General features: G+C 38.0%; 1 protein-coding gene across 2 annotated transcripts; it reads right to left on the bottom strand.

Annotated features, from left to right (window-relative positions):
* Positions 1–29,493: 29,493 nt before the first annotated feature.
* Positions 29,494–32,342, bottom strand: LOC104211728 (putative clathrin assembly protein At2g25430). 2 transcript variants are annotated; one of them, XM_009760833.2, is made up of 2 exons: positions 32,199–32,342; positions 29,494–31,762 (listed from the first exon to the last, which is right to left on the bottom strand). In XM_009760833.2, exon 2 carries the CDS (start codon positions 31,712–31,714, stop codon positions 29,798–29,800), a length of 1,917 nt encoding a protein of 638 aa, XP_009759135.1. In that variant the 5' UTR covers positions 31,715–31,762; positions 32,199–32,342; the 3' UTR covers positions 29,494–29,797. The 2 variants fall into 2 exon arrangements, with proteins under 2 accessions (XP_009759135.1, XP_009759128.1); XM_009760826.2 differs by having other exon boundaries at positions 32,195–32,334.
* Positions 32,343–72,089: the final 39,747 nt, after the last annotated feature.

Genomic DNA, 72,089 nt, shown 5'->3' with positions numbered 1-72,089 from the left:
TACTTTCTTACAAAATAATTATATCATCACACAATATCAATTATACCTTGCAAGACCTAGTCAATAAAATCATACACCTATATTATTGAATTTAATACAACAACACGTCTATTTGCTAATAGCCAATGTGTAAACCTATTATATGACTAGTATTTAATCATGGGGACCATGGGGAGTCACCCCACCACCATTGAATTAAAAAAGAATTAAAATTATTAAGAAATAATTTTCAAAAAATAGAAAAACGTCCAAAACACAGTCCAAACGACCTCAAAACGCCGAAAAATACCATGATTCATTGCTAAAGCAGAGTGTTTTTCTCACCACGTCGTTTCCGATGGACCCACCAAATTTCAGCTTAATCGGAGTCCGTCAAGTTTGCTGACCTCCAAAAATACCGGCTATTCGGTCAAAAACAGGTTTTGCTTTTTTCTAGGGTTTGTCACACCTACTTTTTCCGCCCCGCGGGGGTGCAAGGGAGTTTTTCCAATTAAAGGACAATCGAAACGGGATTTATTTGTTTGTTTCAGAGTCGCCACTTGGGAGGTTTTAGGGTGTCCCAAGTCACCAATTTTAATCCCGAATCGAGGAAAAGAATGACTCTATATTACAATCTGCGTACCAGAAATCCGGATAAGGAATTCTGTTAACCCGGGAGAAGGTGTTAGGCATTCCCGAGTTCCGTGGTTCTAGCACGGTCGCTCAACTGTTATATTCGGCTTGATTAATCTGATTTTATACAAATATGAACTGATGTGCAAATTTTAACTTTTTACTGCTTTCATAATTATTATTATTTTTATAGGGCTTGCAACGTTGTGAAAACATATCTCGAACCACGTTACATCAATGCACCCGTGGTTATTGACATATCTCGACTCGGTTGAGATTTGGATTTAGGTCACATAAATGTGCACCCGAGTTAAGGAAAATACATTATTAAAGGCGTGCCTAAAGCAACTAGCGTATTGTTATTTTGGGGAAGGCCGTAAAATTCGCTAAACGGCCTATCCCGAATTCTAAGTATTTTAACATATACATTTTAGAGGGCCCCGCAGCTTGTGCATTTTTGTTTGTCGAGGCTCATCTCATCCTTATTTTTAAATGGACTTTGCAACGTCATGGACACGCATCTCGAACTACGTCACAATCAATGTACCCGTGATTAGAGACACATGTCGACTCCATTGAGATTTGGATTTGGGTCACATAAATGTGCACCCGAGTTTAAGAAGGTAAGATTTATTAAGGCGCGTCCTAAAGAGACTAACGTATTGTTATTTTAGGAAGAGGCCGTGAAGGTTCATTAAACGGCCAAATCCAGAGTCAGTCAATGGTTATGTATTTATTGAGGGCCCCAGCGATGTGTGATTTATTTGGCGAGGCTCATCTCATTTTATTTGAAAGGATAAACCTATAGTGACTACATTTTTCTATTAAGTTCGTCTCTAAAATAAAAGAAAATCCCTCAATTAATTACATGCTGAAAAGTATGTAACTTATTAGTTATTAATTTACGGCTAATGCAAATGAAAAATTGCAATCGAGTTTGTACAAAGAGAGATTGCTTCCGTTCTATATTCTATTTTTTAATAACACTGGAACATGAGATTGACGCACAATAATATCAAAACAGATTAACTATTCTTCGATTAATTTAAACTAACATTATTAGATGAAGAAGTTATACATATGCAACTTCATCACTCATTAATCAATCAACTACATTTTTATACAAAGACAGGAAAATTATATTCAAACACAAATCCAAACAGGAGGAATTCAACAGGAACAAAGCCTGATTAATATTTCATTTCGCTTCAAGCCGAGAGTGTACAAATGTGTACCTGGAAATGGCGGTACAAGAACAAAAGAAGGAGAAGTCAGCAGCAATAATAACACAGCAACAGCAGGTTCAGCAACACCGCAAACCAGTAACAACCAGTAGAATAACCCAGCAACGGATTGAAAAATCAGCAATACCAAAGTGCAATCGCAGTCAAAGCAGAAGAGAGACGGATACAAGATGCAGTAGTTTACTGATTTTGAATGACACTCGAGAAAAGACAAACGAAATTTATTCAAGTAGAAGTTCAAGTTGCATTTCTCTTTTACTCTCAAAATGTTTCAAGTCTGTCAGCTCTCAAGTGTAAAAAATCTTCTCAAGTGTTCAAGTCTTAAGTCTTGTTCCACTCCTCTAATTCCAGTCCTCTCTTCTTGGTCCTTTAAAGTGTCAAATGACCCTATATATATAGCAAGACAAGTCTTGAATCCCCAACCCGAAATTATTCCCCCAAGGCATGCTTTGTCCCCACTAATTAATGTTTTTTTTATTTTAAACCTTGTCCCCCATGCCTACATTAAATAATTACTTCATCCCCAACCCATTATAATTTGTCCCCCATGCCTAACATAAACAAATGCAATATTCCCCTCCACTACATTATGTTTTTGTCCCCCATTATGTTAAACAATTATATCAAACACCACCCCATTATATTTTGTCCACATGCTTAACATAAAGAATTAAAATAATGTTCAATTACCAAACTACCCTTCCGACCTTATTGCAATTTACCATTCTACCCCTGAATGTACTGCAATTTACCAAACTACCCCTATCAGCTCTAAACAATCAATTAATCATAACTTAACCAAAATATAGCCAAGATGACCAATTTCTCAACAATCTTCAACAACAAATTACACGAACACGATGAACAACACAACTCAAAATTAATGGAAATAAATTAACCATATCGGGAACCAATCCTGGTTAACTTAGACCAAAAATGGATGAGCAAGGATACAACAATACAAACAACAAAATACATGATTCAAACTAAATTAACAAATCAAGGACAAACATACTCAAATTAAATTACTGGACGAACTTCAAACATTGAATAAACATGCCTTAAAATCTATTTTAAACAACAAACATGACGGATTCAAACGATTCAAATAACATTAATAATTTCTGGAAAATTCATAACAACATGAAACAAATTGAAGAAATAGTCAATTAAATTTCAATTTGAATCTAACAAACATCAAACTAACAATTCCTTTTTACAAAAATAAATAAAATTAACATGACATAAACATAAAAAACAACTAATTAAATTTCATTTGAAATCTGAAAATTAATTCCACAAAACATATGAACATGAACAAAACAAAAAATCAAATATCTAACGATAGACATGAACAAAACAAACATTTGCTGTTTTTAGATTCGAGAATATCAAAACAAGATACGGACAAAATAAATTTCAAAATCTACCAACCGGATTGAAACGACCAACTAACGACGAACTCGAACAGTGATCGACGACATCGACCAAAACTCATCCATGTGCACGAGGCAGAAGTGAAGAAGACGAAGGTGAGGCAGCAGCGCGGCAGCAGCAGCTCGGAGGAAGGAGGAGAAACAGCGGCGACGACGTACTGGGGAACGGACTGTTTTGACGGAGAAGATGAAGCAAAAGGCCGAAGCAGCTGGGTCTGCTTGGACGATGAAGCAGCAGCTGCAGCAACGTCGGGGGCAGCTGCTCGTCATGCGGCAGCAGTAGTAGCAAACATGGCGTTATGGCCATGGCGACGAGGGAGCTTCGAAGACGATGAAGTGAAACTTGTTGGGTCTGTTTGGAGAAGGTCAAGGTCAACGAGTTGTTCGTCGTCGACGACTGGACGTAGCAGCAGCCATGGATATCGAGCAAGCTTTGAGCTTAACGAAGGAAATGAAGCAACGAAGCAATGGCAGCAAGCTTCAAGTTTTGGGCGTGTGTGTGTTTGTGTTGTGGTCGGATTTGTTGTTGTTTAACGATGGTGAAGAAGGGGTAGCCATGGTCGTTGGGACGAAGCTGCAAGGGGAAGCCATGGGAGGGTTTTTTGGAGAGGATGAAGAGAAAGTAAGGAAGGGGGCGGGTGGTTTTAGTTTTAGGGTTTTAGGGTTTTTTGATTTTTTATTTTTTATTTTTTTGTTTTGTTTTGTGTTGGACAAAAAAATGAAGAAGGGGTGTTGGGTACTTGGGTTAATGGGGCGGACTGGGTCGATCCGGTTTGAAGTGGACCGGGTCATGGAGAAGGTTGGGCAATTATTTGGGCCTGGGGTTGAAATTTGAAGAAGTGGCCCAATCCGATTTTTCTTTGTATTTTTGTTCTCTTTTCTTCTTTTATTTTCTAAAACTAAATTATAAAAATACTTAAATTATTATTAAGAACTAAATTAAGTTATAAAAGCGCAAATTAACTCCCAATAACAATTAACGCACAATTAAGTGATAATTAAGCATAAAATTGTATATTTGGACATTAAATGCTAAAAATGCAAAAGATGCCTGTTTTTGTAATTTTTAATTTTTGTAAAACAAATTTAATTACTAACAATTGTAGAATTAAATCCTACATGCAAAATGTGACATATTTTGTATTTTTTATTAATTTAACAAATAAACAAGCACATACAAATACAAATAAATATCCAAAAATGTCACAAAATCTCACAAAATTGCACACCAAGGAAAATCATTTTATTTTGAATTTTTTGGGAGTAATTCTCATATAGGGTAAAAATCACGTGCTTACAGGGTTTACCCCCAAAAATTCAGATAATCTTAATCAAATATCAATAAAAACAGATATCTCATGATTACAAGAATAATCCAAAAATTTTGTACAGTTAAATCACAAAACAGCAGTGCAGTTTTTCAGAAAACCACATATATATGTAATTCAAAAAAACGCACATAAATACCATATTCTTGTTTCACGAAAAACTTAGTTATCTAATTAGATGTGAGTGTGCTCTGATACCAATTGATGGATTATAATAAGCAGCGGAAGCAATCCCAGTATCAAAATCACATGTAATCTAGACAACTAGTATATACGGGGTTTCACGGGTTACCTCTTGAAGCGTGAACATATCTCTTCTATCACGTGAGCCTTCAGTTCCATAACTTCTCAATGGAATCTCCATCACCCGCACAATCGTGATCCTCGAACGTTCCACGGTCTTCTACTGTGTTACCCAAATAATACCGAAAATAGAAATTTCGTGTGGGCGAAATTTCTAGGAAAACTTGGCTGAAAATTTCAGCCACCATGTACTCCTCCTTCTAGGTGGAAAAGCTTATGTAGTTATAGCACAAGTTTTAAGGGTTAAGACCCTTTTTCAAAACCTGTTGGGTTTTCTTTTCCACCAGAAAAATGATTCCTTTATTTCCTATTATTTAGGTACAGTATGGACCACAAAATTTAATTAACAAGGCTTCAATTATGGAATTAATTTTTAATTATCGAAATTAATATCTTCCATAATTAATTACGAATTATTCCACTAAAAATCCGTAATCGCGCTCCTTATCCAATTTCGAAATTCATCCATTAAATCTTATTTAACTCCCCATATTAAGATTCAGATACTAATCAAGTAAATTAAATTACTGACGATTTAATTTATTGATTATTTCCTTTAGACTTTCGCTTAACTTATTTCATGTGTCGGATACAAAATCCACCGGCCGGGTTTACACATGAAAACTTATAAGCTTTCATAAAGGTGTATCATCAATCTCTAAACCGAGACATGGATTCCATCAACTAACTATTACTTCGCCAATGTATATTATTATTATCCAATTTACCAGGCATATTGACCCACGAAAGAATCTCGCCTTTTAATAAATCAAAACAATAATAATATACACAGCTAATAATAATTATATCAAGATTAAGAGTATAAGTACATTTAATGGCTAGAGAGTTTATTTTATTAAATCAGTATAAAATACTTATCTCTACCTGGTCCGTTCAATACATACAAAATGTATTAGCACAAGAAGTTGGAATTAAACCATTCCCATAATCAAGATAAATTATATTTAATCTTGTGCTACAATCATTCCTGATGGTTTGTCCAATTCCATCATTAGATTGTGAACTCAAACTTTATACTTATAAGAACCGATGATTTAATCTTCCGTATATAAGCTAAACTCTATACACTAAATCATCTACTATATAAGCAAAGGACACAGACTAATATATGATCTATTTAAAACTTTATTAAAACTGAATAAACAATTGTTTTGTAATAAATACTATATCTAAATCAAACTCATGGTTAATAGTATATATCCCAACAAGTATTAATATAAAACACTTAATATCTAAACTCGTGTAATTTTCTTTCCAAACATGAAACTTACAATGATATCCCTCCTTACACAAGTTAGACAATAGTAATTTTTAAGAGTGGAGCAACAGTAACTTTCTATTGACTGATTTCTACATTTTGTGAGCAAAAATTAAAGTTAACTCCTAAAACAGAAGTGCTATCATTTTGTTTGTTGCAAAATACTTGAAGTGAGTGAAGGATGGTAGACTAAATCTATATTCACGAGTCAAGTTAAACAGAATTTTGCCTTCGTCAAGCCAAATATTTAATAATTCCTTCGTCATTCGTTTAAAGGAAACGACATCTTACAGGCAATATTATCCAAGCAAGCAACTCTAAATCATGATCTCTAATGAACTTTTAAATTCCAGGTTCAACCAAATTCTAAACACAAAGATGATTTCATAACTTTACTAATATACTTTCTCTGGCACCCAAATCCAAAAAGTAATGGCTTCTTAGGCTTTAGAAAAATTAAGACTTCTACAGCATACAATATTTCTCATAGCCCAATAACATAATCCAGCATAATATTGTGAAGAAATCTTAATCCGTGTCTACTAGTTCACAAATAACATAAAACAATGCGCTTAAAAATACGTTAAAGGAAAGCATGATAAATACTTATTTCATAGTTTCTAGCCAAAGATCAGAAAAGAAAACTAGCACTTTGTAAGAATTTGAAAGACCAAAGTTTAGGAGATTTTTTTTTTCTGTGTATCAACCATTCTGAAACTTTGGTATTAATACCAACATAGCAACATGTCCACTACCTATTGTCTATTGAATACAAACAAATTAATGTACTATGTATAACTTTATACAATATTTATATACACAACTATGCCTTATTATATTTACATAATAGCATGCCTACTATCTAATGGTTTCCAGATGGGAACAACTATATTTTGTTTTCAATTTGACAGCTATTATGTTTCCAATCAGATGTTGGGCTTGGGTCCTCAATTGTTGGGCCATTTCCATGCTTCTGGACCATTTCCATGTTGGGCTGCACAGATGAGGTTCCAACACCCCCTCTCAAGTTGGAGTGGAGTGTAGCGAGGCCCAACTTGCCAAGAACCGAATTATGGGATGGCCCGGAGAGGGGTTTGGTGAATATATCGGCTAATTGAGAGGATGATGGGACAAATGACAGAGAAATCAAACCAGAGAGAAATTGTTGCCTCACAAAATGGCAATCAAGGTCAACGTGCTTTGTTCGCTCATGGAATACAGGGTTCCGAGCGATGTGAATTGCAGCTTGTGAATCAGAATGAACAGAAACCGGAAGAGACGGTGGTGTATCGAGATCTGTCAAGAGTCGAGTTAGCCAAGTGACTTCAGCAACTACTCGCCTCATAGATCGATACTCTGCTTCGGCGGATGAGAGCGATACTGAAGCTTGCTTCTTGGATTTCCATGAAATTGGAGATCCGCCGAGAGTGACAAAATACCCACTTATAGATCGTCGTGTATCAACACAAGATCCCTAATCTGCATCACAAAATGCAAGTAGTGTGAGGGAGGGAGCAGAGGACATGAAAATACCCTGTCCAGGGTTGGATGTGAGATATCTAACCACCCGTAGGGCAGCATTAAAGTGAGGCACACGGGGCTGTTGCATGAATTGACTGAGGTATTGTACTGGATAGGAAAGGTCTGGTCTTGTGTGAGTGAGATAATTTAATTTGCCTAGGAGTCGGCGATAGACAGTTGGATTAGAAAGAAGGTCACCAGATTCACCACTAAGCTTGCATGAAGGGTCCAATGGAGATGTGGCAGAGGGCAAACTACTACAATCAAATTCTTCAAGAACTTCCAAGGTGAATTTTCGTTGACTGATGATTAAACCTTGTGGCTCACGAAGAGTCTCCAGACCCAAAAAGTAGTGTAAGTCACCTAGGTCCTTGATCTGAAATTCCTGGTGAAGAAATTGTTTCAATTGATGAAGTTCTTCCTTGTTATTTCCTGTAAGTAGGATGTCATCTACGTAAACTGCGACAATTGAAATTGAATCTAGTGATTTATTGTAAAAGAGTGAGTAGTCATTAAGAGATGAATGAAACCCTTTGAAACTTAATGCGGCTGTTAGCCTGTCATATCATTGGCGCGAGGCTTGCCTCAAACCATAAAGTGATTTGCGAAGTAAACACACATGGTTGGGATTAGTTGGAATTTTGCCTGCTGAAAACTTCATATATACCTCTTCCTGTAATTCACCATGTAAGAATGTGTTGTTTACATCTAGCTGTGATATTCCCCATCCTTTCTTGATTGCAACAGCTAGAAGACATCGTATGGTAGTCATTTTTACCACTGGGGAAAATGTCTCGTTAAAGTCAATCCCTTCTCTTTGAATGTCACCTCGAATAACCAGCCTAGCCTTCAACCTCTCTACACTTCCATCTGCATTATGTTTTACTTTATAAACCCATTTGCAAGGGAGAGCCTTTTTTCCATGTGGTAATTCCACAATTTCCCAAGTTTGGTTGGCTTCTAGTGTTTTAAACTCGGTGTCCATTGCTTGTTGCCAACCAGGATGCATATTAGCTTGGGAAAAACTGGTAGGTTCAACTATATTAGAAATAGAGTTAATAAGATGTTGATTGATAGTGGAAAGTCCAGCAAAGGAAAAAATGGTAGGATTAACAGGTTGATTGAAACATGAATCAGTTAAAGTAGTCAAGTAAACATTATTGCAAACATAATCATGTAAATAGGCTGGTCTAGTATGAGGTCTTTCTGATCTTCTCAAAATTAGTGGAGATGTATCCTGTTGTGAATGATCTAACTCAGATGTAGGATAAATTGGAGATTCTGATCTTTGGTTTGAAGTAGGACTAGGAGGAGAAATGAGAGTAGAAGAATGAACTGGATTAGGAGCATTACAAATAGGATGAATGGAATTAAAAGGACCATTGATGGCATCAGAACTGTTGTCAACCAAATCAGTAAGTGGAAAAAATCCAGGGAACATAGGATGAGAACTAGATGGTAGAGAAAATGGATAAATAGATTCATGGAATTGCACGTCTCTAGAAACAAAGATCTTCTTAGTATTAAAATCTAGCAGTTTGTAACCTTTCTTACCATAAGGGTACCCTATAAACACACAAACCTTAGCCCTTACTCCTAACTTGTCCCTGTTGTGAGAAAGAGTTGAGGCATAACACAAACAACCAAAGGATCTAAGGAAATCATAATTAGGAGCTTTACCAAACAAAATCTCATAAGGTGTTTTGTTCTTGATAACTCTTGAAGGAAATCTATTGATCAAAAAAGTGGCAGTGAGTAAGCATTCTCCCCAATATGAAATAGGAAGTTTAGATTAGTGCAATAGAGCCCTGGATGTTTCTAAAAGGTGTCTATGCTTCCTCTCAACAACTCCATTTTGTTTAGGTGTAGCAGTGCATGAAGTTTGGTGTATGATCCCTTGAGAAACTAAATATTCAGAGGTTGTTAAACTTGTACCCAATTCTAGTGCATTGTCTGATCTGATAATTTTAACTTTGGTGGAAAATTGTCTTTCTACCATGGCCAGGAAGTCCTTTAATACTGAAAAAGCGTTACTTTTTGTGCTTAAAAGAAAAGTCCAAGTTCCTCTACTATAATCATCAACGATGCTAAGAAAATATCTATATCCATTATAGGTAGTTGTCTTATATGGACCCCATGTATCAATATGAATTAGTTCAAAAATATGTTTGCTGGTGATATTGCTTGAATGAAAAGGAATTCTTGTTTGTCTAGCTAAAGGACAGATATCGCATTGATAGTGAACATTGGATATAGAAGGGAAAACAGATGGCATATTAATGTTTTTCATTGCAGAAAATGGCATATGACCTAATCTAAGATGTCATAGCCTTACATTGGAATTAACCTTTTCAGGAAAAGAAACTGAAGAAAGGGAAATAGCATGACTAGATTGTCTTGCTTTAGGTAATGAAACTACATTGTTGTCAGATGACTTCTTAAGCCTATGGCTTGAAGAATCTAGCAGATAGATGCCCCATTTTGCTTCACCAAGACCCTGAGGGATCCTCATTGAAAGGCCCTGTATCATGCATGTAGTAGCGGAGAAGATTAGAAGAGTTGTATTGTTTGCAAATTTTTTGAACTGAAAGTAGATTGTATTTGAAAGAAGACACATATAAGACATCTTTTAGAGTCAAATTGCCTGGAATAGATACATCTCCAATGTGAGTCACTTTTATTCTATATGAATTAGGAAGATTTACCATTAAAGGTTTTGGAAGAGGTTTGAATGTGGAAAATATTGTAGGGTCTGAAGACATATGTTCAGAAGCTCCTGAATCCAATATCCAAGAGGTGATTTTGAAATTAGAAGATGTAGAAAGTGAACCATTAAATGCTTTACCTGCACAGTTGGCAACATTTGCAACAACATTTGAGTTAGAAGACACTGTCTGACCACCCTTCACCTGTTGAAGAAGTTGAACCAGCTGAGAAACTTGGCTTTGTGTGAGTTGTTGATTTCCATTGCTTCCATTAACAATGCTCTGCTCTCCTACTTCACTGTCAAAATATGCTGCATTGCTCTTAACAGGTGCTTGGAACTTCTTTGACCTTGTGAACTTGAAGTCTGCTGGAAATCCAATGATCCTGTAGCATTTATCCACTGAATGCCCAGGTTTTTTACAGTAAGAGCAGCTCAAATTGTTCTTCTTTCCCTGGAAATCAGAATTTCCAAATTTCTGACTTGGATGACTTTGATTTGCAGCCATGAAGGATGAAGAATCTCCAGGGAATTGAGAGTTTACATAAACTTCCCTTTGCTTCTCATCTTGCATCAACAGGGAATATGCATGTCCTACAGTTGGAAGGGGTGACAACATCAAGATACTACTCTTCACTGAGGCATAGGTGTCATTCAACCCCATGAGAAACTTAATTAACCTCTCATCCTGGAGTGATTTGGACATTTTCATCTTACCTCCACAACTACATTCACATGAGTAGTTGACATGTGTATTCAAGGTATCTAGCTCATCCCATAGCCTCTTAATCTTAGTGAAATACCCTGCTATGTTGCTTGACCCTTGAACCAAATCACTCAACTCTTTCTATAAATGATACATTTTTGCACCATTTGATTGACCAAATCTATCTTCCAAATCATCCCACAGATGTTTGGCTGTTTTGGAATAGATGACACTTTCACCAATCTCTCTGGAAAGGGAGTTCAACAGCCAAGATATGACCATGTCATTACACCTATTCCATAACTTGAAGTCAGGTGTTTCTGAGCTTGGTGCAAGGCAGGTTCCATCTATGAACCCCACCTTGTTTTTGGCAGAAAGAGCAATGAGAATGGACCCGCGCCACCCTCCATAGCTTCTACCATCAAAGTTTGTGTTTACTAAGTTCATTCCGGGTGAATCTGAGGGGTGAAGGAAGTAAGGATGACTTGAGTCCTTCATTCCACCTCCATTATTTGCAGAGGTGGTGACATTTGCTGAACTGACCTCAGCTGTTTCAAGAATAGAACCCATTGAAGAACAAGATATTGAAGATAAGAATGAGCAGAAAAAAAAAACTAAAGGATCGATACTTTAGAGCTACTGCTCTGATACCATGTAAGAATTTGAAAGACCAAAGTTTAGGAGATTTTTTTTTTCTGTGTATCAACCATTCTGAAACTTTGGTATTAATACCAACATAGCAACATGTCCACTACCTATTGTCTATTGAATACAAACAAATTAATGTACTATGTATAACTTTATACAATATTTATATACACAACTATGCCTTATTATATTTACATAATAGCATGCCTACTATCTAATGGTTTCCAGATGGGAACAACTATATTTGTTTCCAATTTGACAGCTATTATGTTTCCAATCAGATGTTGGGCTTGGGTCCTCAATTGTTGGGCCATTTCCATGCTTCTGGACCATTTCCATGTTGGGCTGCACAGATGAGGTTCCAACACACTTATTTTAATAAAGAATTCAAATATTATTTAGAGCAGATAAATGGAAAAGGGAGATCACTGACCTTTTTGCGGGCAGGGAACTGAGGCGGGTCTTAGATGCGCTATGGAACTTCGACCTCGACTTTACTCTTTCCCCTCGGACAAAAGCAGGCTTGACTAAAATAAATAAAGGATAACAAAAGCAGACTTGACTAGTAATAGTTGTACTGGAAAAAAACTGAGTTTATATTAAAAGATGATGTGGCATGACACGTGGATTAGTTAAATGGTCAAATCGCAGCAATTGACTAAGAGGCACGGATGGAAACAGCCACGGGAAGAAGAATTTAAATAGGCACGAGACGACGTATAGATACGAGTCTCGTACCAATTTAAATTATCTACAGCCAACGGGTAGAAGGCATTGAAAGCAAAGATCTGGTGACAGAAAGGAGTCCAAATTCATTATTAAATACTTGATACGTTATGAAATCGGTATTTAATAGGAATGATTGTATAACGGCTTATTTAATATCATTTATTATTCATGATTATATCATTAAAGCTGAGGCTTCATTCCTTTACCTAGAATTATCTATAAAAGGAAGAAGTATCATCATTTGTAAGGACACGGAATACTATTGAGAATTTATTGAAATATACATCTATTTGCTTCTTTACCATCGTTCTCAAAAGTATTTTATTTTTGTCTCCTGATTATCAGTAACCTGAATTTTTTTTTAGCTTTGACCAAAGACTCAGATTTTTGGTTAAACAAATTGGTTCCGTTACCGGGAATCTGATAATCTTTCCTTTTAAGCTACATCTTATCTATTGGCGTCACCATGTCAAACAACAACGCTGACAACAATAGTAACAACACATTGGGAAACCATGAGAATCAAATACATCAAAATCAAGATAACGTGGTTCCCTCTCCTCTAAATTCACCACGTCAATCTCGTGAAGGCACTCCTGTTACTGAATCCCGTGCTGATCAACAAGAGCAATCTGAACATTTTGAAGGAGTTACAACTGAAGCTTTGCAAAAGCTAATTGATGCACAGGTCGGCAAAGCTCTTCAGGCACTTGTTAGTCGATTGCCTGCTGCGCCACCTACACCAACTCCTAATAATAATACATTGGAGAACCCCCGTTGTGGTCTTGATAATTCTGGAAATGGAGCAACCCCCAGTGAACCACAAGAAGGGGGACCAGGTAATTTAAATAATTCGTATTTGCAAAATTTAGTACTAACCTTGCAGAAACAGCTTAAGGAACAAAATGACCGTATTGAACAAATCCCTGGAGTTCCACCTATAATAAAAGGAGTAGACATGGACAAATACTCACAACAACCATGGAAGCCTAGTGCTGCTCCCCTTCCAATTTCGAAAAAGTTCAAAATGCCTGACATCCCGAAATATGATGGTACTACAGACCCACGTGACCACGTGACTGCATTTACAACCGGCGTAAAAGGCAACGACTTGACCAAACAAGAAATTGAATCAGTATTGGTCAAGAAATTTGGAGAAACACTCACCAAGGGTGCATTAACCTGGTATTCTCTTTTATCTGAAAATTCTATTAATTCTTTTGCTGAGCTTGCAGATTCTTTTATTAAAGCACATTCGGGAGCACAAAAGGTTGAGAAAAGGATGGAAGATATTTTCAAAATCAAACAAGGGGATTCAGAGTTGCTTAGAAACTTCGTTGATAGATTCCAGCGTGAAAGAATGACTCTACCTCGTGTGCCTGACAATTGGGCTGCTATAGCTTTTGCAAGTAATTTAAATGACAAAAGTTCTGAAGCCACGAGACGACTCAAAGAAAGTCTTAGAGAATTTCCTGCAACCACATGGAATGATGTTTACAACAGGTATAGCACGAAGCTGCGAATCGAAGAAGATACCGTACCTAAGCTCCATCATGAAGAAAGGGGCGGTACCCGAAGGTCAGAAACCGAAAAAAGATCAGGTAAAAACAGGTACGATCCATATATGGGACCCGCAGGAAAGGACCCACGGTCGAAACAAGATAGCCATCAATATGATCAAAAATCAAGGAACCGAGATTCTGGCTCTTCTTTAAAGTTCAGGAATGATCGGAACAGACAAGAATCACGAGATGATGACAGGAGTTTAAAGGCACGATTCGGTGGATATAATTTTAATGTCTCTACCTCCGAGCTCGTAGCTGTTTTAAGAAGCATGGGAGATAAGGTACGGTGGCCAAAAGAGATGCGGTCAAATCCAAGTAGACGCAATCCGGATCATTGGTGCGAATTTCACAACGATCACGGACACAAAACTTCAGAATGCAGATTCCTGCAGAGTGAAGTGGATCGTCTATTAAAGCAAGGGTACCTCATTGAGTTATTTAGTGAGAAAGGAAAACAAGCTTACATGAAAAACAGACAAGAGCCACCACAACCTCCTTCACCCAAAAGGACAGTGAATGTCATAAGCGGGGGAGAGGACATTCACAGCGTAACCTATACAGCCTCCAACAAGGTTTTTAGGTAACAATTACACACGGGAAACGGGTGCGGCAGGTCCTTGAAAATGAAAGTATTTCATTCGATGACGCAGATACCGAAGGAGTAACAACTCCACATAATGACGCACTGGTAATATCTTTACTTGTACATGATACTAATGTAAAACGAGTTTTGATTGATCCAGGGAGTTCTGTAAACATTACATTACTAAGGGTACTACGAGAAATGCAAGCTGAAGACAAAATGATACCCAAGGCGCACACCTTGTTAGGCTTTGACAATTCAAGTGTAGTAACAAAAGGTGAGGTATTTCTAACAACTTTTGCTATGGGTGTTGTGAAGGAAACTAAATTTCAGGTAGTTGATATGGAAATGGCCTACAATATGATCATGGGGAGACCATGGATACACGATATGGACGCTATCCCATCAACTCTACATCAGGTTATTAAATTCCCATCACCATGGGGAATTTGCCAAATTCGTGGGGATCAGCAGATGGCTAAAAGTGTCAACGCTGTAACAAGTACGAGCACCGAGAATAAAGAAAAGTAGCAATTACAGGAAACAGTTGAAGGTAAAAAAGATCAAACTTCAACTGAACAGGAAAAGACGGATTTGGACTCAAGACCTGACACAATTCAAGAACCTGAAGAAAATGAAAGCATCAAAACGACAATTGAAGAGCTTGAGGCAGTGATGTTATTTGATCAATGGCCTGAACGGAAGGTTTATGTCGGGGCCAATTTAAGCACGAACATGCGAGGTATGATAATCGAATTTTTAAAAGCTAACTTAGACTGCTTTGCTTGGTCCCACGCTGACATGACAGGTATTCCACCAAATGTGGTAACTCACAAACTCAATGAGGACCCCTCTTTCGCACCAATAAAGCAAAAGAAACGGAAACAAGGTGCTTTCAAGAACCAGGTAATTCAGGAGGAAGTCCAAAAGTTATTAAAAATCGGATCAATCCGTGAGGTAAAATATCCTACTTGGTTAGCTAACACGGTGGTTGTACCCAAGAAAAATGGTAAGTGGCGTGTTTGTGTAGATTATACCGATTTAAATAAAGCCTGTCCAAAAGATTCCTTTCCCTTACCGCATATAGACCAACTAATTGATGCAACCGCAGGTCATGAACTTTTAAGTTTTTTAGATGCATACTCAGGATATAATCAAATTAAAATGGATCCTGGTGATGAAGAAAAAACTTCTTTCATCACAGACAGGGGGACTTACTGTTATAAAGTAATGCCCTTTGGCCTCAAAAATGCTGGGGCAACCTATCAAAGGTTGGTCACCAAAATGTTCCAAGAACATTTAGGGAAAACAATGGAGGTATATATAGACGATATGCTCGTCAAAACCCAGCAATCTCATGATCATATTTCTCATCTATCTGTTACTTTTGAAATTTTGCGAAAATTTAATATGAAACTCAACCCAGAAAAATGTGCATTTGGGGTTGCATCAGGTAAGTTTTTGGGTTTTCTTGTTTCTAATCGTGGTATTGAAGTGAATCCTTCTCAGATCAAAGCAATAGAAGAAATCCCGGATATACTTACTAATAAAAAGGAAGTACAAAGATTAACGGGAAGAATTGCAGCTTTGGGGAGATTTATTTCCAAATCCTCGGAAAGGTGTTTTAAGTTTTTCTCTGCACTTAAAAAGCAAGATCATTTTGAATGGAATGAAGATTGTCAACAAGCTCTTAGAAATTTGAAAGCTTATTTGTCAAAACCACCGTTGTTGGCAAAACCGAAGGTGGGGGAAAAACTTCTCATTTATCTGGCCGTATCTGAAGTCGCAGTAAGTGCTGTTTTAGTCCGCGAGGACCAAGGTAAACAATCTCCTATTTATTATGTAAGTAAGTCCTTATTGGAAGCTGAGACACGATACCCACAGCTAGAAAAATTAGCATTAGCTTTGATCATGGCATCTAGAAAGTTAAGACCTTATTTTCAATGTCATCCCATTGTAGTAGTTACTGCTTTTCCACTTCGAAATATTTTGCATAAACACGAACTTTCAGGAAGATTAGCAAAATGGGCTATAGAACTAAGTGAGTATGAAGTTATTTATCAACCCAGGACCGCTATAAAGTCTCAAGTACTAGCTGATTTCGTGGCTGATTTTAGCCAGGGGATGCATTTAGAAGCAGAAAAAGAATTATTAGTTTTTAATGGTGCGAACCCGGGGACTTGGGTTTTATACACTGACGGTTCATCTAATGTAAAAGGGGCAGGCTTAGGAATAGTCCTCGTACCACCTGCGGGTGAGACCATTAGACAGGCTATAAAATGTCATTCTATAACTAACAATGAAGCAGAGTATGAGGCTGTAATTGCAGGTTTAGAATTGGCACGAGAACTCGGCATAACACAGATTATAATCAAGAGTGATTCTCAACTCGTGGTTAATCAGATGCTGGGGACTTATACAGCCAGAGAGTCACGAATGCAAGAATACCTCGCAAAGGTACGGGAGTTAATAAAGCAATTCCAAACTTGGAAAGTAGTGCAGATCCCAAGAGATGAGAATGTAGAGGCAGATGCTTTAGCAAACCTTGCATCCGCAGCAGACGTGGCAAACAATACAGATGCTTCAGTCATACATCTATTTCATTCCGTTCTTGAACCTGATAAAAACGAGGTAAATTTTAATCATCTAACATGGGATTGGAGAAATGAAATTGTTGCCTTTTTACAGCACGGAACCGTGCCTAATGACAAAGGAAAGGCTTACGCGCTTCGCAAAAAAGCTGCACGATATTGTTTATATCAAGGTAATCTTTATCGAAAGATGTTCGGCGGACCACTAGCAAGGTGTCTCGGTCCCTCTCAAACCGAATATGTCATGAGAGAAGTACATGAAGGACATTGTGGGAATCACGCAGGAGGACGGTCACTGGTAAGAACGTTAATTCGCACAGGATATTATTGGCCTAAGATGGAAGAAGAGGCAACCAGTTTCGTGTCCAAATGTGATAAATGTCAAAGGTACGGCAATAATATGCACAGACCAGCTGAGTTACTACATCCTGTTTTAGCCCCTTGGCCCTTTATGAAATGGGGAATGGATATCGTAGGTCCACTTCCACAAGCAAAAGGTCAGGTAAAATTTCTACTTGTACTTACAGATTATTTCACTAAATGGGTGGAAGCAGGGGCATTTAAACAGGTACGAGAAAAAGAAGTTAAAGACTTCATATGGCGAAATATAATATGCCGCTTTGGAGTACCAAAGGAGATCGTGTGTGACAATGGACCACAATTTATTGGAGCACAAGTTACAGAATTTCTTCGAAGTTGGCAGATCAAAAGAATAACGTCTACGCCATATCATCCAGTGGGGAATGGACAAGCAGAATCAACTAACAAAGTTATTATTAATAACTTGAAAAAGAGGTTACAAGATTCAAAAGGTAATTGGCCTGAGGTGTTACCTGGAGTACTATGGGCTTATCGTACAACGACCAAAACAGGCACTGGAGAAACACCATTTTCGATGGTTTATGGTACGGAAGCCTTAATTCCAGTTGAAATAGGTGAGCCAAGCACACGATACGATCAGGCAACGGAGGAATCTAATAATGAAGAGATGCGGGTTAGCCTAGATTTACTTGAAGGAAGAAGAGAAGCTGCTTTGATAAGAATGGCAGCACAAAAGCAAGTAATAGAACGATATTACAATAGGAAAGCACGCCTCAGATTTTTCAAAATTGGGGACTTCGTGCTTAAAAAGGTGTTCCAATCTGCAAAAGCTGCTAACTCAGGAAAGCTAAGTCCAACATGGGAAGGACCATACAAAGTCCGTGGCATTGCGGGAAAAGGAGCATACCAGTTGGAAACAATGGATGGTAAAGTTTTACCCTCACATTGGAATGCTGTCCACTTAAAAAGATATTACTTTTAAGAAAGTACCTACGGTCAGGTATCATCATGTTAAAATTTCTCTCTTGGTTTATTAATATTTTACTAACGATTTTAGATGCTAGGCAAAATATCCTAACTCGTGCCAAATGATGAGTCACAACCTGCAAGGCAAAATGGAGTATTCTTAAATTCCTAGCCCAGGGTTACAATTAATCTGATGGAAATACACACGAGTTAGGCAGTCTTCATCTATAATCGCACCGTCGAGTCCCGTATATCTTTCTGTTTCAGGAAAAGGGCCAAAGTAAAAGAAATAAACAAGTGCTCGAGGCTTCATACTTCACCGCTCAAACACTTGGGGGACTACATATTATACACAGATATGTGTAGAGAAAGAAACAGATACGAGTATCGAACAAAAATCGGCTACAAAGAAGCAAGTGTTGAGAAAAAGTTACGAAGTCTTCAGCATTCATGAGAACAACAGAGTCATCTCTCAAACTCATAAACAAAGTCACCTCTCAAACCCTTCTTAACATGTAAAGATAGGGTCATGACTATGTACTGAAACAGGTTATGAAGAAAAACCTTGTTTATTTTATGTTATTTACAAATCTGTTACAAGAAAAACAGTTACGAGAAAGTTGTAGATGTATTGTAATACATGTAACAGTCAAACACTTGTTAAAAGTTTATGAATAAAAACTTGCCAAAGTTGTTTCATATAAAACGTGTGTTTTCCTATTACTTTCATCGTATTATAACACCATTATGAAGTTGAGACGTCTTCTTCATTAAGTGTCGATAAAATAAAAGGGCCCTCTTTTATAAGCCTCATGTTAATAAGTCATGAGAAGAATCATAAAGCATTTTCAAAGGATAAAAATGCTAAACTATTCTATAAGTCCTAAATAAGTAAGGTAAAGGCAAGAATAGAACACATTGCAGTATTAACAAAACTTCTTAATATAATTAAAAAGACTAAGTAGAAACTTAGTCAATAAGAGTTTATACAAGTGCCCCATTATGATAACTGAGGACTTTCACCAAAAAATCCCTTAAAAACTAAGGGATAAAACCATCATTCAATTGAAGGGGTTAGCACATCAGAAGTTGCAATATTTATTTCACTTTCAGCCACAGGCACGGTGGCAACTTCTGAAGAAGCAGCAACAGGAACGATTTCAGCAGAGCTTGAGATGTTAGGATCAATGAGGGAAACAAGAGTCATGGAAGCTTCAACTTCCACAGACTGGGTCATAGAAGTTTCACCCTCTGAAGTTGGAATTGCAACATTTTCAGCTGAAGCAGGAATTGTAATCCCAATTGCTGCAGTATGCACTTCTTCATTTAAAAGTTCTTCTGTTCTAGGAACTTCAAGTGCAGGAGAAGGAGTATCAGCAGACTGTTGGCTTTTCTCGATGGTATCTATGACTTTGGCCAGTTCAGACTGCAAGTCAAAACCTTCTTGAGCAGCTTCCGTCAAAGCATCACGACGAGATTTCAGGAAAGCCCAACTCACTTCTATGTTAAAATTTTCCTCTAGAAGTCCATATTCCTTTTCCCACATAGCAAGATCGTTTTTTAAGATTTGATATTCAGCTAAATGGGAATCAAGGGAAGCTTCAAGAGAAGCATGAGAACTCTTCAAGGCATGAATCTCGTCAGAAGAAGTCTGTAAGTCAGCCTGAGCTTGAGTCAAGCTTTGCACTAACTCTCCTGCATATTCTTCCTTCCTAGCCAAAAGTGCCTTCAGCTCTCTAACTTCTTCACTAGCCCTGGATAATTGTTCTGACAAAGAGCATTCCAAAAGCTCTTTGTCTCTTTTCAATTGGCTTGAAGAGGCTTTGACAGTTGCCAGTTCAGAAGTTAAACCACGGTTTTGCTGCTCCAGGAGATTTTTATCTTCTTGCAACTCCTCTATGGTCCCTTGAGCATTCTCGAACTGCTCCTTCCAATTGGTTGCTTCAAGCTGGGCTCCCCTAGCTATTTCCTCGGCCTCGTGGATAGTCTTTTTAGACTCATGAGCTCTTCTTTCCAGTAGGGAAATTCTTCCCATTAATTCCGTGCCAATAAGGTTAGCCTACAGAGGTAAGTCATGGAAATGAGAGATTGAAGATAATTTAAAAAAAAAAATTGTTGGTAAAAATACCTTCAAAGTAGAATGAACTACATCATTCATCAGAGTTAAGAAGCTATGGCTCTCCATCTTCTTCTTCTCGATATCTCCAATTAGAGGTTCGAGCCAAACATCGGCTCTGCCGGTCTTCCTCAAGAGGCTATGATTGGCAGGAACCTCCAAAGTAACACTTCTTATAGTCATACTTCCACTGCTAGAACCTGTCTCTGTATGATGAACAGATGGAAGAGGAGCAGTGGAAGGAATGGAAGGAAAAGATGTAGAAACCAACACAGGAGCAGAAGCAGGTGCAGTAGAAACAACCAAGGGAACGGATATAGGAGCGGTAGAGACTGGCAAAAGAACGGAAGTCGTCAAAACTGGTAACGAAATACTTACGGCTGGCAGAGGAATGGAAGAAATAGGAACAAATGAGGAAAGAGGAGCTTCATCAAAAACAGGGCCGAGCTCGCCACTCCCGAAACCACTGTCAAAAAGATGCTAAATTGATTCATCATTATCTCTTGGTTCGGTGTCCTCATCAGATTGAATCAAAACAGGCTCAGTGGCGGAGGTACGAGCAGGAGTGTTTTCAATTTCATCATCAATGATTATTCGTCTCCTGACCCTCGGCCTGGTAATTAGGGAGGTACTCTCCTCTTCTTCTTCAGAACTTTCCTTTGTAGCTTTCCTTTTAGGCAGCAAGGCTCGAGCCTTATCCAAATCAAGAGCAGCATTCGCAGACATGCGAATGGCCATAGCTACTTCAGTCGTCATTCCTCTAATGCCAAATCCTGATTAAAGGATGGATATACATGATTAAAGTTGAGGAAAAAACGCTTAACATGTAAAAAAAAAAAACTCATATAAAAGGGGGGATACCATGTGTTTTGACTTTCCAGCCATGTAAGGAAGAAATTGATTTTCAAGTTCTCTGCTCCCTAGAAGCAATCTTCAAAAGTGAGTCTACCCAACCACGAAAGTTGGGAATAGGTTCCACATCTCCCATGGTTTCTACAAAAAACCAAGAAGGGACGAGATTAAAAAACAACTTTCTTTTGAAATTCTCAAAAGTAGGTACGGTAAATAAAAGGAAACCTACGTTCAAAATTCCACTTCTCAGGGAAGGGAATATTTGTTTCGCCAATCAAGTCCACTGTACGGACAGCAACGTAACGGATATACCATCCACGATCTTTGTCATCCTCAGGATTTACCAAAACTTTTTTGCTCCTTGCAGTTAAGGTAAAAACCCCATGGCGTATTAAGTTAGGATGGTATAGATGAATGAGGTGAGAAAAGGTGAAATTGACATTGGCCTTGGAGGATAAATATCTCAAACAAGCCACTGTTCTCCACACCAATGGACCGATTCAAACAAATTGTAAAGAAACGACAAAAATCGAGAATAACTGGGTCAATCGGAGGATTGAAACCTAAAGTGAAGGGGTAAGTGTAAACAGAAGAATACCCACTTCTAAAAGAGGAAATTCTTTGATTTGGGGAAGGAATTGACATTCGGAGACTATCCTTCCAGTTACAATCTCTTCTTATGGTGGGGATTGTAAGCTCGGTTACTATTGTTGGGTAAGTATCGGCTCTTTCTAAATTTTTAATTTGTTTTTGAAGAGACGTTTTGTCACTTTCAAAAGACAAATCGCCGGGAACTATATCATCAACTGAGGGTTCTTGAGAAGTATCAAGAATTTCCCTACTTTTAGAAGAAGGGGCTTTTGGGATAGAACTCCTTGAAGAAGAACCAGAGGAGCCGCCTTCCGTAGATTCTAACCCTGTTCGAAGCCTACCTCCTCCGCCTCTTCTGTGTCTAACAGGGGCGTTGGGGAATTGATCTAGAATTGGAACTTTTTTACGGTTAGGGTTTGAAGAAGACATTGTTAAGAAGGAAGTATGTGCTGAAGATTTGTGAAGAAGACAAAGGAGGACAAAGTTATGTGTAAAATGGGAACCGTCAACTTTTTAAGTGTAATGATGAAAAGCCTATAATAAAGGCAGCTATCACTTCGTAAATAGTGAGAGTGAAGAAGTCTCGAAAAAGAGTATGAATAGTGGAATCAATTAGAAAATGACACATGGGCAGAACATTAAATGGAAAAGACTGATGAGACGTTAGTACTGTCATGAGCATTAATTGTGGTAAAAATTCCTTTTACATGAAGATCCACTTCCCAATTATTTAATTGATAAAAAAAATGGAAAGTGGGGGGACTATCTGTATTGGGAAAAAACTGAGTTTATATTAAAAGATGATGTGGCATGACACGTGGATTAGTTAAATGGTCAAAGCGCAGCAATTGACTAAGAGGCACGGATGGAAACAGCCACGGGAAGAAGAATTTAAATAGGCACGAGACGACGTATAGATACGAGTCTCGTACCAATTTAAATTATCTACAGCCAACGGATAGAAGGCATTGAAAGCAAAGATCTGGTGACAGAAAGGAGTCCAAATTCATTATTAAATACTTGATACGTTATGAAATCGGTATTTAATAGGAATGATTGTATAACGGCTTATTTAATATCATTTATTACTCATGATTATATCATTAAAGCTGAGGCTTCATTCCTTTACCTAGAATTATCTATAAAAGGAAGAAGTATCATCATTTGTAAGGACACGGAATACTATTGAGAATTTATTGAAATATACATCTATTTGCTTCTTTACCATTGTTCTCAAAAGTATTTTATTTTTGTCTCCTGATTATCAGTAACCTGAATTTCTTTTTAGCTTTGACCAAAGACTCAGATTTTTGGTTAAACAATAGTGATATTAAGTAAATAATAATAATAATTAGGTGTAGTTTGTGCTAAAAATGGTAAAATAACTATTCTTACATTATTAGTGATATTAGAAGCTTAAAGAAATACTTTGGAAGAAAAGAGGGACAAAATTGGATGTCAACACTATATTTATATATTGATCCGCTCATAGATTTTCTTCTATATTAGCTAGAAATATGGAGGTAAAAAATTAATTAAAAAACTGTAATAGAAAAAAATAAATATAGAAAGACGTAAATTGAGATAACCTATTACTATTTATACTTTGGAGTAAGTTAAAATATAAAATAAAACTATAATTTACTTAAGATATTAAAGATATATTGAGTTTAAAAATTAAATAAATTCAAATAGCAAAATAAGATCTTACATAAAATATACAAATTATTTATAAGGTAAGAAAAAAATTAAATAATCAATAAAAAGTATTTTAATAACAAGAATAATAAAGTCATATTAACATTGATAAATTGGGCAAACAAATATTTCATACGTAAATATTGCTATAACATTTAAATATAATGTGTTCAAACAATTCAAAAAAAAAATTCTATGATAAATATTTGAACTGAGTGCAGTTAGTTTAAGTTTGAAAGTATACCTTAATTTTTGAAATTACGGTCTGATTTAGAAAATAGAATGATAAATATTATTTGAATTTGAGAAGAGAATTTTTTAAACTTTTATCTATATTATATTAGAATGAGTGTGGTAGAAATAGATATTAAATTTAAACAATGTAATAATATTAGGTATTGAATAATATAATATCAAAGATCAAGAATAAATTGAGGAAAAATAAAAATTCGAATTTTTATAATAGAGAAAAAGGGTAAAACTTATTTAAATTTGAGATGAGAAAGTTTTTTATATTATGATAAGAAAAGTCATAATATGGATAAGTCCACGTAACTCGAGTCTAATAGATAAAATCAAAAATTAAAATATTTAATAACAAAAATAAATTAGAAATAATGTGAGGATATTTATAAATCAAATTTTAGAAAATAAAATAAAGAATAATTAAAAATATTATTAAAATATAATAATTTAAATGTTCGATCAATATTTTTAAAATGAAATAAATATTATTTTATTTTTAAGAAAATTATATATTTATCTATATTATATTAAAGAATAGTAGTTGATAATGATATTAAATAAAGTTACAAGTTAATGAAAAGCCAAGAATATATATTAGATTAAAAATTAGCAAAATTATGTTAAATTATTAAAAATTTACTATTAGAAATGAAAGGGAAAATCTATTTGAATTTGAGATTAGAAAGTTCTTAATACTATGATGAGAATGCTCAGACTATGGAAAATATCACGAAATTGAAGTCTTATTTATGAAAAATAATAACAAAAAAATTTTAAACATACAAAATAAATTTCTAATATAGGTAATTTTACTAATGAAAATCAAAAATTAAATGTATCTTAAAGATAAAAAAGAAATAAAATTTACGTATATAAACAAAATGACAGTGAAAATATTTCTACAACATTTAAATATAATGTATTCAAACAATTAAGTAAATATTTTTCTATGATTAATTTCTGAATTGAGTGTAATTAGTTTAAGTTTGAAAGTATAGCATAATTTTTTTGAAAATGCGGTCCAATTTAGAAAATAGAATTATAAGAATTATTTGAATTTGAGATGAGATCTTTTTTATTTCATAATTTTTTTATTTTTGAAAATGTTAAGTAAAGAAATAAAATGACAGTAAAAATATTACTACAATATTAGTTATAATGTATTCAAACAATTAAGAAAAATATTTTTCGATGATTAAAATAAATATTTTAAAAATATATAATAAATTTCTAATATAGGTAATTTACTAAGGAAAATTAAAAATTAAACATGTATCTTAAAGCTAAAAAGGAAAGAAAAGTTAACTGCATCTAATACGAAAATAATTATAAGAGAACTCAATATATTTGGACCATAATAATCAAGTAACTTATGTATTAGTATTTTAGACCAATTCAAAGTTCAATTTAAAATAAAATATAATATTATATTGATTATAGATAAAACATTAATATAAAAACTAATGAAAAATTATAGTAGAGAAGAAGATGTATAAAAAAAAACAGAGGCAATATGAGGATACTTATACTTTAAATTAGTTTAACTAGTAAATAAATTAAATAACTTATATTTAAAAAATATTACTGATAAATTTAAATGATTAAAAAATTCCGAATAAGATGATACAAGCATAAAAGTATACCAAATTTCAAGAATAAAATATTTATATTTATTAAAGACTATTAAAAGGATAATAAGCAAGACATTAATTTAATTATTAAGCTAATAAAAAAATATATGATAGTATAATAATATTAAATAATAAATAATGCAATAACTATAAAGAACAAAAAGAAAAAAGAATTTGCGTAAAATAATGTGATGAATAAGACATTTTATGATGTGATGAATAAGACATTTTTGACTTTCAGATTAAAACAAAGTGATACTAAGAATTTTGTTAAAATAATATGATTTAATGTGCTCAAACAAACAAGACAGATTACAACATCACATGTTTAATATTCTTTAATATTGACAGTGGAACGAAATACAAGTACTAAATCAAGGAGCTAGGTTGTTGCATATATGAAAAAAATAGGTTGTCCACTACGAGATTTGAATAATAATTTCATATCCTGCTTCATAATTAATATCTAATATTATATAATTTTTATCTGATAAGTTGACATTTTAAGGTTATTTGCACATAATTCAAACAATCTACGTCATAATTTGACATGATGCGCGGATACTAATACTAGTACTAGCAATGTAGCATAGTAAGGTGCTAGTAAACATCCACATCAACGACGTTCTTTCCAAATATTGTCACTATCATTTACAACCTAATTTTCCATATGTTAATTCATACATAACATAAAATATAACTAAATCATAGATAACCTATACAAAGCTGTGGCTTTATTTCAATAATTGAGACATTATATAATATGGAAGTGCATAAAGTTCATAGCCAATAATGAAACTTCTCAAAAGTAAAAGGTCCCCCTTTGTGCCATATATCAGCCAAAGCAAACTACCCACAAGAAATTAAAATGAAAAAGAAGAAAGCAAGAGCACTATGAAAAGAACCCTCTAGATGTTTGTTAGTTGAAATAAGTAGTAGCATTCACTGCCGAAGGTTGTGCTACTCCTCCATCCTTACCGAGTATGGAGCGTCTTTGGTAAAGAGAGTTTTACCTTCTAAAATGAGATTTTTTAAAATTTAAATTAGTCAGCGAACATCGAATCTCAAGTGAAAAAAAAAAGTAGTAGTAACATTTTGAAAAAGGAAATAAAGAAAAGTTAGTGAGATCTCCAATTGTTTGTGGAATATGTGGACTCCATTAGCTAGTATGTATGTGCCAGCCATACACGTACCCATCAAAAAGATGATTTCTTTTTTTTTTTTTTTAATGCATCCATTAATTAATTTAATTCTCTGAGGAAAAGTCACGAATTTTATTCATTACACTCTTCACTTATAAAGTGTGATTCTAGAGTCTAGACCCCTTTATTCTTTCACTATCTTCATAAAGTTGATAAAGAGCTCCAATGCTTAAGATTTATACAATATTCCCATGATTCATGAACTAAAAAGCAAAGTCACATGTTAGAAGTATATTTCTTTTGTAGTATTTTTTTTTTTTTGTCTTTAAAATTCTTTTGAAGTGAGGCTAGGCTTATAATTGTGGAAAATGAGAAGACAAAAAAGGAATACTTTAGTGAAATTATAACTCTATGCTTAACTCGAATACTCCACCTTTAAAAGTTAGGTAGACTAATAATAATCGCCAGAATGCAAGTATGCAACTCAAATCCTCCACCTCTGAAAGTTATATGGTATCTATCAAAAATTATTTTCTTTTTGGAAAAGCTTAACTACAAAAAGACCGATTAAATTGCCATTGAAATGACATAAATCATGAAAATAAACAAATTTGATTTTCGTTTAACACCCTCCTTAATAGAGTATTAATCAATAAAATAAAGTAAAACTCCCAAGGGACACCCTTGGCTATTATCTTATCTTCTGTACTAAAAAAAAGGTTAGAATTGTTGGTGAAATTAAAACGTTAAACCTAAGTAACGTTGATGAAGAAATAGCCACCAAGCTGCAAGCCTGCAACGTACTCAATTCTCTAAAATATGATAATTATCAGAATATTTATTTAATATGGAAAAAGAACCACATAAGGAGACCAAATTAAATTGCCTGTAAAATGATATAAATTTGAAATCAACAAATTTTATTTTATTTGACGAATGCTTATCAGAGTACCTCATTGAAAAAGAAAAAGAAACTTCCAAGGATAACGTATATCTTGTCGTTATTTTCTGTCAGTTATTACGTTGCTTTATTTGCAAGTTTAACCTACAAGAGATCGCTAAATATCATTTCTGGTGCTGAAATGTTAACCTACAAGAGATCTTTCAGTTTTACAAAATAGGCACCTACAGAATCAAAAATTCTGAAAAATAAAGTTTTCAAGCAGTCAGTTTTGATTTATGGATAGCCAATAGGAAAGCCCCGCACGTCCACTTCAGTTTGATAACCTCTTCTCTCTTTTTTGTTCTTTTTTACTTTGGGATAATAGTAGACAATTCCAAGAAGTACTTATTATCTCCCGTCAACACAGATACTGAATAACACTGTCCATCAAAATTTAGACAAATTAAAAAAATACCGAACAGTTTTGCCTTTGTGTAATTTTAGTCTCCCACGATTTTCGTTTCAGTTCATTATGACCACTAAGTAACACCCTTGCATGCCACTTCAATTTGATAATTTCCCTTTTTTAAGTCACAAATGGACCAGGAGTTGATCAGCCAAAAGATAGGTCAACTGCATTTTATACTGTGGACAGCTATAAACCAACTTAGACACCAAAAATGACAATGAAAGGATAGCTAAAAGATAGGCACGACGTAATAAAAGATTGGCATAGAAACCAACATTAGTTTAATATTAGAGCCCTGCCTTATCAGGTAATCCTATGTCATTTTCAGCTTCAGTATTTCTAAAGTCTTCTTTCTTCAGCCAGCTTTTTCTTTCTGGCTATTGTTATTATTATCTAATAATTTCCTTGATCATTCATGAATAACTATTACAATTTTTCCTCTTATTGATGAATATTTTGTTGCAAAGATAGTCATACAAAGAAAGATTTCTGAGAATCTGTTTGTTTGGTTTTTCATTTTTCTGGAAAAACAGCTGCTTTGTTTTCTATAAAAAGAAATGCCAAAAAAAAAAAAAAAATCCAAGAACAAATAATTCAATGCACAAAATCCAATTCTTCCAAAACCAAAACTAAAGTACCAAGCCCTTTGTAATCTATATTTTACCAAATCAATCCATTTTTTTTTATTTGCACCGGGTGTCCGAGTCTCTAAGAGCCCCGACTAATCCCGGGGTGCACAGGCCCTCGGCAAGGAATTTCCCGCAAGTGCACCACGGTTAATTCAGGTTTTACCCAGTTCGATGGCCCTCAGAAATTGTTTGCACCCAGTGGGTTTCGAACTTGAGACCTTGAAAGGGAGCAAACCCCAATACTCAAGTCAATTGCCACCAGGCCAACCCTGAGGGTTACCAAATCAATCCATTTATCAGCTTAAATACAGAAAGGAGAGCAAAATAGTGAGACAAGAGCATGACAAACTGAACTCAATCAAATTGAAGTCAAAGCCTCAGAACTAGCACACATCTAGTTCATAATCGTATGCAGATGGTTTCACTTCACCAAAAATATACTTGTAGCTTGCTACTAAGCACAACTCAAATTCATGAAGTGAATTTTGAGCGTTTTTCATCTAAAGCAACCAATCAAACCTACCGTATGATAGCTACAAATTCTTCAGCAGCTTAAAATGAGTTTTATTATCTATAGTACATAACTCAAAAGTTCTTGGTAGAGCAAGAGAATTACAAAGCATCAGACGGCGTAGTCTCAAGAAAGAAGGAACCAAGATAATTAAATGAGGCATTGGTCAATGATCAGAATGGAGTTAGGTTACACTATAGAAACGAGCATCACTTAAACGACGACCTGAAGAAAATACATGATATTACAAAAACAGATGAGTCATGCTATTAGGATTACAGAGCACCCAGCATAAGAATCCCCCCCACAACCATTAGTCTCTATTCTCTTCAGCCCATTCTCTCTTCCTCTCAACCACTACCCTCACTAAACATGCACAAATTGAACATATATCCATCAATAGAATACAGTGGAAAAAGATCAAAGCACTAGATAAAGAACATAACAATGAAATGGAAAATGAAAAGGTAAAAATAATGTATACGTGGCAAAATCAGTAAGGAGTGTAGTAGTACCCTGCCGCAGGTGGTAATCCGACACCATTTACTGGTGGCATGCCATAAGGCATCGCAGCTGTTTGTGGACCATAATATCCGCCAGTGTTGATCTTGGACAAACTCGTTTGGCCTTGCATACCATCTCTAGCATATTGCTGCCATACGACTTGCTCCTGTACAAGCAATTGCTGTTTCTTCTCCAAATCCGCCATTTGTACATATGAAGGAGGTGGAACAGTCAAAGATGCAGCAAATGGATCCTGTCCAACTGTCTGGACCGTTCCATCGGGTGCAGGGAGTGCCAAAACTGGCGTTGCACTCTTCCCTGGCCCGGGTAATGCCACACTGCTGGCACTACCACCGCTCAACTGCGCAGTGGAAACATGCTGCCTAACCATCCCTTGATCATACATGCCATTCAACAGTAGTGGATCAAGTCCACCGCCCAATGCGGCCTTCTGATTAGACAGGTGACTAGCTGTCTCCACCAAAGCCAACTCCCAATCAGCCTTACCTATCTCAGCCGCAGGATTCTGCCAAGCAGAGGTCACCTGAGTTTCCCCATTGCCGGGGAACGCCTCCCACGACCCATTGTTTGTTCCAGGCCCAGCAAACAATGCCAAGGCAAATTTATTTCCCTGATCATCGGCAGTAACACCCTCCTCCCTCAAATCCACCAAATCCCCGGTCTCCTGAACCACTGGTTTAGGAGGCTCCGGTTCAGGAGGTGGTGGAGGAGTATACTCCTCCGGTGCAGGCAACGCTTTAATCTCATTCATATCAGGTGCTGGTTCTTCTGGTGGAGCTGGTAGAGCCTCAACTTTTCGCTCGGGACTCTTTGTCGCCTTAGCCCTGTCCCTCACAAACTCCTCTAGTGTATCCAATAGCTTGCTTGTTATCCTCTGAACTTCTGGATACTCAGACGACCTAGCCACACCAATATCCTTACACCAGTTGAAGAATCCCACTAGCTCATCGATCTGCTTTGCTGCACTAGAATAGGCATCAAATGCCTTAACGCAATCCTGGTACTCCATGTCAAAGAATTTATCCAACAAAACAGCCAAAACCTCACATATATCAGCATAAAGCTGGAAACTTTCTTTCACCATAGGATACAAAGCAACCAATACCATCCTTTCATTTTTCGCCAATCCAGTTGGTCGACAAGACAAAAACCGATCCAACAACCGCTGCAAATGAGTCATCTTCCCAAAGATCTTCTCAGGGTTCATCTCTCTTAATGGGGTCACATCTTTCCGCTCCTGTGTTGACTCTCTCACATCCCCAGATGATCGCGACTTCCTCATTCCGTAAGCAGGCTCATCCCTGAACTCACCATAATCATAACCATTGCCTCGGTTAGAGCTAGGAGGAGATCTCCACCTTTCTTCTCTAGAACCATATCTCTCAATCTCTCCACCAGTACTCCCATTTTGCTTCCTCTCAAAAACCATCAACTCCAATCTTTGATCCAAATACAAAGCATAAGTCCTTACAAAAGCCGAATGATCCCACGAATTCGAATGAGCCTCATCGCGAAAATCAGACAAATTGAGAAGCCTGGTGCCTCTCCTCGTGGCATACATGATCTCTTGCTGAAACACAATATCACCATCATTGAGAAGACGGTGAATGAGCATCAAACACTTGATGGCAACAATCCAATCGCGGGTTTTGCCTAACCTTCTGGAAATCAACGAAACACAAGCACTCACATAGCCACGAGAGACAGAAGTCAAGTGAAGAATCTCACGGATGTACTTCTCGCTCGCAGGTTCATCATCATGGCTTGTAGCCTTAACAATAGCAACTTCCAGCTCCGGCGCCATGTTGCTGGCTACTTTCGCGAGCCCTATGCTCGTCTGATCCTTCACTGCCCCGATCGCCTTTCGAATCGTGGTCGGCGCCATGATATATAGCACAACAGAGATTTCAGATTTCTTCCCTTCTTATTGCTTCTATAAAATCAAAAAGATAAATCAAAGGTCACAACTTTACACCATTATGAAGAATTAGTATGCTCATAATAATGACAAATCCAAAGAAGAAACTATATGAAAAGTCCATCTTAGTTGGAGTCCACTATATAAGTCCTCTATATCCATTTTCCATTCTATTCAGAAAAAAATCAAATCTGTTGACTTGAAAATAGAAGTTTCTATTTTTGTTCCAATAAATTCAAATACGATAAACTACAACCAGAACAAAAAAAGATCAAGAACTAGCAAAATCACAACTTTTTGACTTGAAAGTATTAATTTTCTATATTTGGGTTATTAAATTCAAGAATCTTAAAGTATACCCAGAAAACAAAAATCCAAGAACTAGAAAAATCACCAGCAAAAAATAGAAAAGACTAATGAAAATTGAAATGGGTTCGAAGTACATACACACCAGAAAAGAGGCTGTAATGCACAGATCTATGAAATGGGTATGTTTTAAAGCATTGCCGACAAATTGTGGCCGGAGTTCTCTCTCTCTCTCTCTAGATTTGATGCGAGCTAAGAGGAGAGGGCGAAATGGGAATATAGTTAAAGGAAGGGGAGTGGAAAAAGGAAAGTAGATCTATAAAAGTGGAAGGATAATATGGACCGTTGGATCAGAATCGTAGATTAGCGGAAGTGTCGGAGGAACATAATACGTTGTCGGAGCGAAGACACCGTGGCACTCACACAATATGTGAGGGATACAAACTGGATAAGTATTGTTTATTTATCTAAACAGAGTATTAGTACTACAATTTAATAAGTTATTCTATTATTTTGTTTTCTAGGTTATTACAATAAATGTATATGCTATATTATGTCAACTTAGTTTTGATAGTATAAAAATATATTACTTTTCTATCGATAAACATAACTTAAACTCAATTTTTGTTTCTCAAGTCTCTAGCTTCATTTCATTTTTAGTTACAAGCGTTTAATTGGATAGGAAAATTTTCATCAATATGTCACTTACTAGTTTGTTGCTACGAAAAATGAAAATGGTACGAGGAAAGAATTTTTGGACCCGTTGTTTGCAATAAATTTATTTGTGATACAAAAATAAATTGCAACCACAATATAAATATAAAGAAACATAGTTTTATTGATAAAATGACGTGAGCACAATTCTGTTTGTTCCCTTGATTCTTCTCTTCTAATTATCTCCGTAATTCGAGGGCTAGAACAGTGTATTTCTCGAACGTAGGATGATGCAGATTTTCATGGATTTATTTGATATCCATGAAGTATGTTGTTGTCACGACCCAAAATCCCACCATAAGTGTCGTGATGGCACTTAGTCTCTAAGACTAAGTAAGCCGTTTATAATAACAATTCAAGCCATTTTTTTAAAAGGATAATCGAAACCAACAACGGAAATAAAGATACAACCTCCCAAGACTGGTAGTACTGAGTTACGAACTCTAACTTAATACATGAAATGATTTGAAAGAAATTAAATATACATTACTGCTCGAATAATAATTAACAGTACGATAAGAGGGAAAGACTCCAAGGGACTGTGACGACCAAACAACCCTACCTTGAATCCTTGCGATCACACTCTAACTCTGTCCGAGTCCTATATCTCCAATACCTGGCTCTGTACAAAAAAAATGTACAGAAGTGTAGTATGAGTACACCACAGCGGTACCCAGTAAGTATCAAGACTAACCTCGGTGGAGTAGTGACGAGGTACAGTCAAGACACTTACTAATCAATAAACTTGTGCAGTGTAGCAGTATATAATAATAATAATAATAATAATAATAATAATAATAATAATAATAATAATAATAATAATAATAATAATAATAACAACAACAACAATAGAAATAAATAACAATGATGGCAACGAGAATCAATCAATGATATAAACAACAAGGCAACAAGAACACCAATAATATTGCCCAAACGAATAAGGAACACAAATAAAACAAATCAATCAAGTCTCTCAGATATATGTCTTTCAAATGCAAGTACTTCAATAAAATTCTTAGGATATAATCCTGCCAAATAAATATATATTTCGAATATACTCTCTTAAATAAATAGCTTTCAACAAAAATTCTTTCAAATAATATTTTTGGAATATAATTCCTTCAAATAAATGTCACCATGTGACACCTCACTTCGTAATCATACAATATGGGTCTCGACTCACTTTCATATTTCCATGGCACCTCGTGCCCATATTTCTTTCATAACTGCACGGACAACTCATGTGCCAAAAATATCAATATATATATATAAATACAAATCTGCACGATCAATTTATTTTAGAAATAGTTTTAGTGAAGAAAATGATATTGTACTTAAATTAAAGCATTAGACAAAATACTGATTTGGATGTAAAAATTATTAAATTAAAATATAATGGTAATTTCTTTTATTAAAACAACTCAATCATCAAAAATCAGTAAAACCAAAAATATAAATCTTCAAAGTCTCATACTAAAAAAGTCAAGCCAACACAATGCAATAAGGAGCACAAAACACATAATCATAAAGTCAACTAGTACATCACGGAAGAAGACAAGAATTTACATATTAATGAAATAAAATCACTAAGGACAAGAACATAAATAAAGAAATATCAACGGAGCACTCCCGAGGTATCGTCTCGTAGTCCCAAATTATAAATAAACTCACAATATCTCATTTCCTTATATCATCGGGGGATCCTTCACATATAATTTTAAAGAAAATATTTTCCCTTTAATAGCATCTCGCGTTTTAGCCACCCTTATCACACCGCATGACTTCTAGTAGTTCCCCTACTAGCCACATGTTTCAAGCCACCCTTATCTCACCGCATGTGTTTCAACACCCTGGCCTTATATTACCGCATGCGTATCAATATCACAAATTTCACAAATCGCACCTCAAGTGCCCAAATATCACAACATAATACAACTTGCACCTCAAGTGCCCAGTTATCGCAGCATAATACAACTTGCACCTTAAGTGATCACATATCAAAAAATATAACAAATTGCACATCAAATGCTAAAATATTACAACATATTACAAATTTCACATCCAGTGCTCAAATCTTACAACATATCACAAATTTTACGTCAAGTGCTCAAATATTACAACATATCACAAATTGCACATCAGGTGCCCAAATATTACAACTTGTCACATAAATCAATAATACATTATTTTTCCACAATAAGAAGCCCACGGCTCGGTCATAATGCGCACACAAATTCTAACAAAATATCTGGGAGTGAAAACTCAACAAAATAATATTTCACAATTTAACACTTCGCCTCAATATGATTTACAACCTTTATAACTCAATATCAATTTCAACAACATAAACTGAAAAGAAATTCATCAAGGGACAACACTTTTTTTAATTCACAACTTCATGAAATAAATAGATTTATTCATCTTATTAACTAAATTTTCTCATTTAAATTGTATGTAGATAAAATCAATAATAAAAATTATTTCAACAAAAATAGCAACTCAAACAAACATAGAGTTCACATAAAAGTCAAGTAGCAATTGCACCAAATTATCATATAAAAATAATCTAGACAAATAAGGAATGAAACATGACAAATAAGAGATTTAATAAGTCCCAACAATTTTTCAATTTAATACATAAGGTTGTCTACGAATTTTAACCGATATAATTTGAACATATAAACCAAGTACGTACTCGTCACCTCGCGTACATGGTTTTCAATCACACAATTTCCACATAAGACTCAATGCCTAAGGGGAAATTCCCCCACACAAGGTTAGGCAAGATACTTACCTCAAATCACGCTATCTCAATCCAATAATTGACATTTTTTCTCGATTATCCAACTCTGAATGGTTCGAATCTAGCCAAAAATAATTCAATACAATCAACACAAATTATTGGAATCAATCTCATATGAAAATACCAAATTTTCCAATAAAATCCGAAATTAGATCAAAAATCGCCCGTAAGGGCCATGTCTCAGAATCCGACGAAGTTACAAAATATGAACGCTCATTCAACCACGAGTCCAACCATACCAAAATTACTAAATTCCAACAACAAATCGACCTCCAAATCTTAAATCTAAGGTATAGAGAATTACTACCATTTCCAACTCAATTCACTAATTTCATGATAAAAACAACAATAGATTCATGTATTTTAACCAAAATCGAGTTAGAATCACTTACCCCAATCTATATGATGAAAATCGCTTCAATCCGAGCTCCATAGCTTCAAATATGTTAAAAATGGCTGAAACTCGCGTTTTGTAATCTGTCCAGGTAAGTCGCAGGTGTCGAATACGACTTATAAATCGTATTTGATAACAGCGATTTGCCTCTGACCCAGAACACGACATTACCCGCCTTAAGTAAATCAATCATAACTTTTGTACAAATGTCCAAATGATAAACGGTTTGAAGTGTTAGAAACTAGACTCAAAGACTTTTAATTTGATAGGTTGTGCATCACACACACACACACACACACACACACACACACACACACACACACACACACACATATATATATATATATATATGTAGATATGCTCGTCCAAAGTGTGATCTTGTGCGTGCTCATTTAGAATTTTAGTCTATCTTGAAATTTTCCAACTTGGCTTAGACTTAGGCTTCTCCTTAGATCCCAAATCACATATAATATACTTCATACACTTATTATCATATCCAATTGATATCCATCATATTAATAATCTGTCTTTGCATACAAAATAATATAATTAGCGCACATCAACTTTCTTAATAGCTTAAGTACTTCAAAAAATTTCTGGGGTGTTACAGTTGCGGATCTTCTTGAAGCATTTGATTATCAAGAATTATCCTGCCACTTCTTGATCTCTTTGTGAATATCCTGTGAGTTTATGGAATTTTCGAGATGATCTCCATTTTTGAGATGCCTTTGTTAAGGGAATGTGTAACCCTTTTATATGAGTGACTTAGGGTTAGGGTAGAGTAGCCACCAAGATAGGGTTTCGGTAGAGTAGCCTCCAAGCAACCCTAATAATCTCCTAAAATTTTAAGAGTCGGCTTGTAGTATCTTAACTTTAGGATTTAGCTTGATTCGTTAAAATTTCGATGTCTACACCCGTATGCCCATAGAAAAAAAAATTCAAAAATGTGTTTGTCCATAAAATTTGACAAGTTTTGCAAAAAAATTCGACAATGAGTTTTTCAACAATCACTTTTTCAAAATTTTCAGAAATTTTTATTTCCCCACTCACAAAACTGTAACGTTTTTCAAGTGAAATGCATGTCCAAACATAATCTCAAATATCATTTTTCAACTTAACTTCAAATACTACTTTATTTCAAAAATTACAAAAATTAAGTCCAAACGCCTACTTTTTTTTGGTTTCCCACCCGGTGTCCGGTACCCGCATTGGAGCCTGACTATATCCGGAGTCGCGCCGCGTAGGGCCCCATTCGGGGGGGAGGGGGAAGCACTCCCTACCAAAGATTTTTCCATACCCAGGACTCGAACCCGAGACCTCTAGTTAAGGGACGAGCAATCCCACCCACTGCACTACATTCTTTGGTGGTCCAAACGCCTACTTTGAAAATGCCAAAAGTTGTAATTTTTAAAAATTTGAAAAGTAAGTCCATGAAAGAAAATAGAATAAGTACTAACAAATAAATGAAGTGAACTCATACTACAGAAATTTAATTGTATAATAATTCAAAATTAGTAAAAATATAAGTAATATAGGTTTGGTGACATTACTTTTGAATTAATTGTAATCTCTTGAAGAATTTTTGTATTCAGCTTGTTTTACTAATATTTTAATTGAGAGTTCAAATTATGCACACTAATAATCTAAAACATATTACATTATTAGCGTAATTGAACCTATAATGCATGTTTGCTATCCTTTTCATTATGTCACTAATTAATATTTATTATAAAATTTACTTTTAATTTTTTTAGGTTATTTGATATGTGTTTTTTGCCCTATTAGTACATAGATTTTATACTCCGATTAATATTGTTCCTTAAGACGAGCACAGTAGTGAATAGTGATGATAATTGATGAGTTAGAACTAGGCTGGAATTAGGAATTAGGAATTTTTCCATGTGCGCTTTCTTTTAAATCCCTTCCGTTTCCTCATATAGAAAACAATAAACTTTAGAGCTCCATTAGATCATATCTTTAATTTCAAAAAAATAAAAGGATAATTCCCACGTTAATTCTCCATATTTTGAGCTATCAAAATGGTAAAATTTTAATTAGTACTTATAGGTTAGGTGTTTGGATTTAATTTTTGGTTTAATTTTATCATATAAGTTTACAACAACAACAACAACGACCCAGTATAATCCAACAAGTGGGGTCTGGGGAGGGTAATATGTACGCAAACCTTACCCCTACCCCGAAGGGTAGAGAGACTATTTCCAGGAGACCCTCGGCTCAACAAAACAACAGGAGTCGATATATTAGTACCATAAAAATGCATAATAAAATAACAGCATAATAAGAGATATGAAATACAAAATACGAAATGTCACACCTCCTTTTTCACTACACCCCGTAAGGAAGGGCGTAAAGGAGTTTTTCCAATTAAAGGACAGTCGGAACGAGATTTAATTATTGATTGTTCAGAGTCGCCACTTGAGAGATTAATGGTGTCCCAAGTCACCGATTGAATCCCAAACCGAGGAAAAATATGACTCTGTTACAGTCCGCGAACCAAAAATCCGGGTAAGAAATTCTGTTAACCCGGGAGAAGGTGTTAGGCATTCCCGGGTTCCGTGGTTCTAGCACGGTCGCTTGTATTTGATTTTATCTGATTTTAATACATGTTAACTTATGTGCTTTTTATTTGTAAACCGCTTTTATTGTTATTTATTTAGGCAGAATTGCGACGTTGTGAAAACGTGTTTCGAGCTACGTCGCGATCAATGCACCCGTATTTATCAACACGTTTCGACTTCGTCGAGATTTGGATTTGAGTCCCATCAATGCGCACCCGATTTTTAAGAAAGTTATTTAATTAAATCGTGCCTCAAGATACTAACGTAGTGTCACTTTGGGGAAAAGCCATGAAGTTCGCTAAATGGCCATCCCAAATTCTAATTATTTCGATAATTATTTACTAAGGGCCCCATATTTATTCATTTTTGTGCGGTAAGGCCCGTATCAATTTGTAAAGCTCTTTTCTATCATTATTTATTTTATAAGAATTACGATGTCGCGAAAACATGTTTTGAACCACGTTGCCATCAATGCACCCGCGGTTATTGGCACATTTCGGCTTCATCGAGATTTGGATTTGGGTCGCATCAATGCGCACCCGGATCTTAAAATTGTGTATCACAACTACGTCACAGGAACCGTACCCGTAGCCACGACCATTTATTTGGGCTCCGAAAAGTTTGCCTACCCACATAAGGTCAGCTAATGTCGTGCTACTAACTAATAATATAACCAAACAAAGTGAAAGTATAAAGTTTCTAAGCTCAATAGAATAAAATCCTTCCCAGCACTCCAAGTATGCTTTAAATCCAAATATCATAACCCAGTAGGACCCAATTGCTGACCACATATATTGTAATTTAAACAAATATTCTTATCTCTCAACCATTAGATATTCAGTAGTAGAATAAGCAATTAATGTTAATCTAATTAAATCATTAAACTAAAGCAAATAAAATAAATTAATCAAAATAAGACAACGAGATAAAAAGGAAATACGTAGAACATTTAGAAGAAAAACCTACCAAGAAAGAAAATGTAATACGTGTTTAAACAGGAGGCAAAAATGGACCTTTTATTATTGGATATGAGCTTTTGTGCTGCGAACAGAGAAACGAACACCAAAGTAAAACAGCAACATGGAAACGAGCCACTGATTGAGTCTTTGAACTGGTGACGGAATTCAAACCGGAAACCAACCAAACGACACCTCAACGCAGGACTGAAACGGAGTCTCCTTAGACGACGACCATCGACGAACTAAAAGCTCGACGGAAAGCTCAAACTCATTCAGTCATCAATTCAAACGTCGCTAATCGATATTAATGGAAACGAAGCATAGACAAACCAAAAACTAACAATCGACCAGCCGAGCATAAAAATCGACAATTCAGAGAATATGAAATTTAAGCTTCATTCAACTAAAATTTTCAGCAATTACACAGTCCTAATTGAGTGCCAAATGACGAAATTTTAACTTGAACCGGAATCGCAACCTCGAATCAGAACCACGATTCAGACTTCGAAACTCGCCGGAAACGCGACAAAGTTCAACGACGGACTTCGCATCGCAACCTCAGATTCACAAACGGACAGCTTGAACAAACCTAAATCGAGGCTACTGTTCCATTGATTTTTAGAATGTCACTCTCCACCTCCCTCTTACTCCCGATCTCCCACTGTTGTTGTATGTGTGTATGGTTATGTGCGTCGACGGGGGAAGGGGCTGCTATAGTGGTGGTTTTAGTTCGTTGGGGAGAGGGGTGAGGATGAAGATGGAAATGAGGTGATGGCTGGTTCTCGACGTCCGTCGAAGAAGATGACGACGTGAAGGGGTGTTGTTTAGGGTGATCTTGGTCGGCGTTTGGAGGTGGGGTGCGACGGGGAAGATGATGTGCGGGGGGTGGGGTTGTTTGTTTTCACGCAGATCTTCTGCGTATAGCTTCTTCCTCCTTTCTTTTTGTTCATGCGCAGTCTTACTGCGTGCCTTTCCCCCAGCTCCCTCTTTCCCCATCTCGTTCCTCTCTTCTCATTCTTTTAATCCTTAGTCTTGTTTTATAGTGTAGAGTCTAGGGTTTTTTGGGTAGGGTTTTTAGGTTAAGGGGTGTGGGCCTAGGAGTTATGGGCTTGACAACTGTGAGCTAGGTCCAAAATTAGGCCTAAAGCTAGGTTGCTCCAGCCCAAGCTCTATTCTTTTGCCGCGAATGAGATTAAAAATACGCGCCCATTTATTAATTAGTCCTACTATTAAAATAGTTTATTAAAACAAAACTAACCCTTTAAAACAAATCTATTTTTTTTTGTATTTTCAAACATTATATTAAAAATAAAAATACGATACTATTTTTATATATTTTTTTGAGATTAAAAATGACTACAAATATTAACGAACTTATTATTATTATTATTATTATTATTATTATAATATATTTTTTGTTGTAATTTTTGTTTTTCTTGTACTAAAATAAAGTAAAAGAGTCAAAATTACTTAAAATATCTATATTATGCCTAAATTAAATACTTTACTCTAATATATGAAAGATCTTGGGGAGGGTCAAAAATCACATGTCTACACGAAATACGAAATAGATGACTGGTATAGTAAAACTAGCAGGTAAAGCCCTGCATCAATAGACGACCAATGGCATTCTCAGTCTAACTCCTAACTGGCTAGTCTCACTCTATTGTGCTGTAGAAATATTCATAACTCTCCCCTAACCTACAACCTTAATGCTCGACCTCCATAATTCCCTGTCAAGGGCCATGTCCTCAGTAATCATAAGTCGCGCCATGTCATGTCTGATCACCTCTCCCCAATACTTCTTAGGTCGTCCTCTACCTCTCCGCATGCCCACTACAGTCAGTCGCTCACACCTCCTCACCGGTGCATCAGTGCTCCTCCTCTGAATGTGCCCGAACCATCTGAGTCTTCCTTCCCGCATTTTGTCCTCCATGGGGGCCACGCCCACCTTCTCTCGAATATCTTCATTCCTAATCTTATCCATCCTTGTATGCCCGCACATCCACCTCAACATCCTCATCTCTGCTACTTTCATCTTCTGGATGTGTGAGTTCTTTACCGGCCAACATTCAGTTCCATATAACATGGCAGGCCTAACCACTGCTCTATAAAACTTACCTTTTAGTAACGGTGGCACTTTCTTGTCACACAAGACTCCCGACGCTAACCTCCACTTCATCCACCCCACCCCTATACGGTGTGTGACATCCTCGTCAATCTCCCCGATCCCCTGAATAACCGATCCAAGGTACTTGAAACTACACCTCTTGGGAATGACTTGAGAGTCAAGCCTCACTTCAACTCCCGCTTCCGTCGGCTCAACTCCAAATTTGCACTCGAGGTATTCCGTCTTCGTCCTGCTCAACTTGAAACCTTTAGACTCAAGAGCATGTCTCCAAATCTCTAGCCTCTCGTTGACGCCGCCTCGTGTCTCGTCAATTAGAATAATGTCATCAGCAAATAGCATGCACCATGGCACCTCCCCTTGAATATGATGAGTCAGTGCATCCATCACCAGGGCAAATAGGAATGGGCTGAGCGCAGACCCTTGGTGCAACCCCGTAATAACTGGAAAGTGTTCAGAGTCGCCTCCTACTGTCCTAACCCGAGTCTTAGCTCCAGCATACATGTCTTTAATCACCCTAATATAGTCAACCGGGACCCCTTTATCCTCTAAGCAGCTCCATAAGACCTCCCTAGGAACCCTATCGTACGCTTTCTCCAGATCAATAAACACCATGTGGAGATCCTTCTTCCTATCCCTGTACTGTTCCACCATCCTCCTAATAAGGTGGATAGCTTCTGTGGTAGATCGCCCCGGCATGAACCCGAACTGGTTGTCTGAAATAGACACCGTCCTTCGCACTCTCATTTCTACCACTCTCTCCCAAACTTTCATGGTATGACTTAATAATTTGATGCCCCTATAGTTGTTACAGCTCTGGACATCACCTTTGTTCTTATACAACGGGACCATTGTACTCCACCTCCACTCTTCAGGCATCCTATTAGTCTTGAATATAACACTAAACAATGCAGTAAGCCATTCCAAGCCTGCTCTACCCACACACCTCCACAGTTCAACCAGAATTTCGTCTGGCCCGGTAGCTCTGCCCCTTCTCATCTTACGCATTGCCTCCATGACTTCATCGATCTCAATGTCCCTACAATTACTTAATTCATGGTGAATGTCGGCATTCCTCGATTCCCCAAGTATAATATCTTGATCCCCTTCTTCACTTAGAAGTTTATGAAAGTAGGTCTGCCACCTCCTCTTAATCTGGTCATCTCCCATTAAAACTTTGCCGTCATCATCTTTTATGCACCTCACTTGGTCCAGATCCCGAGTTGTCCTCTCTCTCTCCTTAGCGAGTCGGAATAACTTCTTCTCCCCACATTTGTTCCTTAGTTCCTCATACAGACGAGCAAAAACTGTCGTCTTAGCCTCCGTCATTGCCATCTTCGCCTCCTTCCTAGCTACCTTATACCTTTGACCGTTCTCTCTCTTCTCCTTCTCGTTAGTGCTCCCTACTAACCGTAGGTAAGCCGCCTTCTTTGCTTCCACTTTACCTTGGACAACTGCATTCCACCACCAATCTCCTTTGTGGCCACCATTGTGGCCCGTAGATATCCCTAACACCTCTCTCGCCACCTTTCTTATACAGTCCGCCGTCGTCGACCACATTGTGTTTGCGTCCCCACTACTTCTCCAAGCTCCCATTGCCGATAACCTTCCTTCCAACTCCTTAGCTTTATCCTTAGTTAAGGTGCCCCACCTAATTCTGGGGCGTCCTTGTACTAACCTCTTCTTCCTCCTTATCCTAATACAAATGTCCATCACCAAAAGCCTATGCTGCGTTGAGAGGGTCTTACCTGGGATAACCTTGCAGTCCTCGCACAACCCTCTGTCGCATCTCCTGAGGAGGAGAAACTTATCATATAAGTTTCTGGATTGAAAAAAGAGCCTATTTTCTTTGTATTCATGAATATATTTTGTTTTTTTTTTGCAAAAATGAAATTAATTTATTTAATTTAAATACCATTACACTCACACTTTGCTCTACCCAACAGAAGAAAGGATAGAAGTGGAGAAGAGGAAAGAAGAAGAAAAGAATTTCAAGAGAGGAAATTGGATGGATTCTCATTCATACCAATTATTAATATTGTAGTACAAAAAAAATATAAATAACGACTAGCTCTGCCAAATCCGTTACCTAGGGATCCGAGAAAATAGAATTTGGCAGCTTGTGACATCACCTCTGCTCTAACAAACTTAAGGACTCAAAAAGACTGAAATTTAAATTACATTAGACAATTTGTTACTAATAATACTATGGGACTAAAGCGTAAACTCTTATCAACTGAATTAACTACTACTATTCATTCTTGTGACAAACCCTGCCCCTTATAGAACCTTGTCCTTAAGGTTCAAAATGTGGAAACTGAGATTTGATGAAACTATAATCTTCCCAAGTAGACTCTTCCATAAGCAAGTTGGACCATTGAATCAAAACTTGTGTCACTGCCTGATTACCTCTCTTGATCATTCTTCTTCCTAAAACAGCAACTAGCTCAATCATAGGAGCACCATCAGGAGTACGTGTAGGAGGATCAACACAGGCAACTATATCAGTGCCTATTTTCCTTTTGAGCAGTGAGACATGAAAAACTGGATGGATTTTTGCTATGGGAGGAAGTTGTAACTCATAAGCAGCATTGCCAATCTTCTTAATCACCTGATATGAACCATAAAACTTGGATGAGCATTTGAGGCTTTCCGGATTGCCATAGAAGACTGCCTATAGGGCTGAAACTTAAGATAAACCCAATCTCCCACTGAAAATTCTATGTCAGTTCTATGTTTATCTGCTTGTTGCTTCATTCTGTTTTGAGCTTTTCTGAGATTTTCCTGCAGCACTTTAGCTATCACTGGCCTCTCCTTTAGCCGTTGATCTACATAATCCACCTTGCTTTGTGCTACTAATTCAAATGTCAATTATGGAGGTTCATAACCATAAACAACCTGAAATAGGGTCATTTGCAATGCAGAGTGGAATGATGTGTTGTACCAAAACTCAGCTAAAGAGAGCCACTGATTCCATGCCTTTGGTTTGTGACTTGTCATGCATCTAATATATGTTTCAAGACATCTATTTAGCCTTTTTGATTGACCATCTATTTGGGGGTGGTAAGTTGAGCTCTTGCTTAATTTAGTCTTCAGCAATTTAAAGAGTTCCCTCCAGAAGATGCTTATGAACATTTTATCTCTATCAGACACTAAGCTTTGGGGAAGACCATGTAGCTTATACACTTGATCTAGGAAAGCCTTAGCAACTTGGGCTACATTGAATGGATGAAGGAGTGGAATAAAGTGTGCATATTTGTTGAACATGTCAATCACCACCAGAATAGTGTCCTTGCCTTCTGATTTTGGAAGCCCTTCAATAAAATCCATAGAAATATGTTTCCAAGGGTGGTCTGGGACTGTCAAGGATTGTAGTAATCCTGGAGGTGCGATATTCTCAGTCTTGCTGCTTTGACAAGTATCACACTCTTGCACTACCCTTTTGGATATCTGATTGCATAGATGGCCAATAGAATAGTGACCTCAGTCTTTTATAAGTTGCTAGTACTTTAGAATGACCACCTAGGGCTGATGAGTGTATTGCCCTGATTAGCTTCTGCCTCATGTTACCTTGCTTCCTATTCATAGCTTGCCCAGATGCCTTAACAGTCCATTCACCACTTGATTGGTTGCACTTCCACTGGGATTTTGTGTAAGTTCAGAAATGAGCTGGTTTACTTCCTCATCTCCTTGATAACTTTCTAACGCTTCTTGATCCCAAGTTGGCTTAGTGCTAGTGATAGCATTACAATGTCCTAAGATTTTTCTAGACAAGGCATCAGCAGCTGAATTCTCACTTCCTTTCCTATATTGGATGTCAAATTTTAGCCCAAGTAATTTAGTTAATCCCATGTGTTGTAGCATAATAGAGATCCTCTGGTCTTTTAGGAATTTGAGATCGAAATGGCCAGTCTTGGCTGTGAAGAAGTTCTGCTACAAGTAGTGTCTCCACTTGTCTACTGCTAGTAGTAAAGCCAACAATTCCTTCTCATAAGTTGATAGTCCCCGGTGTTTAGAACTGATGGCTTGACTTAAATAGGTTATTAGGTGATGCTCTTGCATGATAATGGCTCCAATACTTGAACCACTAGCATCAACTTCTATTGTAAAAGGCTTAGAAAAATCAGGTAAAGCCAATACTGGATCCTTAACCATTGCATCTCTGAGTTTTTCAAATGTAATTGTAGCTTCTTTAGTCCATACAAAATTTCCCCTTTTGAGTAGTGAAGTCAATGGCTTGATAATGATTCCATATCCCAATAGTTGTAATAGCTAGTGAGCCCTAGGAACCCCTTTAATCTTTGATGCGTGTTGGTCTAGGCCATTGAAGCATTGTTTGGATCATAGCAGTATATGTTTGCACTCTATTTCCTAAAATGATGTGGCCAAGGTAGTCCACTTTTGGTTGAGCAAAAGAGCATTTGGATCTCTTGGCATATAGTTGGTGTTGTCTCAACAGTTGAAACACCTTTTCCAAATGCCTTAAGTGGCTGCTCAGATCTGAATTGTAGACTAAGATATCATCGAAAAATACCAAAATGAACTTCCTAAGGTACTCCCCAAACACCTGGTGCATCAGTGCCTGGAATGTAGCAGGTGCATTAGTCAGCCCAAAGGGAATGACCTTGAATTGCCATAGCCCATGATATGTTCTGAATGCAGTCTTGAACTCATCAGATTTCTTTATCCTCACTTAATGATAACCAGCCCTAAGATCAATCTTAGAAAATAGAACCGACCCTTTAAGTTCATCCGGTAAGTTTTCTACTACTGGAATGGAATATTTGTTCTTGACAGTCATTGCATTCAACTTTCTGTAGTCAATGATCTCCATGTGGAGTCCTTCTTTTTGACTAAGAGATATGGTGAGGCAAAACAAGATTGGCGAGGCACCACAGTCCTAACTTTGAGCATTTCTATAATCATTTGTTCAATTGCATCCTTTTGGTCATGGGAGTATCTATAAGGCCTTAGACTGAAAGGGTGACTTCTGGCATTAAGGTGATGGTGTGGTCACAACTTATTTTGGGAGGCAGGGCCTTTGGTTCCTCAAAGACATCAACATACTTCTACAACAGCTCTAAAACTGGTGTAGGCACCTCTACTTCTGGAGTTTGCTTGGATAGGTCATACAATTGCATCAAACAATAACTGTTCCCTTGCTGCAACAATTTGCTGAGTCTTCCTCAACATCAGACCATACTTCAGCACTATCAGCATTGCCCTTGAGTGTGATGAGTTTGCCCCTCCCCCCTTTTGGAAAGTCACACTAAAAGGCCTTGTGTTGATGATAACAGGAGTGAACTGATCCAGCCAATTCATCCTTAGTACCATGTCATAGCCACCAAGGTGTAATACCCTTATGGGAAATTGAAATTCTTCTCCTTGAAAATAGTCCATTTGAACTTGGGACACCATTCTTCATTGAACATTTGTTGTCCATTTGCCACAACTACTCTCATGGGTTGTGTTGTAGGGTATATCATTCCTACCATGCTTTTAGCTAATCTTGGGCTAATGAAATTGTGAGTGGATCCACTGTCCACTAAGATCTATAAAGATAACTTCTTCACCCTTCCTTGTATCTTGATAGTAGAAGGTGAAGTAGCCATACACAAAGCTACATTTATAGATAGTTCAGCATGCTCTTCTTCTACCACACCCATAGTCTCTCCCGAAGACTCAGTTGCTTCACTTCCATCATGATACACTTTCGACTATTCCACTCCACTAGTTCCAGTCATTAGATTCAAGGTAGTACCTCTCATGACACCTGAAACATATATTCCTTTCTCTCATCTGATCATAAGTTAAGTTTTTTGGTTGGTTGGTGCCTGCAGCACTAGAAGGGCCTACCTGATTATTTGGGTTGTTAAGTGTTGATGGAATATTTCTATGGGGTAGTTGAGTCTGAGTGGTTCATTATAAGTGAGGGGAAGAGGATTACGAGGGTATGTGATTCTTGGAGTGGTTAGTGAATAGTTTCTGGTGGTAGTTTAAGAGGGTCGATATAAGTGTTTTTGCAAGGATTTTAAGGCATCCTCCTGCAGTTTGGCTACTTCATAAGTATCCAAAAGAGTTGTAGGGTTATAAATCCTAACCAAATTCTTGAGATCAGGTCTCAATCTATTCACAAAACTAGCTACAAAATGCAGCTCATTCAAGTGAGGGTTGATCATCATCATGTGGATTCGTAACTCCTCAAATTTCTCTTGATATGCCTCTATGCTTTCTTCCTGCCTCAACTTGATAAACTCATCAATGATATCAAGAGGTCTGATATGACCAAACCTCCTACAGATATCCATATAGAATAAAGGCCAAGCGACTACCCCCTCCCCCTCTCCCCCTTCCCCCCTTAATCAATAACACAAGCATCAAGCCAATTCTCAACCTTATCTTTTAAGTGCATGGTAATGTAAGTCATTTTCTGATGGTTAGATACCTTATAGATTTTGAAATACCTGTTACGTCTCCTTATCTAAGCTCTGGGACTGGTTCCATCAAATTCTGGGAATACGAGCTTGCCTTTTGGGGTCTCAACTGTTGATAGTTGCAGGGATTGATTCCCAGCTTCCATGACTCCAACTAGAGTAGGTAAAATTGGGGGTTAGAAATGTCTATGCGCAGGAGCAGATGGAAAGGCTATACCTCGAGCATCAGTAGTAGAAGGAGGTGTGAGCGGAGCTGTAGAGTGTATTGGTTGTCGAACACTCCCTCTACTGGTTGTTCCTCCTATGGACAAGGAAACTCTTTAAGCATATGAAGATCCAGTCATAGGTGAAGGTGTTTCTGGCCCACGCTCTTCAGTAGCTGTTGAAGAATCAGCTCGAGCGTCCTATAAGTTTCTGCATTCTGAGCTTGAGTATCATCCATTTTGTCAACTCTAATCGATACAGCCTAGATACTTGTGGTTAATTGTTGTACCTGAGTATCCAATTTTATGATGTTATCCTTAATACCTTTCAATTTATGTTCAGCCATGGTGATCAGAGGACCCCTGCTCTGATACCAAATGTTACACTCACACTTTGCTCTACCCAACAGAAGAAAGGATATCGGAGAAGGGGGAGAAGAGGAAAAAAGAAGAGAAGAATTTCAAGAGAGGAAATTGGATAGATTCTCATTCATACCAATCATTGTAGTACAAAAGAATATAAATAACGACTAACTCTGCCAAATCTGTTACCTAGGGATCCGGGAAAATAGCATTTGGCAGCTTGTGACATCACCTTTGCTCTAACAAACGTAACGACTTAAAAGACTGAAATTTAAATTACGTTGGACTAATTTGTTACTAATAAAACTATAGGCTCTAAAGCGTAAACTCTTATCAACTGAATTAACTACTACTACTACTCATTCTTGTGACAAATACAAACACCATTTTTATAGTTTTGGATTTTTTTTAAACATAAAACGATGAGCAATTAATGTGGCATTTATTGTTGTTTTGTACATCAAAAGTTTCCATCAATTAGTTTAGTTATTATATATATACTATAATACTACTAGTAGTAGTTTAAACATCAAATTTTTCAAATTTGCGGCAACATAAAGACAACTATTTTCAACCTTCTATTTTCATTCATTATTACTCTCCTTTTACGAATATGAATTACTTATCTCTTGCTTCTTCTTTTCATTGTTTTAAAGAAACATGGATAATAGGATTTATATAGTCGGTCAACTTATTTGAAAAAAAATAATACTTGGATTAAGACGTAATTCTGCTCTTCATTTCAGCATATTGATAAGTATTCTCTATTATAATTACTAGTAGTACTTTAGTTTCCTTTCTAATTCATTTGGATGTTTCATTAATTAATAACTTTCTTTTTATTAACCTTCTTTTATCTTGTTGTTCTTCAAAGGAAAGAGAATGGTCGGTTCTAGAGTAGTCGTAATAGTAGTATATTTTATTGCTTTAGTGTGGGGAAATGCTTTGGACACGTGTCAGTTGAGCAGCGCTAATAAGCTGGCATGTCACGCTGCACACCGACTTTTTCCTTTCTTTTCTTTCTGGAATTAAAATGTATTTATTCTTTCATTTTTAGTCCAAAGTTAGACTTGTGAGAAGGAAACCCTCCCAATTTATCTGGTTGCAGTTCAACGTCAATGGACCATCAACCATATCAAAACATTCTCATATTTCCAACCAGAAAATATTCGATTTCACTTTATGAATATAGAAAGTTTCTATGCATTTTTCCCAATCGGAGCTTAATAAAATTTTGAGTTGATTAGATTTCTTCCTTTATCTCCTGTTATTTTCTTCTTCCCCCAAATTGAATGGAGTTCTATAGCATGTTAATTAAGCAAATTTAATTTTATGAACATATACTAAAATTAGAATTTTTATATTTATTTTGTATAATGTTGGCCTATTTGAATGAAGAATATGATTGGTGAAAATTTATATAACCGACTCCAAATTGTTTAACATGAGATGTTGTAGGTAATGTTATAGATTAAAACTATAAAGTTTTCTGTTCCTTTTGCTATATTATAAAACGAAATCGGAAAAGCTCGAGTTGAGCTCAACATATTCCGATTCGGTGATCGTTTTGCTTATTTATAAATCAAAAATTAAAAAAAAGAGAGCAAATCAAGTTATCTAAGATTGGATTGAACCAACCGAATTAACACGCTAATTGTTTCATGCATCTTAAAGAGTTAGTGACACACTTAATTTTGAAAGATCACTAGCAAAGTCACAATGTTGTGTTACTACGCATTACTAGAAAACATGCCTTTTCCGTTCAAGTCATATCGATCGAAATCGGTCGGAAAAAAAATCGACCGAAATCGATCGGAAATAACAGTATTTGATCGCAAAAGTCAAAAAAAAAAAAAATCTGACACCGGAAATAATGGTCCCACGGCCAAAAAATAAAATTTTCGACAATTTCGGTCGAAAATCGGTCAATATTTGACCAACACCTAATCATACTTGTATATAATATACAAAAATAATTTTTTATTAAAATATTTCCAAGTTTCTAATCGATTTCGGTCGGAAAGTGTAAATTTTTTGTTTCCCGCTCAAGACAAAGATTATATATATTTAATTAACCAACCGAAATACTTATAATTCAATATTTCCGATCGAATTCGGTCGGAAAAACGCTTTTATACAAATTAAATATAAATTTAATAATATTTGTGTGTGCAAATAATAAAGAGCTTTTAAATAAAATAATATGTGCATACTTATTATATATATATATATATATATATATATATATATATATATATATATATATTGCCACACCTCCTTTTACCACGCGAGGTGGGTATAAGGGAGTTTTTCCACTTTAAGTGACATTATTCGATATGAGATTATTTAATTAATTTCAGAGTCGCCACTTGGGATAATTTATGGTGTCCCAAGTCACCAGTTTATTTTTAAATCCCAAATCGAGGAAATTTTCGACTTTATTTAAAAGTCTGCGAACCAGAAATTCTAGATAAGGAATTCTGTTAACCCGAGCGAAGGTGTTAGGCATTCCCGGGTTCCGTGGTTCTAGCACGGTCGCTTAGTAATTTATACTTGGCTTAAATTGTTTAACTCCTCATTTTAGGACCTATGTGCATTTATTCCTTTAACCGCTTTTATTTGCTTAATTAATCCTAAATAGGGAGTTATCTAGAAAAACGAGTCACGCGTACTCATTTCGTTTGGCGTGTAAAAAATCATGTCACGCGTACGTGTCCACAATTAATCACGCTTTATTATTATTAAGAAAGTTCGGTCAAAGTTGCGCAAACGCATACTTCGATTTTGTTATTAGGATCATAATCATGTCACGCGAACGTATACACAATCACGATTTCAATTGTAACTGCTTGTTCCCTGAGGACCGATTTCATTTCAGGCCCTGGAGAACCTCTGGTTTTTCTAGACTTTGCCATGACGGTTGTTCGGTGGAACTCAACCTTATCGACTTTATTTTGCCTTTGGAGGCCTTTCCCTTTTGATTTTTTTCCCCTTTTTTTTCCTTTTTTTTAACTTCGGAGCATTGGAGAGCTTTTTGCTCCTCAAACTTTTGTCGCAACGGCTAGTCGTGTGGGACTTAACCTTTTCCAACTTTATTTCGCCCTTATAGGCTTTTCATTTTTGGCTTCTTTCTTCCAACTTCAATTTAAGAGCATTTAAGGTACCTTGGCTTTTCACACTTTTGCCAAGACGATCAGCCACGTGGGACTTATTTTCAACTTTATTTTGCCTTTGTGGGCATTTGGCTTTGATTTTCTTTCTTTTCAGAAATTTTTTTATTTCAAAGCATCGGCCGCAATGGCCGGTCGAGGTTGACTTGATGCCCTCGGCGAGGCTGGGTGCCTTTTTGCATATTAGCTTGTATCAAATGAGAACCCTATAAATAAGTTTTACCATCCTTTCTTTGTCTTAGTTTCAGAACAGAGTTAGACCGAAAGGGACTCAGAAAAAATAAATAATGGAATGGAGAATGAAAATTCTTTCTGAACAATTGTTTGAAGAGAAAAAGGAAAAGGACACATCTGAATGGTATAATTGATCTCAATGATCATGTCGTGCATTTTTGGATTAATCAACCCAGTCTATTTACATCAATCAATATTTCTGATGGCCTTACTTTGCATTTCAAAAGGTCCCGCAACCCAACTCTTTTGCCGAATCAACATCTGTGTTCTGCTTGATGCTTCGACGGATCATTTCTGTCAACCTTACCTCGTTTGTCCACTTTCAATTCCTTGTCGCCTTATAGTGCCCTTCGAGGGGTTTTCACTAATAAGATTCTCTCATTTCTCTCAACTCCCGTCGCCCTATGGTGCCTGTGAAGGTTTTCACCGATAAGACTCTCTCATTTTATTTCTCTCAACTTTCGTCGCCTTATGGTGCCCGTGAAGGTTTTCACCAATAAGACTCTCTCATTTTATTTCTTTTCAGCTGGGGATTGGGGTGTTACTGATAAGATTCTCTCATTTCATTTCCTTTTTGCTGGGGATTCTCTCATTTCGTTTCTTTTCTGCTGGGGACCAGAGTGTTACTCCAGACTTCCATTTGCCAGACTTGGCACTTCTCGGATACTGATCGGGAGGTCTTTTGGACATCAATATGGGTTTCTGGTGTATGGCTAAAAATTTAAAATAATTTTGATGGGTAAAACATTACAACTCTTGGAATCAACTTTCCTTCCCCAAAATTATAAACACAACTTCTGCCCCAGTTTTTCTTACTTGGGGGATTTTTTATTCTTATTACACTATGACCGAGCCGTGAGGCACCTACGTATCCTTTTTGAGGAATCAGGTCAAATGTAGTTCCCAATTCCTTTGTTTTTCTTGTGACTTTTCTTTTGTCTTTATTATCATTATTTTTCTTTTCTCCCTTTTTTCATTTTCATTACTGATTCCAAAAGAGGGGTATGCAAGAATAAATAAGGCTCAAAAGAGGAAGCAAAGGTTGAAGTGTTTGGATGGAAGAACAAATTGCCTCTATCATTTCATTCTCTGATACCATGCCAAATGCAAACAAACAACAATTACAATTAAAAGAAATCATACATAATATCTCTTAACTGCGTCAGAATTGATAGCCATGTCTATGCATTTTCCTTCGATATCTGTTAAACATAAGGCACTATTGGACAACACTCTGGTTACAATGAATGGCCCTTGCCAATTCGGGGCTAACTTGCCTTTTGCCTCAGCCTGATGTGGAAGGATGCGTTTCAGCACTTGCTGGCCCACTTCAAACCTCCGGGGACGCACCTTTTTGTTGTATGCTCTTGCCATTCTCTTTTGATATAACTGACCATGACACACAGCTCCCAATCTTTTTTCATCAATCAAGTTCAACTGCTCCAGACGAGTTTTGACCCACTCATCATCATCAATCTCAGCTTCAGCGACAATCCGAAGGGACGAGATTTCAACTTCCGCAGGTATTACGGCTTCAGTTCCATATACCAACAAATAAGGAGTTGCACCTACTGAAGTACGGACAGTGGTGCGATAACCCAACAATGCAAATGGTAATTTTTCATGCCATTGCCTCGAACCTTCTACCATTTTCCGAAGTATCTTCTTTATGTTTTTGTTGGCTGCCTCAACTGCTCCATTCGCCTTGGGACGATATGGGGTAGAATTGCGGTGTGTAATCTTAAACTGTTGGCATACCTCTTCTATCAATTTACTGTTAAGATTAGCACCATTATCTGTGATGATCACCTTCGGGATTCCAAATCGACAGATGATATTTGAGTGAACAAAATCGACCACTACTTTCTTGGTCACAGATTTGAAAGTTTTGGCCTCAACCCATTTGGTGAAATAATCAATGGCTACCAGAATGAACCTATGCCCGTTGGATGCTGCTGGCTCAATTGGTCCAATGATATCCATGCCCCAAGCGACAAAAGGCCATGGCGATGACATTGTGTGTAATTCCGATGGCGGAGAATGAATCAAATCTCCGTATATCTGGCACTGATGACATTTGCGCACAAAACTAATACAATCTCGTTCCATGGTGAGCCAATAATAACCTGCTCGGAGAATTTTCTTCGCCAGCACATATCCGCTCATATGTGGTCCGCAGACTCCTGAATGTACTTCGGACATGACAGCTATAGCTTGTCTAGCATCTATGCATATTAACAATCCCATGTCTGGTGTTCTTTTATACAGAACTCCTCCACTTAAGAAAAATCCACTTACCAACCGTCAAATTGTTCTCTTTTGATCCCACGTGGCTTGCACTGGGTATATCCCCATTCTGATGTATTCCTTGATATCGTGGAACCATGGTTCGCCATCCAGTTCTTCTTCAATCATGTTACAATAAGCATGATGATCTTGGACTTGAATATGCAAAGGATCGACATAAGCTTTGTCCGGATGGTGCAACATTGATGCTAGGATAGCCAAAGCATCGATGACCTCATTATGGACCCTTGGAATATGCCTGAACTCCACTGATCTAAACCGTTGACAAAGATCATGTAGGCATTGCCGGTATGGTATGAGCTTCAGATCTCGCGTTTCCCATTCTCCTTGAATTTGATGTACCAGAAGGTCCGAGTCTCCCAAAACCAAGACTTCCTGGACATCCATGTCTGCAGCTAACCTTAAATCCAAAATACATGCTTCGTACTCATCCATATTGTTGGGACAATAAAAACGAAGCTGAGCCGTAACAGGATAGTGATGCCCTGTTTCAGAAATAAGCACAGCTCCTATTCCGACTCCTTTCATGTTAGCAGCCCCATCAAAGAAAAGTTTCCAGCTTGGTTTTTCAGCCTGCTCTAGTTCATCAATATGCATCACCTCTTCATCAGGAAAATAAGTCCTCAGTGGCTCATACTCTTCATCGACCGGGTTCTCGGCCAAATGATCGGCCAATGCTTGGGCTTTCATCGCAGTCCGAGTCACATAGACTATGTCAAACTCTGTGAGCAAAATCTGCCATTTTGCAAGTCTTCCTATCGGCATAGGCTTTTGAAAGATATACTTCAATGGATCCAAGTGTGAAATGAGGTAAGTAGTGTAGGATGACAAATAATGTTTCAATTTCTGTGTCACCCAAGTTAGGGCACAACATGTCCTTTCCAGGTGAGTGTACTTAACCTCATAAGCTGTGAACTTTTTGCTAAGATAATAGATGGCTTGTTCTTTCCTGCCGGTGACGTCATGCTGCCCCAGTACACAACCAAATGAATTTTCCAAGAATGTCAAGTAAAAAATCAAGGGTCTCCCTGGTTCTGGCGGAACCAGCACAGGTGGGTTTGTCAAGTAACCTTTTATCTTGTCAAACGCTTCTTGACACTCATCAGTCCACTTGACCGCAACGTCCTTCCTCAACAACTTGAAAATAGGCTCACAAGTTGTCGTGAGCTGAGCAATAAACCTGCTGATGTAGTTCAGCCTTCCTAACAGACTCATCACTTCAGTCTTGTTCCTCGGAGGGGGCAAATCTTGTATGGCTTTGATCTTTGATGGGTTCAACTCGATGCCTCGCCGACTGACTATGAATCCTAACAGCTTTCCGGATGGAACACCAAATGCACACTTGGCGGGGTTAAGCTTGAGGTTGTACCTGCGAAGCCTCTGGAAGAATTTCCTCAAATCCTCGACGTGGTCGGCCTGATGCTTTGATTTTATGATCACATCATCTACGTATACCTCAATCTCCTTGTGTATCATATCATGAAATACATTAATCATCGCTCTCATATAAGTTGCCCCAACATTCTTCAACCCAAATGGCATTACTCGGTAGCAATAAGTTCCCCACGGCGTGATGAAGGCCATCTTTTCTATATCTTCTTCATCCATTAGAATCTGATGATACCCGGCAATCCACAAAAGATCCAATTTCGCGCTTGGCACAATTATCGATCAAAATGTGGATATTGGGTAGTGGGAAGTTATCCTTCGGACTTGCTTTGTTGAGATTGCGGTAATCGACGCATACTCTGATCTTGCCGTCCTTCTTCGGTACAAGCACGAAATTAGCCAACCAGACAGGATATCGAGTGACCCGAATAACCTTTGTATCCAACTTCTTGGTAACTTCTTCTTTAATCTTCACACTCATATCAGTTTTGAATTTCCTCAACTTTTGCTTGACGGGTGGGAACGCTGGATCAGTGGGCAATTTGTGGACCACTAAATCAATGCTTAAACCTGGCATGTCGTCATATGACAACGCAAAAACATCTTTGTACTCAATGAGTGCTTTGATTAACTCCTCCCGGATTTTTGGCTCGAGGTGGACACTTATTTTAGTCTCTCGGACGTTGTCTGTGTCTCCTAAATTGATGGCTTCTGTGTTATTCAAATTGGGTTTGGGTTTTTCTTCGAAGTGAATTAACTCCTTACTAATTTCTTCGAAGGCTTCATCCTCATCATCATATTCTGATTCATAATCACAATCTACTTCTTGAACTATCATTTCGGAATCAGATTGATTTTTAAGACTGGGCTGAGGATTCCTTATGCACGCCATGTCATTAAGACCAGTATAAAGAGAACAAGACTCCCTCCGAATGGGACAAAGAGTAGCCATCTAATTGTTGATTTTTGCCTTTGGCCCCACAAACTGCACATCCGCCTTGCTGGACCCCTCCCCAACTTCTACCATGTTAATTTCGGTGAATAATTTTTCAAAGCCTTCATTTAAGTCTCCATCTGCACCAATCAATGGACCTGTAACCTTGGACAATAATTGCTTTTTGATGCTCGGCTTGACAAAAGATCTGGACATGCATGGGATTGGCTTGGGAAGGACCCAGACTCTTTTCTTCAACTTTCGGGCCCATCTCACATCCTCCACTGTAGGCTTGAACCCCAACCCAAAGGTATCCAGATTTTTGGGCAAAGAAACTGGTTGAACAATACCCTGAAGATCAGCCCCTAAACCTTTGCCTGGCACAAACCTGTTTTTCAACATCTCCGAGGCTACCATGACAGTTGCAGCTGCTATTTTGGGAAGTGGGATGCTTTTACCCTCGGGAACTTTGTCCACTGAAACCGTATCGAAGACCTGGTAAACCCAGGGCCCCTTGTCATCGTCAGCATCTATGAAGGTACGATGGCATCACTTACGGCGCTTGTATTGTCTTCCCCATGTACTACGATCTCTTGCCTATCCCACTAGAATTTGACCATATGATGTAATGTAGAAGGCACTGCTTTGGCGGCGTGGATCCAGGGTCGCCCCAATAGAAGAATATATGACACTGCCACGTCCAACACTTGAAACTCCACGGTGAACTCAACCAGACCAATTGTTAATTCAAGTACGATGTCACCCACTATGTCTGTACCACCTCCATCAAACCCTCGAACATAGATGTTGTTCTTGTGAATTCTGTCTCCATCGACCTTCAGTTTGTTCAACGTGGTCAAAGGACAGATATTGGCACTGGACCCATTATCAATCAGTACTCGAGTGACTACCGAGTCTTCACATTTCACGGTCAAATAGAGGGCTCTATTATGTTCTGTACCCTCCACGGGCAACTCATCGTCTGAAAAAGTGACCCTGTTGACCTCGAAAATCTTGTTTGCTATTTTCTCCAGATGGTTCATAGAGATCTTATCCGGAACATGGGCTTCGTTCAGAATTTTCATCAATACCCGGCGGTGCTCATCTGAATGGATCAACAAGGATAACAATGAGATCTGTGTCGGGGTCTTCTTTAACTGCTCCATAATGGAGTAATCTTGCGTCTTCATTTTCTTTAAAAATTCTTCCGCCTCTTCCTCGGTAACTGGATTCTTTGTCGCTACTGGATTGGCCCTTCTTAACTCTGCGGGAGCAAAACACCTTCCCGAACGAGTTAGACCTTGGGCTTCACACACTTCTCCTTTGACTTCTTTCCCTTTGTAAATCACCGTCACCCATTCATAATTCCAAGGAACAGCCTTGTTGTTGATCACTGGAAGCTGAGTTACCAGTTTTATAATAATAGGCTCTGTGCAAGCACCCTTCACGACCACAACAGGTTTACTTGCAACCCCTGGCACTACCACTTTAACTCTCTCTGGTTTCACGGCAACAATGTTTAACGACCCTCTCTCGGCTACCACAGCTGGCTTATCATCTACCCCTTTCAACCGGACCACTGATTTCCCACTGGTTACTTTTCCCTTTGAGATGGTTTCGCTGGAACGGATCATCATTACCGTCTGTGAGGTCTTCCTGGGCTCCCCCTCTTTGTGTATCAACTCAACCATGTGTGTCTCATGGTGAGCTGGCAGTGGATTATGATTAATATTTGGTGTTTCTGGGGCTTGAACCTCGATCCGATGAGTATCGATAAGGTCTTGTACAACTGTTTTTTGTTTCCAACACTTCTCTGTATCATGCCCAGGGACCCCTGAACAGTACTCACAACTCACCGAGTGGTCAAGATTTCTAGGGGGAGGATTTGGCATTTTAGGCTCAATTGGATTCAACATGCCCAACTGCCTCAATCTGTGGAAAAGACTGGTATATGATTCCCCCAGTGGAGTGAAAGTCTTTTGCTTCTGTGACCTATCATTCTTGAGGGCTGGGTTTGGTCGGAAACCTGTCCCGGAGGGATTTCTGTAGGCCTTTGGGGGTGGATATGTGTTTTGTGGATCTGGGTATGGATTTTGTGGAGCCGGCGCACGCCATGGCGCGTGTGCCAGAGTTTGGGTATAGGTTTGTGAATGATGGACGAAAAAATGGGGATCTGGCGGTGGGTAGTAATGTTGTGGAGGGCTATATGGAGTATGGGGGTAATTTTGGTGGTAGGGTCGTGGTTGGCTAAAGTAGGGTGACGGGCCTCTGGATCCGTACCAGGATCCGGACTCAACAGTCGTGACATCTTCTTTCTTTTTTTTTCCCGAGCACACCCCAGTGCCGCTTTGAATGGCATGGGTGGTTGCCTTGATCGCTGAATAACTCATGATCTTGTTGGACTTAAGCCCCTCCTCGACCATGCCTCCCATTTTTACAACCTCATTAAAAGATTTGCTAATTGCGGACACAAGATGACCAAAGTAGGTCGGCTCCAAAGCCTGCAAAAAGTAATCAACCATCTCGCTTTCTTTCATTGGGGGATCTACCCTTGCTGCTTGCTCCCTCCACCGGAAACCATATTCTCTAAAGCTTTCACTGTGCTTCTTCTCTAGTTTGGTCAAAGATAGTCGGTCTGGAATGATCTCAAGATTATACTGAAAGTGACAAGCGAATGCTTGTGCCAGATCATCCCATGTATACCATCTTCCGTGATCTTGGCGGGTGTACCACTCCAATGCTGCTCCGCTCAAACTCTGACTGAAGTAAGCCATTAGCAATTCATCCTTTCCTCCGACTCCCCCCATCTTGCTGCAAAACCTCTCAAATGAGCCACCGGATCACCGTGTCCGTTGTACAAGTCGAATTTGGGCGTTTTGAACCCTGCCGGTAGTTGTACATTTGAGAACAAACACAGGTCTTTGTAAGCTACACTCACCTGACCTCCTAACCCTCTCATATCCCTGAAGGATTGTTCTATGCTTTTCATTTTTCTGAACATCTCTTCCTGTTCAGGATTTCTGGCTGGTTTTTCTGCTTTCTCTGGTAGGTCAGAATGTGGATCATGTGGATAGGCTTCAGGTGCTTTGAAGGTAAGCTCCAGAGGATAATACTGGTTGTCCTGCGTTTGGAACACAAGTTCACTCGGGGATTTATGGAGTGTAGTTGGTGGAGATGCCACAAAGACAGGGGTGATTGGCGGAGGAGGGTATGGAATTGATTTTGGTGGTAGAGCTTGTGGCATATGAGAAGTAGTGCCATGGTAGTGTTGATAAATGGGAAAGCCTGGATTAGTGGCGGGATGATCCTGAGACTGAGCTAATGGTGGGGTAAAAGCCAGGTTGGCTGGGTAAGCTAGCGGTGATTGCCCTTTGGACCAAGCCTGGTACATTTCGGCCATCTGTTGCTTAAGCTTGAGCATCTCCTCTTTCATTTTATAGACGTCCAACTCCTCTACCTCAACACTAGTGTCGACATCCGGGATAGACATGATTTCTGGTATTGGTCCCTTTGATCTAGTTTGGTAATGATAATGTGCCAGGATCCTCTAAATAAACTAACTGCTTGAATTCTCTGGAAATCAACAAACTTGTTAGTTTTTAGAGTTTTAACACATATGCAATTACACGTTGGGATGCATTGCACCTGGGCAATTAACCATTTCTATCATGCATTTACTTCGGTTGCGTGCGTCATTCCGGCCTCTTATAATTGTGCCCCTTTTTAAGCTTCCTTTATTCTATCCTTCTTTAATTATTTTTCATTTTCCCCCTTTTTTTCTTTTTTTTAGTGGTGGTCGAATCCTATAGAGATTACCTACGTATCATGTCCCCGCATGAATCAGACCGTGTGTAGTTCTGCCCCGAGTGCGGAACATGAAGACACCATTTTTGGATTTGTCAATCTTCACTAGCAAAATGTTTTATTACAAGGCAAAACATTTTTGAAAGGAAACTGACAGGCTTGATACAGACTACAGACTCTATGCAAAAGGGAAATACAGACTCCAACGGACAATAGACTCTGAAGACAAGGAAAATACAGACTCAAATTATGAATGTTTCAAAGTTTTGAATTTTGGTGCCCGCGGGGCGTCGTTCGGCCTCGCCCCGGGCTTTGGTGCAAGGCCCCTTTGCAGATCTTTCAAATCTTCCATGATCTGGTGGACATAAATCATTATTGAAGCAAAGAAGGTGGTACGGGACATATCCTCACAAGCTAGGCACTTTATGGTGATGTAGTGCCCGATATCGTCGATTTTTCCCTTGATTTTGTCCCTCTCCATAAGCAATCGCTCTATTTATTGATTCTGTGTCCCCAACACTTGAGCGTTGTAAAAGAGTTGATCCTGAAACTCATTCATCTGTTTCTTCATTTGGGCCATCAGATCATAATAGCGCTTCCTATCTGTTCTAGCATCTCGGGCTTGTCTGAAGATCCGCTCTTCGTAGTCCCTCTTCATTTGTTGCGTGAACCGTACTTGCTCTTCTGTCTTCTTTATCCATTTCACCTGGATTCTCGCTAGACCAACTTTAGATTTTTCCAGGTCTTCTTGATATTCAAGGACTTTCTTCTTCAGACTGTTTATGAGCCTTTTATCAGCCCGGCTTCTCTCCTGGCTTCTGGAAGCTATTTTCATTTTCTGGAATTGAGTTTTGAGGACCTCGTTTTCCTGAGCTAGTTTTCTCATTTCTCCCTCATCTGCAGCGATATGCAAATCTTTCTCAAATTTCAAATCCATAACTTGCTTCTCCAACTTGCCTATTGTCATCCTGTACTCGTGTTCTTTAGCCAACCAATCCCACTGTTCTTGCGACGCCTTGACGAACTCCTGGAGATGGGGTCTTTTAGCCGGCCTTTCGTGCTCAAGTTCTCTCTTGTACCAAGCAAGGTATCCTGGCTCCACTTCACCTTTGGCCTGATCCTGCACGCAAGTATCTGCTTTTAAATATTGGCATTCACTCCAGATCTGACGGACTCTTGCTTCAGGAAACTGTCCGTCAGGGCTAATCTCAATTACTTGAGCACTAAGATCTTCCTCCTGTGGTACTGTTTGGCATCTCCCGAGTTGTCTCAAAACCCGATATGGCGCGTAGGGCTGAATGCTCTTGAGCCCCATCAATAGAAAGTGGGTCCTAGCTGCCGGAATATATATGACCTCATCAACGGGAAGCCATCCTAGCGTCCACTGTATTTGGTTGGCGATGAGGGTCCGAAAGAATGATGTCCACGCTGTAACTCCCTCGGGTAGACTGACCCCCTTGATTCTTGTGTAGAACTCTTCTATGAAAGTTTTCTTCGAGGAACCACAACTCAAGAGCTGGGAACGGTGGCAGAGATGCTCAGTCATTCATATTTGTAGCAACAAGTTACACCCCTCTAAAAAGTTCCCTCTGTCTTTGCAGGCTGTGAGAGCTCGGAAGATATCAGATACTATCATAGGTGCAAGAGTGCTTTCATCTTGAGTGAGCAAGGTACTGACGACCCCGGCTATTTTCAAATCAATGTTTCCGTCTTTCCTTGGAAACACCAAAAGGCCCAAAAAGGTTATCATAAAAGCCACTCGTCTATGCTCATCCCATTTCTGATGGCTACTTTTGATACATAACTTGTTACCCAGATTGTTGAATTCTCCGACATGACCGTATCTGTCGTATATGAAGTGCGGATTACAAAAACTCGCGGCCAAATCTGGGTTATGGACCGCCCTGGGTATCTTTAATGAATCTAAAAATCGATGCGCGGTGACAGCTCTTGGAGCAACCAGGTATTTTTGCCTTATCGGAACTTCAGCATTTCCGATGTACCCAGCTGTTTCCTCTAAGGTCGGGGTGAGTTCAAAATCGGGGAAGTGGAAGACATTGTGTGCCGGGTCCCAGCAGGTGACCAAAGCTCTTATGATATCCCCCCGAGGCTGGATTTTCAATAAACCCGTAAGACCTTTTAGATATTTCTTGACCTCATCTTTCCCCTTACCACCTAAATCATCCTACCATAGCCGCAACTCGAAAGGGATTTTATTCATTATTGAAAAAGGTTCATTTTGCATCGTGCTCATCCTGCACATTTATTAAGGTGATTAAGAAAATAAAATTTATTTGACCCAACAAATTGACTATTTTTAATTTTCCACAGATTAAAAGGAAGATCCGGTTCCGAACACGGTTTTTCAGCACTTCGGGAACGAAGATTTTAAAGCTGGGTGAGTCAACCGGTCAAAAATCCAAAAATGACTAAAAGTGGCCGTTTATGCAAAGTCAGCCTTCCGGCGTCCCTTTAGGGAACATTCGGCTATTTTTGCCAAAAACGACATTACTCGATTTATTATTGACTCTTTTTTTTTCTCAAATTGAAATAAAGGACCCGGTTGAAAACACGGCCTTTCAGCGCTTCCGGGAGGAAGATTTTAAGGCTGTGCCCGCATACCATTTAAAATGACTCAGGGTGGTTGTTCTTGCAAAAACAGCCTTCCGCTGCCCTTTTGGGGACATTCGGCATATTTTAAGCAAGAATGGCGTCACCCAACTTATTTATGACAAAAATTTGACATTTTTGTAAAAGGGAGGTTGGACCCGATGAGGGTTACCTACGTATCCCGCACCCTGTGAGAATCAAACCGGCGTAGTTCGGGATGCTAAAACAAACTTCTTTTGAAAACCAGACTTTTTACTTTTCTTTTTTTTTTTCAAAAATTCGGCAGTGTTTCGACACTATTTGGACATTGGTTTTTTCAAAATAGGCGATTAACTCTCTTTAATCCTCATACTGCTATTTCTTTTTCCTCAAAATATTCAAAAGTCGATCGGCATGCAAGTCCGAAGTAAATAAATGCACAAGTAGCAAGTAAGATGCATCAGGATGGTCTTTTTCATTTTTGGTACACCTGTCCTAGACAGACCCAACCCCTGTGTTGAGCCTCCAAAGTCAAATGCACGTGATGCAAACAAACGTTCCTATTAGGGATCCGGCATAAAGTCACGTTATTCTAGGTTCAAAGCCTAGGTATTTGTTATAGACCGTGTATCCCGAGCGGACAACTCGAGTCGAGGAGGGAGCAACGTACCGGGGACCCGCGAGATCGTCCGATTTTGTAACTTGTCCGGCCTATTTCTTATTTCAGGGTATGACACTAACAGAATAGGGAGTCTCAACCAGTAAGCACATCCCCAGAGGTGAGAAGAGAAGGGTTTCGGCATAGTTTATATACAGTTCAGATAATATCAAAGCGGTAAAGCATTTAGCACATTTAGCGCGAAATATGTAAAAAAATCAGATAAAGCCAAACATAACAATTATTCTAAGCTCGAATTCTTAAACCCTGAACCAGAGATTCTGGGTTCTCTGATCCCCAGCAGAGTCGCCAGAGCTGTCACACCTCCTTTTTACCCGCGCCCGCAAGGGGCACAGATGGAGTTTTCCAATTAAAGGACAATCGAAACGGGATTTGTTTATTTATTTCAGAGTCGCCACTTGGGAGATTTAGGGTGTCACCAGTTTAATCCCGAATCGAGGAAAAGAATGACTCTGTATTACAGTCCGCGATCCAGAAGTCCGGATAAGGAATTCTGTTAACCCGGGAGAAGGTGTTAGGCATTCCCGAGTTCCGTGGTTCTGGCACGGCCGCTCAACTGTCACATTCAGCTTATTTATCTGATTTTAACAATTATGAGCTTATATGCAAGTTTTAACTCTTTACCGATTTTATTATTATTATTATTATTATTATTATTATTATTTTAACAGAGAATTGCAACGTTGTGAGAACATATCTCGAACCACGTCACATCAATGTACCCGTGGTTATCAACATATTTTGACTCCGTTGAGATTTGAATTTGGGTCACATAAATGTGCACCCGAGCTTAAGAAAGTAAATTAGTAAAGGCGCACCTAAAGCGACTAGCGTATCATTATTTTGGGTAAGGCCGTGAAATTTTGCTAAACGGCCCATCCCGAAGTCTAAGTAATTTTACCAACACGTATAGAGGGCCCCGCAGCTTGTGTATTTTTGTTTGTTGAGGCTCGTCTCATTCATTATATTTAAAAAAGGAATTTGCAACGTCGTGGAAATGCATCTCGAACCACGCCACAATCAATGTACCCATGATTAGCGACGCATTTCGACTTCGTTGAGATTTGGATTTGGGTCACATAAATGTGCACCCGAGTTTAAGAAGGTAATGTTACTTAAAGTACGCGCCTAAAGAGACTAACGCGTGGTTATTTTGGAAAAAGCCGTGAAGTTCGCTAAGCGGCCGATCCCGAGTTCTAAGTAATTAATACATACATTTGTGAGGGCCCCGCAATCTGTGCGTTTTGTTTGGCGAGGCTCATCTCGTTTATTTTAAAAGGACGATCCTAAAGTGACTATATTTTTTCTTTTTCTTTTTGGCAATCCGCTAGGCAAGCGCCTAGGGCTAGTTTTTTATTAATAAAAGAAAAACAAAAATACAACAATTAGGAAAAGTATAAATAAGGGGGACAATAGCACCGGTACTGTTACACATATGCTTTGGCTATATAATCACTCCTCTGCGCCTCACATTGCCTTATGATGGCAGCCTCATGTAGAGGATTCATGGTGTAGTTGCCGGCAAAGTCTCACGAGGGCATATAATCTCATAGCCGTGTGGATAATTTTCCAAAGGCATAGGACTAAGACTACATTTTTTCTATTAAGTTCGTCTCTAAACACAAAATGAAGGTCCCAACCAATTGTTACTTAACTCTATTGTATGATTTTTAAGGATGGTCTTATGATCAAGCCCGTTTCCTACGCCCAGATTTCATGCGTTATTCGGGCCAAGTTCAGCGTTCGACTCACAGAAGCGGATTCGAGTCTGATTTAACATACACAGGCTATTGCCAATTGCTTTACATGATGAAGCCAAACCCGATGTATTTCAACTTTTGAGCAAATGAGCTGCCAACAATCATTATCTACCTACTGTTGACAATATTAAAACCTTCATAGCTAGTGAAACTAACAAGTTTGATTAGGCAGGTTCAATAGAACAAACTCATGCTATCTTCATCTTACTCCACTTATTTAACTAAACAGCTTGACAATAATGGGCATGCTTAACAATTCGGGAAAAGCACAGTTAACTTGGAAATTTGATTTTTTAATTCTATGCTACTAAAGTTGGTATTAAACTACTAAATTTGCAACTAAGAAAGGCAAATTAATGGTCCAATACAGTCCTTATCAGATACAAACTCCACAGCCCACATTCTTCATTGAGTTATAAAGATAGACTATACAACTTATCATTTATCTACTAAATTACAGATGCACTAAGTACTCCACTACTCGAGCATTTTCTTTTCACTTTTACATCTCACAGCTACATCACAGTGTGATTCGAAAGTGTACCTGGTAATAGACAATAGAAGAAGAAGAGGAGGATCAGCAGAGCAGTAGCAAACAACAACAACAATACCCAGAAACACAGTAACAGAACAACCCAGTAACAGATTAGAAAGAAAACAACCAGCAGAATTCCAGCAGCACCCAATGAAACAGTAGCAAATAACCAATAGCAAACTCAGGAAAAACCAATTGAAACCCCAGAAATACCAACCAACAACACCAATGAAACAGTAACAGTACTAGTTCTGATATTCAGCAGTAAAAGAAAAGACCTCACTTTTCAGTTTCTTAGCTCTCAAACACTGAACCTTTTAGGATTAAAAACCAGCCTATTTTTTTCTCAAATTACTGAACTCTTAAATATTAAAAATCCAGCCTAGACTCTCTGAAAAAACTGAAAGAAAACTGATTTTTTCTTCTCCAAAAAAATCAGCCTCTCAATCTGTCTTAAATGACTCTATTTATAACCCAAAAACAGGCCTGCTATCTCTGTCTTGAAACTATCAGATTCTAACTGCCCACCCTCCTTTGAATCCCATTACTTGATGTCTTCTTGTTTGAAGTTATTTTGTTCCCCACACTTGCATGCCTTGTTCCCTATTGTTTCAATCAAAATTATAGGTTATTATAGTATTCCTATTAACTCCCATACTATCATGTTATGTTCCCCATTGATATTAAACTAATGGTATCTATTATCCACTGAACAGACCCTTAAGTTAGTCCACTTGCAGACCTGCTAAATCCCAAAATTACCCCCTTAACCCCTGTGTATTACTGCCCTGCCATAAGCTTCTTTGATCTGTTATTAAAACTCTATGAGTTGTAACCCTAACAACTAATTTCTAATTGATCACTAAATTACTACAGCTATAAACCAATTCCCACTATCAAATTCACACAGTGATTCAGAGCAGAAGACCAGATCATTTCAAACATGGCATCAATCAAAGGGAATGAGTTGATCATATTGGGAACCAATCCTGATCAACTCAGACCCAGTGATTGAGCAGGGATTCAATAATACAAGCCAAAATTGAAGCAGCATGAATCAAGGAAGGAGGTTCATGCGAACAACTATAAAGAGCAGGAGGTCAAACCAAATACAGGGAATGAGCAAACACAACTCTAATTCAAGTACATACAAGATGCAGGATGGTAAACATACTGGTATGAACCAAAGGTTGAACTATTATCATGTTAACATATTATTCAAGCCTAAAAGACTAATCAACGACGCTTATTGATTACACAGGCTTTAACATTTAGCAGTTAACAACAAACAATCAGAATAAACAGACCAACAAGTGATTCGAGTGGTATTGACAAAGACAAGGAACTTATAAACTAACAAATTACATGGCTAATAGCATATATTCGACCATGAACAGAAGCAGACTCGACCAAATAAAAAGTCTGATTGGAGAAGAAGAAGAAGCAATGAACAAAAACTGGATTATAACTAAACTAAACACAATTAACCGTAACAAAAATAGAACAAGAAAGGAGAAAAATGTACCTTAACAAAACAGAAACTAGACGAACCCAGGTCGAACTCTTGACTCGAACTTTTTGAGGTTGAACGGACCTTAATCGAGTGTTCGCAACGGAGAAAACTTCGACTAAAGTCGATTAGACGCCCAAATTCCTTTAATTTCGGACAAAACTCAGGTTTGGTCTTCATAGGGGTCTTGGTTCCATTTGGGGTTTGAATGGTTCTAGCATGATTCGAACCAGGCCAAAGGTATTTTGGGCACGAGGGAGGTCAGGGGGTGCCGTGGTGTGAGTTTGGGACTGGTTGGGGTAGGTTTAGGTTTCGCTCGAATCTTCGATTGAAGATTCAAGAAGCTAGAGGTTGATTCGAGGCAAACAGTTAACAGATTCATAACGAGGGTGGTCAGATGGCTTAGGGGTGTTAATTTGGTGACCGGTGGCGTTGTTGCCGCCGGGTTTCAGGCAAAGGGAACGAGGGCGACTAGGGTTTGGGGGTGGGGGCGTCTCTGAAGGGTCTGAGAGAGACTATGGGGCGAGGGGGGTTTGGTTTGGGGGCGTGGGGTAAGGGATTAGGGTTATATACGGGAGGGGCGTTTGATCTTGGCCGTTGGATCAATCACGATCAACGGCCTGGATCATTTTACTAATAGGAAACGATATCGTTTGGCCATGATACGAGACTGGGTCGACCGGGGGTGAAATGGATCGGGTTATGGGGGAAGCCTGGGACCGTTAGATCAAAAGGAACGGATGGTTCAGATTTAATCACTTGAAACGGTGTCGTTTGAACCAATGTTGGGGCTGAACTGGACCATTTGATCTGTTTGATCAACGGTTCAGATTTGAAACGCCTAAACAGCGTCGTTTGAGTCCTCTAAGAGATCAGGCATATTGGTCCGGGTAAATGGGGTGTTTTGGGCCTGATTTTGGGTCCAAAAAATGGCCCAGTTCCGAATGCGTTTCTTATTTCACTTGTTTTTCTTTTTCCTTTTTAATTCCTAATTACCAAAAATTCTAAAATAAGTTGTAAAACCAAAATTAAATTAAAAATATTAATTAAACCTAAATAATAATTGACACACAAGATTAAATATTAATAAAAAAAATAAAATCACACAATTGGACAATAAAACGACAAAAATGCAACAAATACATATTTTTTGATTTTCTTTCTTTTAGAAACAAAACATGGTTCAGTTAATTCCTAAGTGCACAATTAAATCCAAAATGTGCATGCAACATATATTTTTATATTTTTAATTAATTAAAACAATATAAACATTCACAGACAACAATACAAACAATTATCCAAAGATGCCACGCAAATTCTTAAAACTGTACCTAAAGGACATTTGTTTTATTTTTTTGATTTCTTTTGGAGTAGTTTCCGTGAAGCAAAAATCACGTGCTCACAGTGTAAACCGTCCGACTCTCAGAAATTCGTCACAGCTTTTCCTCGAAAACGAGAAACCTTGCCCAGAACTGCGTCAATGTCAGCGATTGAAGATCCTTTTTTTCGATCAGTGGTGCCCTTTGCGGGTTTTCATGAGCCGACCTCTTTCATTTCTCTTCTCACTATCGCCTTGTAGTGCTCTTGTGAGTTTTCACTAACAAGACTCTCTCATTTTCAATTTCTCTACTTACCATCGCCTTACGGTGCCCGTGTGTGTTTTCACCAATAAGCCTCTCTCATTTTATTTCTCTCATTTTGATGTATCAGATACAAGTAACTGTATCCTCCCATTTTGAACCTCTTTGCCGATTGATCAGAAGGACTTGAACTGAGTTTGGGTAAAAAGGATTTGGATTGAGTTACAACTTTGGAATCTTTCGGGCGAAAGCATCGCCGGACCATTATAACATCTGCCCAGTTTCACTTTTGGCGGGAATTTAGATTTTTATTTTGGTGTGACTGAATCCCAGAGAGAGGCTGCCTACGTATCCTTTCGGAATCAAGTCGAACGTAGTTCAGGGAACTTTATTTTTTTTATTTCTTTGTTTTTTTTTCTTTCTGTTTTGTTTTCTCTTTTTTTTTTCCTTTCCTTTTACCTCTTTTGTTTTCCATTATTTCAATTTATTTATCTTTTCTTCCTTTTTTTGTATCTTTCTTTTTCTTCTCGTTTTTCATTTTTTTTTCTTCATTTCATTTCTTTTTCAATTTTTTCTACAATAACACTTTCAGGTTCCAAAGAGGGTAGTCAAAGAAAAGTAACCGGCTCAAAGGGTTTACAAAGGGTTGAATATTTGTATAGTGAGAAAGAAAGCCTTCTTCATCCCAATCGGAGAACATTAATGCTATATAAAGGATCCAACATAGACCTTTTGACTGCATTTGCATTGACAGTTGTTCCAGGGACATTTTCTTCGATGTGTCTCAAGTACAACACACTCTTTTGGTAGTACTGTTGTTGCAATGTATGGACCTTTCCAATCTGGAACCAATTTTCCTTCAGCTGTTCCAACTCTTTGTTTTATTTCCTTAAACTTCTCTTCATTGCGATCTAATTCTTGATTCATTATTTCGAGGTCAGACAACTTTTAAGGATCTGGGCATGAAGTCCACAAGCATGTCATGTTATTGAAATATGCATTTAATAGAATTAACAAGAGAATAAGAAAAGTGAAATTAACAAAAGAGACATTCCTGGACAATGAAATATTAATTTCATTTGATTTTTTTTGATTTTTGATTTTGATTTTTTTTTTTGAATTTTTTTAAGATAGAAGGGTTTACATCGGAAAGTAAGACAATAAAGTAAAATATTCGGATCACACCCTAAGATAATCCGGACATAGAAAGAATAGCAAGACTGGCTACTAAGACTCCCATATGATGGGGAACGTTCATGCTTGGCGACCATTTTTTGGCTTTTCTTCTACTCGGCAATGGCTACAATGGCCTTCACTGCCGGAACAAATTTGTCATCTTCACAAATCATTCTGACTATTGGCCCGCTATTGTGGGCAAGCAATAGGTTGTTCATCACCTTAGGAGCTTCTTCATCCCGAAAAATAATTCTTTCACTTTCAATCAAGTCTTCAACTACCCTTTTAAGGGTCCAACAGTCCTCTGTACTATGTCCTACTGCTCCAGAGTGGTATTCATATCTAGCATCAGCTCAGTGTGAGGGGGACTCGGGGTTCGGGGCCAATGGGTGCAATAGATCTAGCCTGATTAGCTTTTGGAACAAGCTTGAATACGATTCACCAATAGGGGTGAATTGGTTCTTTCTGAAAGGCTCTCTTGGGCGAGGAATGTATTGGGGATCATTTGGTTGAGGATTATATGGATCTTGGTAAGGATGAGCATTTCTGGGAGGTGGAGCTCGATTTTGTGGATAATGTTTTGGCCGCGGGTAAGGTTGCGCGTTCATCACCGCATAGGGAGGCGGTGCCACGACATAAGCAGCATCTTGAAGGGGATAATAGTGTGGTGGGACCATAGGAGGCACATATGATTGGCTGAATGACCTGTGGGCCCCCTCGATCTTGAAGCCATCATGGCTCCCTCTTCACTCCCATTGTTGTTCATCAAAACCTCCGAACCATTCTGATCAGCTTGTGAGGTGGCCTTAAAAGCAGCATGACTCAAGATTCGCACTGTTTTTAAACCGTTTTCAACCATTTCCCCAATTTTGATAGCCTCAGCGAACGACTTACCCCCAACAGACATCATGTTCTGGAAGTAGTCAACCTCTTGGGCTTGCAGAAAGACCGTGACCATTTCAATTTCGTCCATTGGTGGCTTTACCCTGGCACCTTGATTATGCCATTTGACGGCATATTCGTGGAAGCTTTCCGCGGTTTTCTTTTTCAAATTGGACAAAGAGTTTCTGTCGGGAGAGATGTCCACATTATACTGGAACTGGCAGACAAAACCTTGGGTCATATCATCCCACACATGCCAATGGGTAATTTCTTGATCTGTATACCACTCAGAAGCGATTCAGATGAGGCTTTCCCCAAAATAGTCCATTAGCAGCTCCTCTTTTCCACCAACACCCCTCAACTTGTTACAATATCTTTTTAGATGAGTGACCGGGTCTTCGTGCCCGTCGTACTTTTCAAATTAAGGCATCTTGAAGCCAGTTGAAAAGTGGACATGGGGAAACATACAGAGGTCAGAATATGAGACACTCTTTTGGCCACTCAGACCTTGCATGTTTCTCAAGCTTTGTTCCAGGCTCTTCATCTTCCGAGCCATTTCCTCTTCCTCGGGATTTTTAACAACCTTTTCTTGCTCCCCTGAGAGATCATATTGTGGAGGTTGACTGAAAAAGTACGGGGTCACATATGCTATTTCTAATTGAAGCTGTGGACCCTGAAAGGTGAACATTGGAGGCTCAACATACGGTCGTGGTATAGTTGGTTGTACTATGGTGCAGACTGGTGCTACAGAGAACAATATTGGAGGTGCCCTGAAAACTGGAACCTGGGGGCGAACTGCAGAAGGCATGCCAGGAACATTGGACAACATTGGAGGGTGCCCACATGAGATGAGCGGGTGGGGCACAGGGGCGTTGGTAACCTTACCTGACCTGGGGATCAACTCAGGGAA

This window comes from Nicotiana sylvestris, chromosome 8 (assembly GCF_000393655.2).
Source record: "Nicotiana sylvestris chromosome 8, ASM39365v2, whole genome shotgun sequence".
Taxonomy (NCBI): Eukaryota; Viridiplantae; Streptophyta; class Magnoliopsida; order Solanales; family Solanaceae; genus Nicotiana; species Nicotiana sylvestris.
This window is presented reverse-complemented; position numbering and strand designations above follow the sequence as displayed.

Excerpts from the sequence above, each read along its gene's own strand:
- LOC104211728 (XM_009760833.2), bottom strand. The coding sequence starts at position 31,714 with ATGGCGCCGACCACGATTCGAAAGGCGATCGGGGCAGTGAAGGATCAG.